Source organism: Aegilops tauschii, chromosome 4 (assembly GCF_002575655.3).
Source record: "Aegilops tauschii subsp. strangulata cultivar AL8/78 chromosome 4, Aet v6.0, whole genome shotgun sequence".
Taxonomy (NCBI): Eukaryota; Viridiplantae; Streptophyta; class Magnoliopsida; order Poales; family Poaceae; genus Aegilops; species Aegilops tauschii.
In genome coordinates, this window is record NC_053038.3 from 491,979,961 (window position 1) to 492,052,049 (window position 72,089).

A 72,089-nucleotide genomic window follows, 5' to 3' on the forward strand; every position below is an offset into this window, starting at 1 on the left:
CCACCGTCGTCTTATCGAGGTGGTCAGGGAGAGCAACCCGTAGCCCAACGCGCTGCAGCGCCTCCAGGGGCTGCTGATGTCCGCCACGACGCGTTCCTTCTTCGACGCCAGCTTCGCCGCCTGGCTCAAGGGTGCACTGGAAGACTTCATTCACAAGTTCAGCTTCGCCAACAGCAAGGTGAAGGACCTGACTGCTCGCCTCCATTCCATGCGTCGCCTCCGTAAAGGCCAAGCCTCCGCCTCGGCTTCCGCGACCCGGCTCGCCGGCCTCCATGGGAACGATCTCTTTCGCGCGCTGATGGCCCTGCAGCTCCCGGTCGGCACGCCGCCGGAGGAACACCTGGAGGTCGCTCTCGCCGCGCAGTGCCTCATCATGCATGATGACATCGACAAGTTCAGCCAGATCTACGGATAGATTGTTTACGAGGACACCTGCAGCGCCGTCCATGAGTCGACCATGGTGGCCTACTTCGACCACAGGCAAACTTTGGCGAAGCTCGTTGAGGAGCACATCCACCTCGCCGACGCCGCCCCCACTTCTCGTCCAACCTCTGGACCATCAAGGGCACAAGCCCGGGCGCCTTGATTAGGTCCTTGCCTTGGCTCTCCGTTCATTTGCTGCAAGCCACATCCCACATGCTTGGAGGCAAGTTCTATATATTTATGCTAGCTACTACTACTTTTGAGTTTCCAGTGACCCAGTCGATCTATCATGATCAGGACTTCTATTTATTGTGTGTGCTCTACTACAAATTTGACTCTAATATTGTATGCCTGTCGTTAATTTCCATTATTAATTAATACCATCGGTCGTTTAGTATTACCAACTTAGTTTATCTCTTGTAGTCCACTTTTTATGCATCTCTCTATATGCGTGCGCATGTATAATCTGTTTCATTTGTGGTGATGTTAATCTACATGCCTCCTCGTGCCTCTTGTACCTGTAAGACTGTGCGTCTGTTATCACAACACGACACTTCCTCTGTGTATGTCCATGACCCTGTGGTGAACGTTTGGGTGGAAACATGGTGCACAGCCTAGAACATAGTGTCTTGTAGAATCACGACAGTGCTGTTTCTGCAAATTGAGACGTGCTTGTCGTGGAACCACTGTTCTTGTGCTTTGTTTAAAAGCGTGCCGTCGCTATCTTTTAAATACAAGGAAATATAGATAGCCACGAACGTCTACGCCTTTTATATCGAATAATATACTTAACATCAAGAAAGAAGGATGACGCAACTAAATACGGAACCATGTCCGTAGGGAGTTCACGTCCGTGCTTTTAAATACAAGGAAATAAGATTTAAAAAACAGCACCCCTCGCATAGGCCATTCCGTGCCTCATAGAGAAAACGCTTGTGGCTGTGCGTAAGACAAAGGTTCAGCTCTGTGGGCTAAATGCCTGTCCATCTCCGTGAGCCTATGTAATACCATCGACCATGCCTTTTGAGCGCTTCAAAAACAGCGTCTCTCTAATCTGCCACTCATTGCCTCACAAAGTAAACAACGAGTGTTCATATCAGAACCCAATTCTGTTCGGTTTGCGCAATAAATTCATGAACGTGACTCTCTCTAATACTAAAGTATGCCTCGATGGGCTTCTCAGCCGTGCCTCTCCGTCTAAACGAGTCGACGGAATCATTCGGAAAACAGACACAAGCGAACATGACTCTATATAATACCACAAGATGCCTTTGCGTAAGACAAAGGTTCAGCTCTGTGGGCCAAACGCCTGTGCATCTCCATCTGATAGTGTCACGGGCTAGCGTGATTCTATGTAATAATACTACCAACCATGCCTTTGAGCGCTTCATGCCCGTGCCTGTGTCCAGCTTGAGCTTGTCATAACGTATGTGTCCAGCTTGAGCTTGTCGTACTGAAGGTCGAGCTTCGCCTTCTCATCCATAGGATTGATGGAAGTCTCAAATAAAGCAACAACACCAAGCATCCAACAACAAGTCAAGACAGTTTCAAGTTGAAGGAAGTCTCAAATAACCGCTGGGGCAACAGCAAAACAAGCCCCAAACATAACAAGTTCATTTCACAGCGATACATGGCCCATTTACTGAACCTAGATATATATAGATAGATAGGTACGGTAATACACGACAAGTACTTGGAAACAAGAGCTAACATACCAAGTTCATTTGACATCGAAACATGGCCCAGCCAGTTCTAAATGAGGTTGATGGTGATCATCATCCTCAAGTCACGGCGACGGGTGTTCGCAACAGTGAGTAGGATGCCCTGACCTACCCAAAGATTCTTGCCATGAAGGAACTTCTTCCACTCCGCCCGGTTGAAGATAGTGCGACCGTCCGTGTCCACTGCGTAGGCACAAGTGGTGATGGAGCCCGTTCTGGTAAGTCGTAGTCCAGCAGCCATGCCTTCTTCATGCGTCTCGATGCCACAAGTAACAGATAACCTCTTAGGTAATTTCTGAAAACAGTTGATATGATATATGAGCATGTCACGTGCAATTATCAGCAAATCATACACTTGAAGACACATATATCATTGGATTCAACACTGAGCATATGTATCATCACATCACTACACTAGACGCTAATCATCAAATTACTACAGTAATTAAGCATATCATTAGTTTACTACGTACACTAACCATATCATCACATATTACAACACCACATAAGGATATATCGCATTACTACAACACATGCATACCATAAAAAATTCTGCACTAAATGAATTCTACACATGGCATATCATCACAGTACTACAGCATGCATATCATATCAACTAGTACAGTTATTAAGCATGCATATCATGTAATTACCACAGTAAGTAACATACCATGAGATGCTGTTTAACATTCGTCCTTGTGAGGCAGGTCACGAATGGCATCCCGACATAGTCTTCACGTAGCGGAAGCATGTCCCAGAGGTTGCACGTTTCATCGCCGCTCAGCCTCAGTCTTTGGGCATAGAGTGCTTCATCAAGTGGGTTCTCATCATCATCTGAATCCTCACCATCGTCCTCCTCATGAACTTCATCCTCACTGTCGGAAATCAAATTCAGATAGATAACAGAAATCCTGGGCCTTTCTCCTCTGAAGGAGAAGCTGATCAATTCACCCCACTAAGACGCAAGCGGGCGATGAAACGATCCCATTCATCTCCTCCAATCTGGGTTATCGTTCGCCCCTTATCGACCTGCATAGTGTACGGCCCGCAAGAGCGTCGAAGGTCACGGTGTCTCCGACGAGCTCATTGAATGCCAATCTCACATTGCATGGGACGATCTGTGCAAGATAAAAACAAATAACAAACACAATGCATTAGTGGAAATAGCAATAAAAAACAAAATTAATGAACTGTCAGAAGGTTCATATAAATTGTTACCGCTGCAAAAACAAAAGTAGGCTGGAAGTAGATGCCGAACAGCGTGGCAGTACAAAGGCTGGTCCGGCACCGTGACTTGCACAGTCCACACGGTGCTTCCTCCATTCTACACAGAACATATTGAACTCTAAGTTGAATTGTATGCTACCATAGTACAATACACGGTGCTTCCTCTCTTTTCCCTCGTACGGCTCAGATCCTACACTACGACATCCATCAATCTATCAAATAACCATCATATCCATCAACAAATCATCTACCGCATGTATAAAAAAAATTCTGGATCGGATCCGCGCCCGGAGGGAGACGTATGCGGTTTGGGAAGGGAAGAAGATTTGCGAGGGGGATGAGGGGAGATCTCACCTACTTGCCGGAGTTGGCGGCGGCCGCGCAGATCCGGCGGCGAAGAGATGCGTCGTCGGGAGCTGGCGGCGGCGGCGCTTGTCGAGAAGGGGACGAAGAAGTTGAAAATGATGTGGAGTACTAGGTGCACTTAGCCAAATGTGGTACATGTGGTGGTGCATTTGTGTGGATGACAAGGGGACCCCATGTGTCGGTGCCCATAGAAAAAAAATTGGCATTTCCAACTGCCTCATGGGGATTCGAACCAGGGCCGTGCGGCTGTGAGGTAAAGGGTCTAGCTAGTTTGGCTGATGCAGTATGTTCGGCCGAACCAATTTGCCTTTCCTTAAGACATTTATCCAAACACAGACACACGAAAAAAAAACCATGCACCAAGGCTGTGCTCCATGTGTGGCATAAGTGGTCCTGTGAAGCTGCAACTAGGACCAATGTTGATATATGTTGTTATTAGCTAGGGTACCAACACTATTTATTGAGGAGACGCCCGTCGGACCACTGGGTTTCCGGAGCAACGACATGTGGCGTTCACAACCGAATCTGAGGAGACGCCCGTCGAACCGTTGGGTTTCCCCAATAAAGGCACGAATGTCATGCAACGAAAACAATTCTAACAAGGACAGTCGCCCGAATCTATTAGGTTTCCGTAATAAACGCACAAACGTGACTTCGAGTAAGAACAAACTATGCCTCCGAGGGCTTGACGTGCATGCCTCTCCTTTTGACCGAGCCCACCGACTCATTCGGAATACAATCAAAAAACCCTTGTGCGTGACTCTATATAATAGCACGCCATGCCTTTGAGGGCTGTATGCCTGTGCTTGTGACCCTTGACACTGAAACACAGACAGCCACGAACGTCAACGCCTTTATCAAGAAAGAAGCGTGACACAATTCAGTACGGAACGGTGTCTGTATGGACTGCACGTCCGTGCTCTTAAATACAAGTAAATAAGCTTTTAAAAACAGTGTTTCTCTTATAGGCCAATCCGTGCCTCGCAGAGTAAATGTCCATGGCTGTGCGTAAGACAAAGGTTCATCTCCGTGGGCTAAACGCCCGTGCATCTTCGCTGATAGAGTCACAAGCTAGCGTGACTCTATGTAATACCACCGACCATGCCTTTGAGCGCTTCATGCCCGTGCCTGTGACCCGAAACACTGAATCAAGGATGAGGCAGCTGCCACGGGTTTCCGCTATAAACGCACGAACGTGATCCCATGTAAAGAATAACCACGCATGTCTGGGCTTCATGGCGGTGCCTGTGCTCGCGGACAGTTCAACGGATTCATTTGGAACATGTAGACAAACTAACGTGATTCTACACAATGGCACGCCGTGACTTTCTGGGACTCACGATCGTGCGAGCAATATACCAGACCAGCGTCTCTCGAATAAGCCATTCCGTGCCTCACTGAGTAAACAGTGGGTGTTCTCATCTGAACCAATTCCGCTGGGTCTCCGCAATTAAAGAACGAACGTGGCTGTGCGTAAGACAAAGCTTTGCCTTTGTGGGCTTAACGACCGTGCTTCTTCATCTGATCGAGTGGACGGAATCATTCGGAACACAAAGACAGGCGAGCGTGACTCTATATAATACAATACCATGCCTTTGAGGACTGTACGCCCGTGCTTGTGAACCTTAACACTGTGACACATACAACGACAAACCTCCACGCTTCTATCGAATAATATACGTAACATCAAGAAAAAAGCGTGACCCAACTCAGTACCCAATTGTGTCCGTAGAGAGTTCATATCTTGTGAACTTTTATTAACAAGAGTTCGTGTCCGTAATACCACCGACCATACCTTTGAGCATTTTATGCTCGTGCCTGTGACCCTTAACACTAAACGCCCGTGCGTCTCCGTCTGATAGAGTCACAGGCTAGCGTGACTCTATGTAATACCACCGACTATGCCTTCCTGTGACCCGAAACACTGAAACAAAGAAAGGCAGGAATGTCCACGCCTTCATGTGTGCACAAGACATGACTCTAGTTGGTTCAAAAACTTTGGCTGCAGAGACTTCACGTCCGTGCTTTTAAAAACAACGTCCCTAGAACTGGCCATTACGTTAATGTTCATCTGTACCCATAAACTTGGAATGAACGTGACCCAGGAAAGTAAAACACATTTGCTATCAAAGTTACTGACGACACGAGGTAACGGAAGACAAAATAAGAAACTTTTAGTGCACTACTTAACAGCTTCAGATACGAGGATCAGGGTCGCTGCTGTCTACTTAGTCCGGCGAGACTTCTTTTTTGGTTGCTCGGTGTTGGGGATATTATTACTGGGCGTAAACCGGCCAGGAGAGGCCGGGTTAACCCCATAAGTAGTTCATCTGTATCTGAAGTCCATGAAGACAGACGGTGACGCTTTATGGAGGCCCAGGGCCCAAAGCCGGTTTAAGGCCTGTAGACATAAACCGGCATTGATATGTAAACTTGTGTTGTAAGATAGAAGTAGCAGAGACCGAGCCGGACACGATTATGAGCCGGCCTCGGGATTCTATAAACCGACGGGCGTCAACCCATGTATATAAGGGGACGACCCGGCGGCGGTTCAAGGAGAACAGACAACAACTCGAGGCCCAGGCAAAGCGTATTCGCTCCCTGGTCATCGGAACCCCAGCAATTCCATCACAACTAGACGTAGGCTTTTACCTTCATCGTAAGGGGCCGAACTAGTATAAAAACTCTCTTGCGTCCCTTGTCCGCTTTAACCCCTTTAAGTTAACCCGTAGCGATGGCTCCACGACTAAGTTCTTTCTCTAGGACATCTGCCGTGACAAAACCATGACAGTTGGCGCCCACCATGGGGCTATCGCACGATGGTTTGAAGTTCTTGGAGGGCAACTTCGAAGGACTGAAGGGTTATGCTGTGGGCCGGATGACCAAGAGTCGTCGCGGCAAGCTCTACATCGACGATGCAGGCTGGGGCCCCGAGGCCAGCTCAATCGAGTACGGGTACCGGGTCCCCTTTGGCGGCATACATGTTTTTCATTGGCAATATCGGCGAACCGGGCCCTGAGCCAGACATCTGCACCGACCTCGTCGAAACAACTCAGCGTGCGAGATCTTCCCGGGTCAAGCCTGTCATGAAGCATGCCTTCGTGGGAGTTATCCATGGAGGGGAATCTAAGGATAGATCGGAATCTGGTGGTGAGACCGTCGTTTATTCCGGCGACGAGTCATCGACCGGAGAGACCGAGTCGTTATATCAGTTACAAGATGGCCGGATTGGGGGCTGTTCCGATGGCGAATAGTATTCCGGACCCCTTCGATCTGCCAAACCGGGTTGCGATCTTCATGGCCGGTACGCAACCGGCGCTCCACTCTTCGACCGCAGCGGCGATGATTTTCGGATCGACAGCGGCAACAGCGGCCGGGGCAGGAGGCCCTGTGCGACCGCCAGCTCAGGTTCTATCTGATTTGTTTGACGCGTTGGCAACGCTGATGGCGGAGGTTAACCCGGCGGATCAGGATGCACACAATGCGGAAATCGCGAAAGTGAAAGATCAGATCACCCAGGCCAAAGCCGACTTAGCAGCTGAGGATACCAGGATGGCCGCGGAGCGGGCCGCTTTGGATGCACAAGCTTACCGGATTATGCTGGATCAGAGTGCGTCGAACGAAGTCCTGAAGATGAGGTACCAATCTCGCCTGCCGCCGGTTTACGATGCTAGAAATCTCTTTAACACCCCAGGAGCAAGGACCAATAATCCGCCGGTGGTAAACCGGGCGGAGGCACCTGGAGCAGGGGCGCCGGTTCAGCCACGTTTGATGGATCCGCCTCGTCAGAACAACATTGTGACACCGCATGTCCCCACGCCGCCGGGTCATTACTCTAACCCGATGGACAACATTGTCGCTGCCGCTTCACGGCTGGCGGCCATCCCGATTGAAGGCGATTCTCCGGCGGCGGTCGAGACACGTCGGGTTAAGGAGCTTCTTCAGACAGCCTTGGTTCAACAGGAGGCTTATTCATATAGTCGCGATCGGATTCATTCCACTCCCCGTCCAAGCCGGAGTTACAACAGGCGTATGGATGAACCGACAGTGTCAAGCAATGCGCGGTACCGTGATCCGCCCCGTGGCAATAACCCGGCGGGTGGTGCTGGTGATGCTCAGGAGGTGGTGGACTGGGCTCGGGCACGCAGAGAGGCCGAGTTAGCGGCGCAGCATGAAGCCCGTCAGCTTACTCCGATTCGTCCAACCACATCGGTGGAACCAGGGGTTACTTGTAGTTCTTTGGGAGTGCCGTGTCTCGTCCCGGCGTTGCGCAATGTGCGCCTACCCAAGGATTTCAACGGCCCGCGCAAGGTGCCAAATTACACTGCCGATTTATCCCCTGAAACATGGGTTGAAAGCTATGAGATGGCCATGGAGATGCTGGATGTGGATGATGCGGCATGTGCGAAATACTTCACCATGATGCTAGAAGGGACGGCCCGCACTTGGATAAAGAGTTTACCGGCTAATTCTATCAGGTCATGGGCCGAGTTGAGAGCCCGGTTTATTCAGAATTTCAAGGATACATGCAAGGAGCCCATGTTAATTGTGGACTTAGCTGCCTGTGTCCAGGAGGAAGGAGAGTCAACAACCCATTGGGTGCGCCGGGTTTCGGAGATTTTGCATTCATCGGACCGCATCAACGCTGACACCGCAATTTTAACATTGGAAGTCAATTGCCGGTTTGAACCCCTGAAGTTGAAGTTGGGACGGCTCAAACGTCATTGTAATGACATGGGAACCCTCATGGCTGCACTGGTGAATTATGCCGACTCTGATAGTACCAAGGATCCCGAGTCTGACGATGATAAGACAGGGAAGGGGAAAAAGAGCGGCAACGCCAAGGGGCAGCACCACAACCCGGCGGGTCATGGAAACGGCGGCAAGCGTAAGGCGGACCACGGTTTATACTTTGTGGCTAATACTAATACACATGACAAAGGGCAGCGGCGTAAGGGTAAACCGCCCCAGCGCGGTGGAGGGCCAAGTCCTAATCCGGACCATTTGTCTTATCTGTTGAACTAGCCCTGTCCAAAGCATGGGACGAAGGAGATTCCGTCCACGCACCTCTGGAAAGACTGTTACATCATGCAAGAGTTCAAAAATTCCGATTCTTTCTGGTATGATCATGGACCAGGAGGCGGTTCGGGCCCCGGGTCTCATGGGCTGGGTTATGGTGGCGGAAATTCCGGTTCTGGCTTCCACGGTAATCAGGGTGGACATAACAATCAAAGTAATCAGGGTAACCAAGGTGGCTATAATCATCAGGGCAATCAGCAGCAGCAGCAGCAGCAGTCGGGTTACCAGAGCAACCCGAAGCAGTTGAATAGCGGACAATATCATGTCTTCACCACTAGCTTGGACAAGCGCGATCAGAAGCTTCATAAAAGGGCGGTGAATGCCGTTGAACCGGCGGTGCCCCGTTATTTGCGCTGGTCCGAGCAGCCGATTGTGTGGAGTAGAGAAGATCATCCACCCCGGGTTGACAATCCGGGTCATCTGGCTCTGGTGGTGGCACCTCAGGTGGGAGGTTATAAGTTCACTAAGGTACTCATGGATGGAGGGAGTAGTATCAATATCCTTTATTATGAAACTTTCCGTCGCATGGGTTAACAGATAAAAATCTTAAACCGTCCAATACGATGTTCCATGGTGTGGTGCCTGGTAAGTCGGCATATCCTGTTGGTAAGATAGCTCTGGAGGTGGCTTTCGGAGATGAGCATGACTCGAGATCAGAAACCTTGAACTTTGAAGTGGTGAAAATCAGAAGCCCGTATCATGCCCTATTTGGACGGCCAGCTTATGCTAAGTTTATGGCACGGCCTTGTTATGTCTATCTGCAGCTCAAGATGCCGGGTCACAAGGGAACTATAACCGTGCATGGGAGTCGCAAGATTTCTCTGGAGTGTGAAGAAGGTGATGCGGCTTATGCTGAGTCGGTTTGTGCAACAGAAGAGTTGAAGTTTTACAAGGACAATGTTGATCCAGCAGATATGACTTCGTTGAAGAAACCAACTACAGAGCATGATCCGGCCCTGAAGTTTAAATCGGCTGATGAGACTAAGCTTGTTGACTTTGTGCCTGGCGATTCATCCAAGCAGTTTAGCATCGGCGCTAACTTGGATCTGAAATAGGAAAGCGCGCTCATCGAGTTCATCCATGAGAATCGGGACATCTTTGCATGGAAGCCTTCTGACATGCCAGGTGTACCGAGAGAACTCGCTGAGCACACTCTCAATGTTGATCCCAAGTATAAAGCGGTCAAGCAGTTTCTCCGCCGGTTCAATGAAGAAAGACACAAAGCTATTGGAGAAGAAGTAGCCAGGCTCTTGGCGGCTGGATTTATCATTGAAGTATTCCATCCTGAGTGGTTGGCTAATCCGGTGCTGGTCCTTAAAAAGAACGGCACTTGGCGTATGTGTGTGGACTACACAGATCTTAACAAAGCTTGTCCAGCAGATCCTTTTGCCCTCCCTCGTATTGATCAAATTATTGATGCTACGGCGGGTTGCGAGCATTTGAGCTTTTTGGATGCATATTCTGGTTATCATCAGATCAAAATGGCAGTTAAGGACCAGGAGAAGACAACCTTCATAACTCCTTTTGGAGCCTTCTGCTATGTGTCCATGCCCTTTGGGCTCAAGAGTGCCCAGGCGACTTATCAACGGTGTGTGCAGAATTGTCTTCATAAACAGATCGGCTGCAATGTTCACGCCTATGTGGATGATATTGTGGTGAAATCAAGGAAGAAGGAGACATTGATTGATGACTTGAAGGAAACCTTCGATAACCTGCGGGTTTACAAAATGATGCTTAATCCGGCCAAGTGCGTCTTTGGTGTACCTGCAGGCAAGCTCTTGGGTTTTTTGGTGTCTAACCGGGGTATTGAAGCTAATCCGGAAAAGATCAAGGCCATCACCTCCTTGGCCAAACCGAAGTGTATCAATGATGTTCAACGCCTGGCAGGCCGGATTGCCGCGTTGAGCCGGTTTGTCAGTTGCCTTGGCGAGAAGGCTATCCCTTTGTATCAGATGCTGAAGAAAACGGATGACTTCGTCTGGAGTGACGCTGCTAATGAAGCATTTGAGGACTTAAAGCGGCAGCTGGGTAATCCGCCGGTTCTCGCTGCTCCGGTTGACAAAGAGCCATTGTTGCTATATGTGGTAGCTAACGCCCGGGCTGTTAGTGTGGCTATTGTGGTGGAGCGCAAGGAGACCGGAAAGGAATATCCGGTTCAACGGCCGGTCTACTATATCAGTGAGGTACTTATTGAGTCCAAGAAGAGGTACCCGCATTGGCAAAAATTGGTGTATGGGGTTTTTATGGCAAGCCGGAAGCTTAAGCAGTATTTCCAAGGTCATCCCATCACGGTGGTCAGCTCTGCTTCGTTGGGAGATATAATCCAGAACAGGGAAGCAACTGGCCGGATTGCTAAGTGGGCTATAGAGCTCGGGCCTCACGGGTTGAAATACATACCCCGAACGGCGATCAAATCTCAGGCACTTGTGGCTTTCATCAATGATTGGACAGAATTACAAGCGCTAGAGGAGAAGCCGGATCATACTTATTGGACTATTCATTTTGATGGGTCTAGGCAATTGGAGGGCTCGGGGGCTGGAGTCATATTAACTTCCCCACGAGGTGATAAGTTTTGTTATGTTCTCCGTTTAATGTTCCCTTGCACTAACAATGTAGCTGAATATGAGGCTTTACTCCACGGTCTTCGGATGGCTAAGGAGATGAACCTAAGCCGAGTTAAGTGCTTCGGTGACTCAGATCTGGTGGCTCAACAAGTGTCCGGCACTTGGAATTCCAAGGACCCACTAATGGCAGCGTATCGTCGTGAGGTGGATATTGTTGCAGGTCACTTTAAAGGTTATCAGGTGGATCATGTGGACCGGCGGAAGAATGAAGCGGTGGACGCTTTAAGCCGCCTGGGTTCCCAACGTAAACCGGTTCCACCTAATGTCTTCCTGGAAGTTCTGCATAATCCATCCGTCAAGCTCCCTGGTGAAGAGGATTTGGCTATTCCTGATCCAGAAGCTCAGTTGGTGGCGGCTCTTCATGTTATTCCGGATTGGACGGTTCCATATCTGGCGTATATGAACCGGGGCGAGATACCAGAGGATGAAACTTTGGCCAGGCAGATAATCCGGCGGTCCAAGTCCATGACTATTATCAATGGAGAGTTACATCATTGCAGTGTGACAGGGGCGTTTCAACGCTGTGTGTCTCCTGAGGAAGGTCGTGAAATTTTGCGTGAGATCCACGAAGGAGATTGTGGTCACCACGTCCATTCAAAATCTTTGGTGGCCAAGGCGTTTCATCACGGTTTCTATTGGTTGACAGCTCATGCTGATGCTGAGGACTTGGTCAAAAGATGTGATGGCTGTCAGAACTTCTCAAGGCGCGCTCATGTACCGGCTCAAGAATTGAGGATGATTCCAATCACCTGGCCATTTGCAACTTGGGGGCTGGATATGGTTGGGCCTTTCAAGAGGTCCAGGGACAAGAAGACCCACCTTTTGGTGGCGGCTGATAAGTTCACAAAGTGGGTGGAGGCAGAGCCAGTTAGTAAGTGTGATGCAGCCACGGCGGTTCAATTCATCAAAAAGGTGATCTTCCGGTTCGGCTTTCCACACAGCATTATAACAGACAATGGTACCAATCTGTCAAAAGGTGCCATGAAGGAGTTCTGTCAACGTGAGCACATCCGGCTTGACGTGTCATCAGTGGCTCACCCACAGTCTAATGGTCAAGCGGAGAGGGCCAATCAAGAGATATTGAGAGGCATCAAACCCCGGCTTATGGTTCCTTTGCAACGGATGCCGGGTTGTTGGGTTGAGGAGTTACCTTCTGTGTTATGGAGCATCAATACCACACCCAACAGATCGACAGGATACACAACGTTCTTCATGGTTTATGGAGCGGAAGCGGTTCTTCCTAGTGACATCCGTCATGACTCACCTCGTGTAGCGGCATATGTGGAAGCTGACAACGATAAGGCACGACAGGAATCTCTTGACCTGTTAGATGAGGAGCATGACATGGCGGCAGCCTGTTCGGCGATTTATCAGCAAGATCTGCATTGTTATCATAGCCGCCGGGTTAGAACCAGAACCTTTCAAGAAGGCGATTTTGTGCTTCGAATCATCCAGGACCGCCCCATCTGATATTAAAAGTGTATAAGTGAAGGAAGAAACAAGTTTCACATCTTGCCATGGTAATTTCAGATCTACCATGCGTTGGAAAAACAAAATATACTCTGGTTTAATATCAACCGCTCAAAAAGTTCAGTAAGCTCAGATGAGTTGGATATCAAGCAGGTGCCTTAACAAGAAGAAAGGATTCTAAACTACAAAAGGCGCTGAAAATAGTCAGATCTAACCGGCCATTGGTGCTACCGAAGGAAGAACAGCTTCAAGCTATGAAGAACACCGAACCCTAACGGCAGATCTAGGGCAAGAAGAAGAGGGACTTACTGGTGCAGGAGGAAGCAGCGGAGGATCACCGCTTTTCTCTGATACGATCAGGTTGATGCAGCGGCCTTTGTTGAAGCAGAGACGAAGGACGACGGCGGCGGCAGAGCTCGAGGGTCGGTCGGCGTGAGGAAGACGATGACGCGAAGAGGCACGAGGGGGAAAAATGGAAGGACCCCCTGGCCCTATTTATAAGGGTAGAAAGATAAGCGTCAGGCGCGAAAATCGAGGAGCCTAAATTTTGGATATGAGGCAGAGCTATCGCCTCGATTGTCGGAGGCTCTTTAATGAAGGTGGATTATACACAGTTTTAAATAACAGGTGACGTCACGGCGGTTTACCATGATCCTAGAAGATGATGTCACGGCGGTTTACAAGATCATGTGAAGATGTTGAAGAAGAAAATTTCTAAAGTATTGAGGATTGACATGAACCAGTTCAAATCAATCTGGGGCCTAATGTTGGGGATATTACTACTGGGCGTAAACCGGCCAGGAGAGGCCGGGTTAACCCCATAAGTAGTTCATCTGTATCTGAAGTCCATGAAGACAGACGGTGACGCTTTATGGAGGCCCAGGGCCCAAAGCCGGTTTAAGGCCTGTAGACATAAACCGGCATTCATATGTAAACTTGTGTTGTAAGATAGAAGTAGTAGAGACCGAGCCGGACACGATTATGAGCCAGCCTCGGGATTCTGTAAACCGACGGGCATCAACCCATGTATATAAGGGGACGACCCGGCGGCGGTTCAAGGAGAACAGACAACAACTCGAGGCCCAGGCAAAGCGTATTCGCTCCCTGGTCATCGAAACCCCAGCAATTCCATCACAACTAGACGTAGGCTTTTACCTTCATTATAAGGGGCCGAACTAGTATAAAAACTCTCTTGCGTCCCTTGTCCGCTTTAACCCCTTTAAGTTAACCCGTAGCGATGGCTCCACGACTAAGTCCTTTCTCTAGGACATCTGCCGTGACAAAATCACGACACTCGGTGCGAAGTTCCTCGATCTGTTTCTTCATAACGTATGATTCCAGCTTCAGGTTATTGTGCTAAAGTTCGAGCTGCGCCTTCTCATCCATCAGAAGTGCAATGATGGCTTTGTTCTCTTCGTCCAACTTCGTGGATATCTTCACGAAGTCTTCCACAGTATTGAACAGGTTCTTCAGCTGGTCAAAGGAGAAGATGTCAGATTGATGGCAGGACGCACCCTCATCAACATTAGGATGAAGCTCACCACAATCATCCATGTTTCACAACTAAATCAAGTAGCCGAAGCAGAGCGAACTCACAGATGAGGAACCTTTGCCAGCCGAGATCTTCTCCTGCGACTGGACATGGCGCTCTGGAGGAGTCTCCTTCTGCACAACCGTGGCTGAGAGTGTCAGGATAGAGAACAGCAAGAGGAGTGGATGGCCTGGATGCAGACAAAAGGACGAAGGGGATGTGGCTAGGTTTTCAAGACTCCGTCTGGCTTATTCACGTTTCACAACTAAACCAAGTAGCCGAAGGAAAGAAAAAACGAATGAAGCGGAAGCAGAGTGAACTTACAGATGAGGAACCCTCGTCAGCCTGGATCTCCTGCAGTGTCTGGACACTGGGTTCCGCAGTAGTCTCCTCCTGACCAGCCATGGCGGAGAGGGTCAGGATAGAGAGCAGCAAGAGGAATGAATGGCCTGGCGGCGGGCAGAGGATGGAAGAGTGTGTGGCTAGGGTTTTGAAACTCCGTCCGTCCGCCATAAATAGCCGGAGCCTGGCCTCAGGCGACGAGCCAGAGCGGCATCACCAGATGAGACGTTCGGACCCTTGGGTTTCCGTAGCGGCGCCACGTGGAGTTCACACCCGAGTAGGTGGAGACGCCCGTGGAAACGTTGTGTTTCCGCAATCAACGCACGAACGTGGCTCCGCGTAAAACACAAGCATGCCTCCCTCGACATCCCGACCGTGCCTGTCCTGGTAATATAGTCAACAGATGCATTTGGAACACAAAGAGACACGAAGGTGTCTCTGAATAATTACATGACATGCGTTCGTGGGCTTGACAACCGTGCCTGCGACCGGAAACACTGACACGCGTAAAGGACAGTGACGCTACTAAACATATAAAGTCGCCTTCGTGCATTTGTGGGCTTCACAACCGTGCCTGTGACCTGAAACACTGACACACAGAAAGTCGTCTTCATGCATTTGTGTTAAAATAATACAACGAAAACAATTCTAACAAGGACAGTCGCCCGAATCTATTAGGTTTCCGTAATAAACGCACAAACGTGACTCCGAGTAAGAACAAACTATGCCTCTGAGGGCTTGACGTGCATGCCTCTCCTTTTGACCGAGCCCACCGACTCATTCGGAATACAATCAGAATACCTTTATGCGTGACTCTATATAATAGCACGCCATGCCTTTGAGGGTTGTATGCCCGTGCTTGTGACCCTTGACACTGAAACACAGACAGCCACGAACATCGACGCCTTTATCAAGAAAGAAGCATGACACAATTCAGTACGGAACCGTGTCTGTATGGACTGCACGTCCGTGCTCTTAAATACAAGGAAATAAGCTTTTAAAAACAACGTCTCTCTTATAGGCCAATCCGTGCCTCGCAGAGTAAACATCCGTGGTTGTGCGTAAGACAAAGGTTCATCTCCGTGGGCTAAACGCCCGTGCATCTTCGTCTGATAGAGTCACAGGCTAGCGTGACTCTATGTAATACCACCGACCATGCCTTTGAGCGCTTCATGCCCGTGCCTGTGACCCGAAACACTGAATCAAGGATGAGGCGGCTGCAGCGGGTTTCCGCTATAAACGCATGAACGTGACCCCACGTAAAACGCAAGCATGCCTGTCTGGGCCGCCATACCGTGCCTCTCCTGGTGATAGAGTCAACGGAATCATTTTGAACGGATCCCTCCACTCTTCTCCCCTTCCCTCCCGTCCCCAGTTATGTTTCGACGGGTGTCTCCTCGTATTCGGGTGTGAACGCCACGTGGCGCCGCTCCGGAAACCCAAGGGTCCGACGGGCGTCCCCTCCGGCGACGCTGCTCTGGCTCGTCGCCCGAGGCCAGGCTCTGGCTATTTAAGGCGAACGGACGGCGTCTCTAAACCCTAGACACACCCTTTTCCTTGGTCTTTTCAGATCCACGCCACATATAGCGGCGCTCGCAGGCAGCGCGATCCCAGCAACGGAGACGGAGATGGAGATCCACTCCGGTGTGCCATGCACCAAGAGGGCGAAGCTCGCGCCACCGGCAACGCCGTCCTCTGGTGGCTTGGCGGTAGCGGCTGGAAGCGGCGAGGACTACATCAATGACCTCCCGGACGCCATCCTTGGTGAGGTCATCTCCCGTCTCTCCACTAGGGAGGGCATCCGCACTCGGATTCTCGCATGTCATTGGCGTCCTGTTTGGCCGACCGCTCCTCTGAATCTTGACTGCCGTGAGATCCCTGTCGCTCGTCTTTTTAACGCCCTACAAACAGTTCATGTCGAGATCATCAGTAGGGTCTCAGCCTACAGCGAGGAGCTTGCTCGTATACGATACATCGGAACTTGGCATCAGGAAAAAACAGTTCCTGGTGATGGTTCTTGCCTTCCAGAGTCCATCCTCTCCAGCCATGTGGGCGTAGTTCTCCGCCTTTGTATACCGGCGTGCTACCTCCAATGCAGACCCTCTACTGTCCACGTCTGGCTTGAGTCCCCCAGATTGAACAATCTCCAGGTGCTTGAGTTTTACCACCAGTTTCCATGATTTGTGAAAGAATTGTCAAACTATCGCACACATGCTCTTCATCTACGCCCTCACTACCGAAGTCCGTCTTTCGGTTTTCCTGTTCTCTGCGCACTGTGAGCTTCGCGTGTTGCCAGATACCAGACCATTATGTAGAGGTACTTGAACTAGCACTAGTCAAGAGACTTTCGCTTGTTGAGGTTGATATATCAGACTTCTCGTTGCAAAGCATGATCAACTCTAGTTGCCCTGCACTCGAGTGCCTGCTGCTTGTTTGCAATAGAGAAAGGCATCGGATCACAATAAATTCCCCTAACCTTGTAAGCATCGGCATCCGTGGTGAGAAAGGAAAATTCATCATCCAGGATGCCCCCTCACTTCAAAGGTTGATCCACGATCGCCAGAGCAATAACATGGAGGTATTCATCGTCTCTGCACCCAAACTGGAGACATTGGGCAAATTCAGGATCTCGCTTGACTCCACAGGTCTTATGGTACTGACATTTCACAATAATTCCAGTTGCATTTCCTTGAGAAAGTAGTTTCATGTCATCCAACCTTTTGTTCTAATAATTTTATGTTTTATTTTCTATGTTATGTGAAGGGTTTGGCGACGGCCAGCCTATCTACAATGCGGCAATCTGTCAAAACCTTGTTTTTGGCCATTACTTATCAAGTCGACCTGGTCATTCACTTACTTAAGTGCCTTCCAAATCTGGAGAACTTGTTTCTTCAGGTGATGATTTGCACGCCCAATGAAAAGGTCATACCGTGCATAGTGGAGCACTCCTTGCATCTCAAAAAGCTTATCTCACATTTTGTTTGCAATGGATACACCCTATGTCTAGGCATGTTTTTATTATTATTATACATACATCCGTATCTAGGGAAATGTTCGATGAACTGATTGGGACGGGGGTCATGGATTTATCGTTCATTTTGTCCTTCCATAGATCTTGAGTATCTTTCAACCTTTATGTGTTTTTAGGGAGGAAACGTTCCTGATGGTGCAAGAAATTTTTGGCGTCGCAAGCACCGTGTGTTTCTCAAAGAACACATCATTCATTTAAAGACAGTAACGCTGGAAGATTATGAAAAAAGCGGGAAGAACACTGAGTTTGTGAGGTTCTTTATTCTGAATGCAACGGAGCTAGAGACCATGAGGATTAAGTTTCGCTTTCCCTCAGACTTCACGCAAGAATTTTTTGAACAGCAACAGAAGTTGTTCTTGTGGGAGAATAAAGTTTCCAAATGCGCCCATCTCAAGTTATCAGCATGCTGCAATCATCTGTGCTTGGATTTGAAACACAGGCGTGTTGAATGCCTGGATTTGTCAGATCCGTTCACTTGTGCCTGCTGGACACAGGGTTGTAGTTAGTTCCTGAAGCTAGTACAGTTAGATGTTGTTGCGCCAATCTGATTCTGTGTTATGTCTAAACATGGCTGAAGCCTTTTGCACCGTTTTGTAAGCTTGTTATAACAATGCTTTTGTGCTATGCACCCGCTGTTCTGAAAATTTGATAGTTTTATGTCACTATCGTGATGCTACAAAAACATTCGTGTGCGGTCGTCGACCAGGGAACAAAAACATTTGGAAGAGAAGAGGCACTGCCTTGCCTGTTCTGCAAGGAACGTGCATCTAGTGCATGTAAACCAGTGCGTCTGCAGTGACCAGATGGCACTGCCTCCTTTCGTGGCAGACTGTACGTGCACATGGCCGTGGCTCTGCGTAATCTCAAACCGTGCTCCCAGCGATCTCAGACTGTACGTGCCTTTCGTGTAAACGCATGTCCGTGAACGAGTTTATGTCTGAGTACAAACAATCGAGTCGGCACTGGCGTGCGTCGGCTTCAGGAGTAAGCGCGACTCTGTAGATTGTAGATTTTATGTGTGTCAGTGCTAGTGCGGCGCTCCTGTCTGACATAGGACCGTGCCTTTGACAAGTCAGTGCCACGTCACCAGAGACATGGTTCCCCATGCCTGCCAAAGAGACATTTGTGCCTTGCTAGATTACAGTAACCCATGTCTCGTGGAACGATCCAAGACGAAAGATTGCCGGATGCGCCCTCTTTGAAATATAAAAATATTCAGGAGATCAATATTTGATGTGTGTAGACCGTCACACACCCTCTGAAAGATTGCAAAAAATGAGATACATGCCTTTAGTCAAGTAACCATGTCCAAGCATAAACTTATACTAGACGAGTATCCCTTGCAACGTTTCAAAAGAAGGCAACTGTTAATGATCATTCTTCGAGGATAGCCTTGATCATCAGGAGGTCATTTGTGTTCGCAAACCCTTGCCCCAAAAGATCACAGATGATGCGTTGCATCTTCTTTCTATTCTCCTTCAGCTTATGCACCTCCTCCTTCAGAAAATCCCTGTCCAGCTTAATCTCACCCTTGTCGTCCTTAAGATTATGAATGTCACTTGTGAGAGACCTCTGAATGAGATTGACGTCTTTATCAACGATACCCATATGCTTCTTCTGCCTGTCAATCTTCATGGTAGTTACATTAGTTCTTTCCACAGCTGCAACAAGATTCTCGAGCTTAAGGTTCACTTGTTCATTATCCATTTTAAGCCTGCTTATCTCTTCATCCTTTGCTTGCCTATCATCATTGCTCTCATCTAACATCCCCCAGAGCTTGAGTAGGCACCTCTGCATAATGATAGTCCATGGGCAGTCAACCCATTCGACGACTCCACAGTCACGTCTCTCTGCGAACAAAAAAGGAACAAAATAAACAGAGACTATTAATACACTGCTGCAGAAGCTCTGGAATATAATAAAGTTCACATATACTTGTTTTATAACCTCATTCAACTAACTATGAACCGTGTTTGTGCAATGTGGCACTTCAATGGTTAGGTACCCACAACACTAATTATGGTGCTTCCCCCACCCTGACCGTGGAGTTATTTCATAATTGTACTTAGTTTCTTTTAAGCCAGCTTGAATTAATCTGGAGCTACCTCTGCAGACAACTTATTTAGAGAGTTTTTTTGAATAATATACTGACTATTAAACAGAAGTCCCATTTGTAAACAAACATGAGAGTGTCTGGATCACTTCTTTTATGTTCAATGATGTAAAATAAGTAGTGACCTTTACCCTTTTATGTAAAGTAAAAGGACTACACAATGTTTCCTACAATCAACCGGAAAACACAAGAAGAAATCAGTCTTCTTTGGTAGACTACAAGTCCTATATCCAAACAGTTTGATTCAACAAGAAAGTAACTCGGATTTTCGAAAGTGACTAACTTTCACAGCACAGCCGAAGAACCTCCTCCCCGTGTCACTTCCTTCAAAAGCCACACACCTGAGAGGCTTGGTATCGTGAAGAACACAGTAGAGAGGACAGTCGGGCTCTTTGCCATAGAAATCATGGTCTTCGATGGTGTCAGGGTTCTCCTACAAGGACACATGAATGTTTAGAGCTCGGATCTTTTGTTTGGAAAACAAACCCCAGTTCAACGCTCCGCATGTAGCAGGAAATCACCTACATAGAAATCAAAATCCAGTTCAAGGAAGTTCAAGCCTTCCTTCCTCCCCTCTTGTCCGAAGTTTTGTGTCGACATGGCCCAAAGGATGTGAGCAGATGCGATGCCGTAGGCGGCGTCGAATTCAAGAGGAGAGAGAGAGAGGGGAAGAGATATCACTACAAAAAAATACACTTCCGTGATGATACGTGTTTGTCACAGTAGGTCGCGTTTTTTGTCATGCATGTACATCCATGACGATTTTATGACAGAATCAAGATAGTCATACCTGTGCTGTCGTAGAAGTGTTCCATGACATTACCAAAATTATCATCATGGAAGTGTCCACTTCCATGACGATAAATCGCGCGTCACAGAAGTGCTTTCGTCAAGGGTGACCGACATGTGGCATCCACCGTAACGGAACGCCGTTAAGCTATCGGGTCGGGTTTTGGATCCGGTAACCCATTAACAGCCCCGACCAATGCGAAATTTCCACGTGTAAAATTCTTATTGGCCGGACGAAACACGTGTCAGCTCGTCAGTGGGTCAGATAGGCGCCTATGATATGTCGACACGTGCCACAGCCCACCACTGGCCCATTTAGCTTACAAAGCCGGCCCGTTTGACTTGGTCAAAAGTTAACGGGCTGGCCCATGAAAAGCCTGTTAACGGTCTCTTTGCAAATAGCCCATTTTACGGCCCGTTAACTCACAGCCCGTTAGGCCCTAAAGGAAATGGGCCCAACAACGTCATGTGGGCCGTCGAATATAACACCAGCCCATTCACTTTCGGCCCATGTATGGCCCACGACGTCTTTCGGCCCATATGAGGCCTTCGTATCTTTCGGCCCTTTACAGGCCCACGGTGACTCTAGCCCATAATGAACAGTAATTTTCTTTATACCCGTTAACGGCCCGTGATTTACATTGGCCGTTTCCAACCCGTGTTAGCTTTCGGCCTATTGACGGCCCATACGTTCTTTGGCTCCTTTTTGGCCCTCGATTACTTCCGGCCCGTTACTGGCCTGTTCCCCTAATGGGCCAAATTCGGCCCATGGCAAGAGTCGGCCCGTTACTGGCCTGTTCCCCTAATGGGCCAAATTCAGCCCATGGCAAGAGTCGGCCCGTTACTGGCCTGTTACCCTAATGGGCCAAATTCGGCCCATGGCAAGAGTCGGCCCGTTTCTGGCCTGTTAACCCGTTGCGCCGTTTCCAGCCCGTCCTATATTCTGGCCCATTAACGACCCATTATGCCTGTGATAGAATTAATCCTTTGTTGTCCTACGGCCTGTTACCGTGCTGGACCGATACCAATTACGCCCGATTACGGCCCATGTAGACCCATTTATCCGACGGCCCGAGGCCCACCGATTACATGCCCATTTATCGACGGCCCGTAGGAGACCCATGGATCCTACGGCCCGTATATGGCCCATGGTAGTTGCGGCCACTAGCAAACCAGGGAAAAAGAAGACTAGGAAATAAATAAGGCCGAAACTAACGCTAGGCTATTAAGGCGATTGCACAGATTACATCCACTCGGCATCAAAGATCGCCACCAGTGCAAATATAGGGAACACCCTACACTATACAAAAATGGCTTGCTGTTTTCTTCAGCTTGTGGCTGCATGTTAAGAATAAATTTTGTATCGCACCAAAACAAATTACAACTATATAACAAAAGGAAGGTTGGCATAAAACTTAACAGTCTAGCAGATAAATGCACCACCAAAAGTTCAGAAGCTCAGTTCATTTGACCTGACTGTTACGTTGTCATGCTGTATTGTCCGATGGAGCACCATAACCCTCGCCTTCATTTCCCCTAGGCTCCTGAACAACATAGCAAATGTCTGATAGTCTGGTTTCAAAACCATGCATATCTTGACGACATTGAGCAATGTTTCTCCTTGTTTCACAAAGGGTCTCTGTTAGGGAATGGGCTTGTGTCTGGAGCGCAGATACAACATTGCTTTGAGCTTGCATATCTTGATCATGAGGCAGTTTGGACGATATTGCCTTAACAACCAACCCAGTATTACGCAGGAACGTGCTTTTGGCACTGTTAGTGGACACGTACTGACCCACTGCAGCAAGAGCTGAGATTGCGGTTATAGTTGCCTCGCCACCTTCAGAAGGTGGCGGTTCCACCATTTTTTCCATAGCTCGCTGAAAAGTTGAGGTTTTACATTAGTAGTACCAGAACAGAAGATATTAAGGAGGCAGCAAAACCAAACAAAATAGCTTTGGTCTATATACATAACTTATTCTGGTGAACCCATGTAAAATATTAGTTGTATTTTATTGCAAAGTACATAATAAAACCAGGTTCCAAACATACGACCATGTACCATCGCTAATGTATTGTCTATTTCTTCACATTGTATTGAGGGCTAAGGATAAAGAGACGAAGTTTATAATACGGTAAGCATAGTATGACATCATTCATATCACAAAACAACTGAGAATAGACAAACAGGCAATTGTAACGTTGTGTGGGCAAGTCCAGCACGAAACTAGATTACGGGTCAAGATCAAAGGAACATCACTCCTCTCTTTTAAACCTTGTAAGGTGCAATGATGCGCTAAGACAATTGTGTATAAAATTGAAAAGAGTAATAGACATTGGCTGCAAACCATGCAGTTCAAGGGACAAATCAGAGTAAGTAGTAGTTAAAAGGCATGAGGATTAAGGACTTACAACAGCGGCTTTGACTGGTGTAGTCATGCCCTTCTTCTTGCTGGTGTGACAGTCCTTGAAGATTTCCACAGCATTTGGTTCAGGTACTTTTTGGTCCTTGCGGGCTTTCCTCTGCATTTCGAACAAGTCAATATAGATATGATAATATGGTACAGCGAAAAGAGTGAAACAGCAGCTAATTACAAGAGCCTCGCAGTGTGCAATATAGCTACGAGATCCTGTCGTCTGTTGGAATTTCACTTTCGTATGGTTGGCCTTGTTCTTTGAACAGTTCACCTACAAGAAGATAGATTTGTGTGGCACATGTGTAAATAGGACTTCAACATGCGATCTGATCACATATATATAATGTACCTGATACTTAGGATCAGACCAGTGTTTAACAAGGCCCCTCCAGTCTTCATCCGATATATTTTCCACTGGAGATGTTTGGGAAAGTTCACTGTTAGCCTTGCCTTCAAAGTGAGTTTTCCTCAAGTTATACCGATACTGTCGCAGAGCAGACTTGAAAACATGGGTGCAAGCTTGTCTGGTTGCATCATCTTGGCTATCCAACTTGAACCTCATCGATCTATTGAAAATTATGGGAGTCTCATTATCAGCAACCTAGAAAGTATGGGACAGAGCAAGACGATATTACTAGTTTCCATACATAACCATACTTACAGATAATGGTCGAGGAAGGTGTTGAACTGGGTTTCGTCTTTGTCATTCCTGTACTGAATCCATGTTGGGAAGATACGTACATGACACCTAACGGCAACCGCTGCCTCTGATACTAACTTGGCTGACTCTGTAGCATCACGTGGCCTTTTTAAACCTGCCTCAGAACGGATCTCCATTCTTCCTCCTCTAGATTTAGTTAACCTATCGAGCATTATCCCTGATGTTTGTTTCCTCTTGCGCCTAGGTGTTAGTCCAACAACGAACATAGGAAGTGTTAGTGTACATCAAACTGTGAGACTACATATAAAGAAGCATGCAACTGTAACTTGACTCCAGCAACTACCTTCTTGCTGTTGAAGCTCACAAGGTTCATCTGATATTGCCAACTCGTCTTGTGTCAAGAGTGCTTGGGGAGTAGTGTTAGGTGGCAAGGGAGCTTGGGAACGTGCTGCTAGCTCAGTTGACGCACGAGTAAGTCGTGCAGCTGGTAGTACTGTGGTAGGTGTTGCAAGAACTAGGGCTGTCTCTGCTTGTTTGGTGGCAGCTATTTGTTTCTGTTTGGCTTTTTTTGCAACTCGTGTAGCATGGGATGCCGTGTTTGTAGAATTTTCCGCTGGACTTTGACCTTCTATTGCACCATCAGTACCAGCAGAATCTGGAGGATTCATCCGCTTCTCATTCCCTGCCATTCTGTGTTTCTTCCTCTTTCTCTGTGCCATGTTAAGTCAAGCCGACAAGAAAAACGAATAACAATTTAGTTCTTCAGAACAAATTGATGCGTGATGCAGACGATCTGAACTTTGATGTTAGACAACCACATCATAGGAGGATGTAATATGTATGAAAAACAGGACGGAAGAGATAACCAGAACTATGATGTGTAAACTACGAAGAAGACATTTCACCAAATTAGAAGCAATGCAATGGAAGGTAGACACCATATGAAAGATGCTACAAATATCGCTCTGCCAAGTTAATAGTGTCTCATCATAAATGGCGTTTAAACAAATGTGAAGCAGTACAAGAAATAAATCATATGCAAGATGCAAACAACATCACACTACCATGTTAGAGGTCTCTCGTCATTAGTGCCATTGCATATTCACAGCATTGCATATTCACAGCTTATGATGTGTAAACTAAGGAGAAGGTATTTCAAATCAATGAAAGCTAGACACCATATGAAAGATGCAACGAATATCACTCTACCAAGTTAAAACTGTCTCGTCATAAGTGCCATTTCAACAAATTAGTAGTACAAGCTAGAAAAGAATGTGAGATGTAACCTATATCACACTCCGAAGTCAAACATGTCTTATGATAAGTGATTGTTGCAGGTTACACAACAGTAGTAATTTGATGTAAGAACATGGTGTGATAGACAGATATTGTATGTTCTAGAAACAGGAACACGTGTCTTATTCAAGTATAATGTGTAAAGTAAGCAGATGGAATTCAACAAAATTAGAAGCAATACAAGCTAGACATCACACATAACATGCAACCACATATAACAGTGCCAAGTTAGAGGGAGCACCGGTGATGCTGCACTAGGTGAGACGTGCTCATCATAAACACAACTTTGTTGAGTGTCTATGCATGTGTTGTCTTGGAAATCATCTTGGGGGGTGTGGAGGAGTAGAAACTGTAGAGGCCCTCCGTTTGAAAGGAGCACCTTTATCCGTTGCCTTGCTAACTTCCTTCCGCTTTATTGATTTTGAATTGTCAAGTAAAACCGACAAGAAAAAGCAATAAAATTCTCTCTTCAGAACTCATTCATGCATGATACTGACAATCACTACTTTGATGTAAGGCAAACACATGATACCAGGATGGAATATGTACGAAAAACAGGACGACATGGCATGTTCACAACTGTTTGTGTAAACTAAGCAGAAACCATTCCAGCAAATAAGAAGCAATGCAAGCTAGACACCACATGAAAGATGCAACCAATATGACTCTGCCAAGTTAAAAGTGTCCCATCATAAATGGAATTTCAACAAACTAGAAGCAGCGCATGCTATAAATCATATGAAAGATGCAACTAATATCGCACTGCATATACTAAAGGTGTCTCGTCATGTTGATTGATGCGGGATACAAAAAAACAATGACATGCTTAATAGACAGATGTACTATGTACTAAATACAGGAAGGCATGTCACATTAACAGGTATAATGTATAAGCTAAGCAGACTAGCACATGTAGTTTAACCAGATTGGAAGAATTACAATCTAAACACCATATGCAACATGCAACCACATATCACGCTGCCAAGTTAGAGCAAGCACCTGTGATGCTGGTGTAGGGGTAATGCTGTAATCAACTACAGAGCTACGTTCACTATCTTCATCTAGCATTTATGTTTCTTGAGAATCATGTCGGGAGGCTGACGTTGCATTCTTTAAATGAGGAGTAGTCCCCTTGCCTGCCTGCCTCGTCATAAGTGATTGATGAGGGATACACAAGAACATTAGTTTGATGTAAGAACATGGTTAATACACAGATGTACTAGTATGTACCAAAAACATAAAGGTATGTCATATTCAAAGGTATAATGTGTAAGCTAAGCAGATGCAATTTAACCAAATTGGAAGCAATACAAGCTAGACATCCGGCTGGAGTGGTGAGCATGATCATCTAGGACCTGAGAGCCTGGTGGGAGGCGGGTTGCTTCACCACCATCGCAGCTTTTTAGTTGGCTTCCAGGTGATGCCTATCTTTGTTGGGCTTGTCACTGGCTCGGCCAGTGCCCTGACTAGCTATTTGTCTTCTGGTGCTCACGGGATGGTGGTTCATGTAAAAAAAAATATCTTTCCTTATCTTACCGACTTCGGCCTTTCGAATACAAGCTAGACACCATATGGAACATGCAACCACATATGACACCGCGAAGTTAAAGCAAGCACCTGGGATGGTGGTTCATTGCGAGCGAGGTCATCAACTCCAGAGCTACGTTTACCGTCTCCATCTGCTGACACTGCACCCTTTATAGCGCTATAACGTGTCTTGCCTACCCGCATACGAAGTTGGAGCGACTTCTCTCTTTTCTTTTTGGCTTCTCTCATGGCAGCAGAGTCTGAAATACCCTTGCATAAAACACAATAGTGAGAGTAAGGGTGAAGTGTGTGCAGAACTAGTGCACTGTAAAAGTAGCAGATAGCAGGTGGCTGAAAAATAAATGACAGGAGACATATGATAGCTCTACAACATTGCATGGCAAACAAAATTAGATTCTACCCCGTATGATTTTGTAATATATAAGCACAGGAAATGCAGGTACTCCTCCAGCACACCACCACATGTGGTCATATCTAAGATAACAGTCGACTGAAAATAAATAGGTCAGTCAATTTTTTTTAATGAACCGTCTGATCTATAAGGAACGGGCAGATGGCCTTCGTCTACCTCCCGCCAGTCACTGTTGACGATCTTTCTCGAACCGCCAGCGACCACCGGCCCAGACCCCTGCCTCCGCCGCCCCGCCCTCCCATCGACCTCACACCACCACCGTGCTTGGCAGCGCCCCCAGGCCATCCCTTTAATCCCGGCCGACCTCCAGATCGGGCGCCAGTAGCTCTAGGCCGCACACGCCCCTAAGATAAACACCAAGGCGCTGCTTCCCCGGCGTAATAGGCGTACTAGCGCATGTTATGTCGGGGAATGCTTCCGTTAATTGGGAATCAACTGGCCAGAAATTGAAATTCAGGGGGGCGATGGACCTCTAGCTAAGGTGAAATAGTATATGAGGAGAAACCTTGTGCATCGCGAGTTACTAGGAACATCTAGTATCAAGAAGAAGCGGTCAACTAGTGTCTTCTGTGGGATGAATACCGCGCAAGCAAAGACGTAAGATTTGCACGAATAAGGGAAGAGGAGTACCTTTTTCGGTTGCCGGTGTGATCACCTCCACATGTCGCGCCGATCTTCTTCTTTTTACTGGGGAAACCGATGTTCTGGAGGGTGCAGGCTTGGACGAACCCATGGCCAAATTGTTGACTGTGTTTTCGTGGCCGTATGTCGGCGGAGGGGAAGCAGATCCGAGGCGGCGAAGGACGGCGTAGCAGGAACAGCTCCGGTGCGGTGGAGGGTGGCGAAGTTGGAGTGGCAGCGGTGAGGCGCAGGACGGCGTGGTTGAACTGGCTCGGGTACGGACGGCTCGGCCTTGGCTTCAACTACTAGCCGTGGAGGGCGTTGCGGTTGAGGTTGCGGTGGACGACGACGTCGGGGTATCGGCTCCGGCGTGATGGAGGAGGGCGGCGGTTGATGGGTGGGATGGGGTGGCGGACGGAGGACGTCGGGGTTTCGCGGCTGGTGGAGAGGTAGTTTTGGCGCCCACGGAGTACGAATGGGGAATCGGACGGGTGGGGGGACCATGTTTCGGTCTGGGACGCGCTTGTTTTTGGCTTTTTTGAACAGAAGATGGGACGCGCTTGTTTGAAATTTGGGGAAAGTACAAACTTTGCTCCCCTCTTAAATTTCGGACCTACTGCGGGTCGGGGGTAGGATGGTAATCCCAGGTGTCCCAAATAGTGGGCGGGAGCGATTTCGGCCGCGTGCATGTGTGCTTAGGCGGCCATTGTGTATGAATGTTTTTCGAATGCGGTTGCATGGCGTCTAGATGAAGCTACAAACCTACCCCGGTTTAGACCTTTGGACGTCGGGCCGGTAGGTTTCACGGGTCGGAGTTATTAGAAAAGTAATTCCCTTGTACTACCAAACATTGGTCTCACGCAGTTTCGGGCGAGTAGAGGCTCTTTTGGCGCTTCGTTCGAAATTTTGAAACACAAGCATTCACGTTTAGAGTACTCTTGAACTATGAGGATTGACCTAAATAGACAACGTTATATTTGACCTTGTATGTTTGAAAACCTCATTAAATTATCCGCTTCTTTTTGAAATTTTGACACTTGAAAATCCTATAACTACGATTATTTTGGAATGGAGGAGCTAAATTTGAATCTATTTGTACACGACTACATATGCTATTATGTACAAAATCAGAGCAAAGATTGGTGCCCCCATAATTTAGGTATGGTTTACAAATGCCATGATATCAAATTCAAATAATTGAATGGACTTCATGTTGAATTCGATTTTTTTAAACCACCTTAAGTTGAATTCAAATGTATGCTAGTTCATAGGTAGCTATTTATAATGTCCATTGTGTAACTTTCGTATGTATAATGTGCTTTACACACACAACATGAACTATACTCACGTTTATATTCGATTGCTAAAGCGATGCATTGTCTGGAGTTGAAAATACTAACTATGTCGATCAATTGTGTCGAATAATAACATAGACATGCTCAAATTCGATAGAATCTAGATGTCTGATGGATCAATGACTGCTCCTTACGCGAATTGCAAATATCATGATCCCATCCTAATATTTGGATACAACTTATATCTTTAATCAATGTGTAGAGCAGTCTTTTACGTGTAGTTTCACTCTCCATCGGTGGTCTCTCACACATGCTCACACACTCTCTCCCGAGGTGTCTTTCTCGCACACATGCTCTAGATATAACCCTCCCTCCCTCTCGTAACCATTTACAACTGTTTTCACTAACCTTTATCACAAGCACTCTTCCTCTCGCAAACATACACACGCACAATCCTCATCGACCCTTTCTATATACATGGACCTACCTACGTGTCTCATGTACGCACATTATCTTTACACCTGTCTCTCACGCATTGTCTCACACCTCTCTTCCAAATCGACGAGCACGATTCTAGCAGAGCATTCTGTAGGATGCCCCTTAAAGTTAGGTTGGATGAATAGTAATATCAGAGATAAAGGGGTTACCTTAGTCCGAGAACCTAGGGTTACAAATCCTAGCCGGCTTTGTCAGTGGACACAGAGTCCTTCACAATTCTGCTATCTTTGTCTTGTACGACTAGTCATCCATGGGTCTTCCTAAATGCGTCACGGGCCGACCAATGTGGCGCAAGACGGAACCGAATGAAGGGCCTCACCTCGACCCACCGGACCTCACGCGGTGACACACCCTCTGCCCCCACGTCTCATTATCTTCTCACACCCACACATACCAACACAAACACCACACACACAGAAAATTTCTCCTGGTGCCTCTATTCCCTCCCCCCTTGCACATACACACTCAAGGGAATGGAATCTCTTGTCGTGACGTCATATTCGTCTCTCTCTCTAGACCACTCTCATTTCTCGTGCTATCTCTCCCACGCCCCCCCCCCGTCGGCCCCTCTATCCATGCCTCTCTCGAATACGGAATACACACACATACCTCTCTAGGCCCCGCCAAATGCATCAACTACACATTCACACATGTTACATCACGTACCCCATTGATCTAAAAAGCCCTCTCTTCACGTTTATTTCGCATACAACATTCCTTTTGAATAAAGTGTGGCCAAAAAATTATTTTAGAGTTTCTACATATATACAACATTACAAAGTTATATGGAGGAGTACGAACGCTAATTTGCATTGCATGGTGCCCACAATGATATTTATTCCGCACTGTGAATTTGTATATTTTTATACTATATACAAAGTTAGTCATAATAAAGAGAAACGAAGAGCATCTCTCTCTCCATCGCATACCCCCCCTATACGCCCCTTTCACGTATGCACACAAAACTATCTCCAGGTCCTCTAAAGGTAAGCCCCCAGAAAATTCACGCATGTTTCATCTTTCTCTCGCGATATATGCAATGACGATCATTGTATTTGAAGCGAAAGCACGATACGTACATTGGACTTCAGAATCCACTCATTACGGTCACCATTTACGTTTAGTGGTTATTATACAGTCACGGGCTCACCGTACAACTCTGTATTTGCTCATGACATGACTAGTTGACCAGTTAAACGCTCCACGTGGCACCTCTAGTGTTGCATCACATTATCTCACTACCATCGTGCCCACCTGTCGACTTGTATCTACTCTACATCTACACTCTCATAAAATACATAAAATACACTCTTATAAAAAACAGAGTTGGTGATGATGCTGTGCCTGCCATCCTGCAATATAGGCCGTCCGATTTATATCTGACGGATAGGAAAGAAACTATGGCAATTTTGCAAAAAGGTACCCACACACCTCTCCACATTTGCAAATAAGGCCTTCCCTCATTCATCCTTTTCTCTCACAAGATAAACAAGTCATACAAATGCATCTTGATGTTACGTGCAACGCACGGGCATCTTGCTAGTAAGAATGAAAACAAACGACAAAAAAAATATTTGGACGGTGGTTCGAAGTCATGACCGCGGGCACAACGGACAAGGTGGCCTTGTATTGGTATGCTGAGCCGTCTGTTTTAACACACAGGAGCTGGTGTGGTGATTATACACACACGCACGCATGCACACGAACTGCATCCACGCAACACTCACACAAACACATGCACCCACGCACGCACGCAACACTCACACGTACACACGCAGCCACGCACGCACGCAACACTCACACGCACGCACGCAACACTCACATGCACACACGCACGCATGCATGCACACACCAGTACACCACACGACCAACACACACTCTCACGCTCAAGTGCTCAACCTACATGTGCATGCGCACACATCAGGCTCTGACAGACACATACACAACCAGGTGATTCCCGCGCATGGGTTGGAGCCTTGTCGCGCCTGCGTAAATTTGTGTTTATCTGATCTTTTGCCTATGCGAACTGACAGGTGGGACCCACAAGGAACGTGGTCAATTTAACTAGTCAACATGGCGCCACGCAGACTATTTGGCCGGTCAACAGAGTGCAATCCGATGCTGAACTGTGAGCAAGTGACCGTATAATCACCGCAAAACGTATATAGTGAACGTAATCAGCTTATTCTGAAGTTCGGTGACCGTATTACGCTTTTCTCTCTGTAGGCCCTCCAAAACTACATCTCTACACGTTCTCGCATGTTACATCTAACAACTATGCAATACAGCACTACTACTACACTCTAACACAATAAATCATATGTGTTTTTAGTTTTACTAGATATCATATTGTTACTTATAATTATTCAGTTTGCATACATTAAAATTGCCTTTGAAATGTATGGCCAGTATCATCTACCGCGCGGAAAAAATCCCGCCCTTCCCTGTTTAATCGGGTTTGTATCGATGGATCGTGCGAAACAGCAAAACTATAGTACTATACAGTACTACAAGTGACAGTTCACTGGGCCGTCATGTCGTCTACTCCTCCGTCGTAAGAGTGGAGCGCTCGCTTTCATAAATCTTCTAGTCCCTTTCGCCGACATGTGGGACATCAAGCTACCGGGTCCACGTGCCATACCGGAATACAGTGCAGAGCAGCCAGGGTGAAGCACCCCAGTCATGGCACCGGCATAGTAATGAGCAATGAGGCGTCAAATCACAAAGCTGCACCTTTCCCGCAGTTAAGTTGGAGGGACGAAGCAACCATCACATCATTTCACTCGTTGCTGAATCCGCTTCTCCCTCATCTTCTTCAACTTAACCACGTGTTGCTTCTGCCGTTGTTCTGCCTCATGTGGGATGCGGATCGGCTTGGTAAAGCACTGACACGTGGGACCGCATGTTAGCAAACCGCCAGGACAATGTCCTCCGAAAATAAGAAGCCTAATACTAGACTTACAAAGGGCTACGTAGCTGCTACGTATACTTTCCATCTAATCTATATATGCCCCCCTGATTTTCAGGTGGGGTGGGCCTAATCCTCTCCTTTAATCCAATCAAATAGTCCCACATCACATCAGTTCATAACTTTACGTAAACCATTACGTGGATGTAGCATTGCTCAAATAAGAAACCTCCCCCGCCATCCGCGCGGCAAAATCACCTCTTTTTTACTAATCTTGATTCTATAATTTTTTAGATCAATATAATTGAGATTTGTATAGATAGCACACATGAGCAAAACCAAGTGGTACGGTTAAGGGCATCCACAATGTGTAGCCAAATGTAAAAATAGCTTTTGGCATCGTGGGAACCATTGTGGACGGTGTTGCCAAAGCCAAAAAGATGGAACCGAAGCTCCCTGATTGATTGATTGATTGAAGGAATAGAAAAATGCAACGTCTCTCCTCTTTCTCCCATGCTTGGACGCATGTAGTACAGTATAGAGCACAGAGTTTACTCCCCTGTCCCTTCTATCACAAATCATAAAGCAGTGAGGCGTCAAATCACAAAAGCACGGACGAAGCAACCATCATTTCACTCTTCGCTGACTCCGCTTCTCCATCGTCTTCTTCGAGAAACCATCTCACCACACTAGTACTCCTAGTAGTACTAGTAAAGGACTTCCTGGATGCAAATAAGGCGGTTATCTCAGCTTGCAGGCGGCACTTGCGAACGACTTACTGTGGTCTCCCTCAACGGTGTTCTTCGTCGAACGCACTTCGCCAAACCACAAAAAAAAAAGGATATCGTCGACGTCACCGCAATGGGGAAAGAAGTCAAATATAGTTACTACCTTCATTTTTTTGTACACAAGGCCAGTATATCAAAATTACAATTTGCAAAGGGCCACTAACACTAATCGAGGCAAAATTGATGGGGTTAGCAACCAAGGACATTAATATCCCCTGCATGCATGCGGAAGTGAGAAGGTTGGTTTGCATGGCACTGCATTAATCAAGCGATGAGGAGTGGGATGGTTAGCTCTTTGGTCTTTGGAGAAAAAAATACGCATTAATTGACATGTGAAACGAGGATTTGTATCGATTAAATCCCGCGAAGGAAAACCCCGCCTTTCTTTTTTAACACTAGTACTCCTAGTACGTACGTACTTATCCTGTTTGGGTCTAGGCCTTGCATTGCCAAACTTCGCCACACATTTTTGCCAAGCTTGCCTAAAGTTTTCAAAATGAGAAGGAGGTACACTTGCGCACGGTTGTCACGGTCGCACCGCACCCTCACACGGTCGCTCCTGCACGCCGCGGTCGCACCGCACCCTCACACAGTCGCTCCTGCACGTCGCAAACCCAACCAAGGGAACGCACCCTCACTGACACGTGCTGTCGCATGTGAACAAACCAAACTCAGCCACCCTATCGCTGGCACATAATTTTCGTTCATAGAGTATGTTTATCCAACCGCATGTTGGGGAGTATTCGTACGACCCGTGCGGTGGTCTGTTGGGGAAGAAGAAGAGGTGAGGAAGAAGGAAAGAAGGGTTAGGAGACGTAGGATATTCATCCAACTGCCTGAAATGGTAGACTGACCCAAGTCAGGCGACTTGCATAACAAATATATGTTTTTACACAGCAAAAGATCCATAAAAACAACAACATAAAGAAAAACTATCACTACTCGCGGAAAGAGACGGCCTCGTCATCTTTGGCTGCCGGCGCGACCCAGTCGTCGCTGTCGACGTGTGTCTCCGCACCGTGGTTGTCCTCGGCCTCCAGCTGCTCGTTCAAGCGGAGCGTGCAAGCGCTCTGCACGGATGAGAGCACAGCCCGGTTCAAGTCGAGGACGTCCGGTTCCGCCTGTAGGAGGGCCTCGATGGCAGCGGCATCCGCGCGCTCCGCGTCGAGTCGAGCCTCCGCCGCCCGGTTCAAGTCCAGGACGTCCGGTTCCGCCTGCAGGAGGGCGTCGATGAGAGCGGCATCCGTGTGCACTGCGTCGAGTCGAGCCTCTGCCGCCTGGTTCAAGTCCAGGACGTCCGGTTTCGCCTGCAAGAGGGCCTCGATGGCAGCGGCATCCGCGCGCTCCGCCTCAAGTTGAGCCTCCGCCGCCCGGTTCACATCCACGACATCCGGTTCCGCCTGCAGGAGAGCCTCGATGGCAGCGGCATGCGCGCGCTCTGCGTCGAGTTGAGCCTCTGCCTCCCGGTCCTCCTTTAGTATCGCCATGTTGAACCGCTGGTCCGCCTACACCATGGGGGACTCGGACACCGGCACGAAGTCGACGTCCATCGTCTCATACCCATCAGGGGCCTTCTGCGCCGCGACCTCCGCCATGAACATTGGATCGGCTTCCTCCTCCTCGTAGCTTGGCTCCAAAGAACTCGGGGATTGGCCCGCCGCAAAGCGAGCTTGGGAACGGAGGTCTGTGGCGCCGTCCGCCGCCGCGATTTCTGCGCGGCGCTCCGGCGTCAGCATCTTGTAGTAAGTGATCTTGCGGCGTGCCATGGCTTTCTGGCGAACTAGGGGATGCTTGATGCGGGCTAGGGGATCGAAAGGTGGGGGAATGGGCTGGAGATTTGGTATGGTTTTAGGGTAGTGGCTGGCGTAGGCCGAGCAACGAAGGTTCTGGTGTGAATAGTGGTTCCGGTGACGACCGGTCAATCGGTTTTGACTGTACATCGCTCTTGTCGCGTTCGCGTTGCAGCCCGGCACGCTGGACCCTCCACGTCGCTCACCGAATGGAACGCGCTTCGTCTTGCGTTTTCGCTCGCTTGTGGGACCGCAGTTGAGAGCAAACCGACGTCCCTCCCCCTCCCCCGCCCGTGTCATTTATTATACCACCACCCCCTCCGTTTTATGCGGAGTAAATAAAAACAGAGGGAGTATACTAAGGATGAGGATCCCCTGACGTGGCCGAACCCATTGAGTAACTGACATGCGGGGCCTAGCAAGCATGGGGTCCGCCAGTAAGTGACCGAAAGGGAGGGTAAGGCAGGGATACCTACGTCAGAGGATCCACTTCCACTATACTACTTTGACCAAATGTTAGAGTAATAATATATGACATGCAACTTACACAAATGTTAGAGTAATAATATATGACATGCAACTTACACAAAGCATACAGGGTCTAATGCGTTTTTCGAGGCTAACTTTGCCAAATGTTAGAGTAATAATATATGACATGCAACTTAGATAAAGCATACGGTCAAATTCGTATGTGAAAGGAGTTTCCAATGATATAATTTTCACATTATACATCTCATGTACTATTAATCTTGTCAATAGTCAAATTGGAAACCATCTCGAGTACAAATCTAGGAGTACGTACGAATCTAACAATATTGATTGGGCGTTGTTGAATGTTGATACCTATTTGATCAAAGTAGAGATACTTTGACTACACATAGAACTTATATGTAAACTAGAAAGGATAGGGGGAGTATATTGTACGTTCAAAAACGAAACGAACATTGAATACCCTTTATATATGATTTGCGGATGCTATGATCACCGGTTCAAAATTTTGAATCCGCCTTAGGTATCACGTGCCCCCACTCGTTCCCTCTCGATTTCATCTCGGGGTCCGGAGATCTATTGAAAGAGGACTAGGGTGGGTACATGCGAATGATACTCGGCGGAATGTTCAAATGAGGCATGCGGGAGGATAGACTCGACTGGAGGGCGACATGATCGATGGAGAAGAGGGTTGGAGAGGAATGAGAAATAAGCAAACGCCACATGATTATACTTGAACGGCTCAAATAAACAATAAGTTGTCTCGCTTGGCCTACATAGTGAAAGGCCTAATGCGCAACGCGGAGCACTGACGCTCGAATATGGCCGGGAAAACAGGGAAACTGACATGTGGGGCACACCCGTCGGGACGACGTAGTGCAGACTAGTCCAATGGAGGAGCTGGCCCACGACCTCCTCGCCACCGACAACCGTTCATGTGGGTTGTTGGGGACAACAACGGGGCGCAGCTCCAGCACCGCCTCTGGACACGGCGACCGCGGTGAGCGACACGCTCATATCGTCGCTAGACACGGTCGGTTTCAGTGTGCCGAGGGTGGCGTTAGTGCTGTGGCACGACCAATGGTATGTTTGGTTTGTGCCCAAGGTTGCCCCATCAAAGCATTGGGTAGCCAAAATTTTGGTTGAGGTATTGGTTGCTCATGATTTGGCCGACATTGGCAAGAAAAATAAACTAGAGTTGGCTAGAGTTCATTGGTATGCCAAAGAAATGGCAACCATCCAAACAAAGACCAATCTTTGGGTCATGACCAAAATTTTGGTTGAGGTATTGGTTGCCCATGATTTGGCCGACATTGGCAAGAAAAATGAACTAGAGTTGGCTAGGTTCATTGGCATGCCAAAAAATGGCAACCATCCAAACAAAGACCAATCTTTGGGTCATGACCAAAATTTTGGTAAGGTGCACTTTGGCCACAATCCCAACACACCCCAACACCCGGCTCGTCGAGGATGCACGGGGCACCGCGACGCGTTCGCGGATTGGTGTAGCGCGGCCAACTGCATCCTCTAGACCTGAGACCATGCCGGGTCGTCTTGCTTTTTCAATGACATGCGGGGATCGCATGTGAGCAAAGGGCATCTCCAACGTTGCCACGACCGCAGCTGACTACCCTGGCACACCAAAACCCTCGTCCCTCGCGCCGTCGCGCGGTGCGTTCCCAGCCGGCGCCAGCTGCCCGAATTCATGCCGTCCGTTCGTATGTCGTCGTAAGAGGCTCGGTGCCCGAGGAACCAACTCCGGCGACTTAATGACGCACCCGGACGCTTGGCCTCACCGGAATGCGCTACTTAAAGCGGCAACGCCCAGCTAACCTCCACACCATAGCGCATCGTCCTCCTACCTGGCACCACATCCGCCATGACCGCAAGTGCGAACGCTCTGCAGGAGAGCTTGTCTTCGGGGATGAAGCTCGAGGTCGCCGCCCTCGCTCAAGTCGCATCTCGCGACGCAATAGCGGCGTAGCCGGACGCGGATGCGACCGCACAAGCGGTGGCCACGCTGGCGCCGACGACGGGAGCACCGTCAGCCACGCATTTCACATCTTTCTACATCTACGGGAACCTACGAAAGGGTTAACGTAAATTGCCTCTCTCTCTCTCCTCCCCTGATTTTATTGGTGGTGGGCCCCTCCCTCCCCCAATCTACAATAAAAAGCTCACACGTTTCACATCATGTTAATTACGTAACTGGGATTACGTAGGTGTAGCATTACTCGTCCTAAAAAACCCAACTAAGCCAACCTCCCAGCATATCGCGCGGGAAAAGACCCGGCCGCGCCGTTTTAGTCAGGATTACCGGATTACTAGTAGTAGTATCGATGGATCGTGCGAAGCAACAAAAAAATTTTTGAGGCGGCGAAGCACCTAGTTTAAAAGGAAAAAAGGCGGTACACTCACAGCACTCCTGTCGCGGTTGCATTGCACCCCACAAACGTTCGGTCCTGCACACGGCTCACGCAAACGGAACGCGCTTCGGCTTGCCTCTTCACTGACACGTGGGACTGCACTTGGAGAAACCGACCAAGCGCCAAACTCCCCCCGCCCACCGCGCGAAAATCCTCCCCCCACACACCCAAAAATTCCCCCCAAATCCGATTCAACCGCCCTTCGGCCAACTAGCCAATAATATTCCCCAAACCCCCTCCCCCCTGTCCCCTCCACTCCATTCGCTCCGCCAAAGCCTCCCTCCCCGCCGTGCCGATACGTCGGCACCGTGGTTCAGCGATCCTCTCGCTCCCACAGTACGCTCTCGTAGACTGCCGTCCTCTAGCCGCGCCGCCACCTCTGGCTACGTTCTTGTGGAGGCGCACGGCGGTCAGCGCCGCCACCGCTGGCGACGTTCGTGTGGAGACGCACGGCGGTCAGCTTCTCCCACAGTACGCGCATTCTAGACTGAGGCCCCGTTCATGTCGGTGTAGCGCTAAATGTTAGCTGATAGACGCTATTAATCTCACTGTTTGCCGAAGTAGTTTACTGTCAATATGCTCTGCTTAAGAAGCTTCCTTGCCCTATTCTGCACTCAATCTGCTTAGCTGAGATGGCATGCCAAGGCCGATTAGTTGCTAAAATATCCTGCCATATATTTATTGTGACGTAGATTGCCATGGTCTAGTAGCCAATCTGTTAGGTGAAATAGCTCTACACCGTTTTATACTCAATCTTTGTTGCTGCGATGGCCTTCGATAGTTCGATGGTTGTGTGCTCGGCCTCATTGACTGCTGAAACAGCCTGCCATAATTTGGCACTCAAATTTGTTTGCTGAATTAGCTTTACATATATTTCGTTACTTAGATCTGCTCGTCCAAATATCTTGCCATAGCTTTAGACATCGACCTAGGTATTTTTTTCTGGACTTCATAAAAAAGCATATATGTTTTTCCTGTAATATCTAGTAGAAGAACTAATTTGTATGTCTAATAGATGGACATGACTTGGATAACTTCTGCTCGAAGATTCTCCGCTGCATATGTCGAGGGGGTTGAAAACTTCATGAACTTTATCAGAGCTGAGTACGGTGGTCCGAAATCAGATGCGCTCTGCCCGTGTAGTAGTTGTATGAATTCAATTACAAGACCCCAGTCAACTGTGCAAAATCATCTACACTTGTATGGGATGTCGGTCACATATACTAGGTGGGTTCATCATGGTGAAGCTGTGAACGTCAATGTTATTGACTACGTGGAAGCAGCAGATCACCATCTTGATCTTCCTGATGCTCAGGTGGAAGAGGAGGAGGAGGTGGTGGTGGCGGAGCCAGTGAGTTTGACCAACATTGAAACAATGCTACGAAATGCTCGTGCATTCCGTGAACTTTCACCTGCAGAAGAAAAACGGTGGGCCCGCATGTTGGAACAATGCAACGTTGCTGTCACCCCAGGAAATAAGCTGTCAGTATTCTCAGCTATGGTCACCTTTCTTCAGGTGAAGACATCTGAGCGGATGACCAACAAATCATTTGATGCAATGTTGGCTGCTTTCCGCAAATCTTTCCCAGATGCGTCTGAGCTGCCACACACCTACAGTAAAATGAAGAATTTCCTTCGTGCAGTTGGAATTGGATATGATATGATCCATGTTTGTAAGAATAATTGTGTTCTGTTCCGGAAGGATTATGCCAACTTAAGTGAATGCCCGAAATACAAATCATCAAGATGGAAAGATGGCGATGTTGTGAAGAGGATTCCTCATAATGTTCTGAGATATTTTCCAATTACACCAAGACTGCAGAGGTTGTTTCATGATGCTAAAACAAGAGAGGATGTACTGTGGCATTCTAGGAACCAGGAGTACAAAGATCAGAATGTAATGAGCCATCCATCTCATGGTAGTGAGTGGAAAAGCTTCAATGATAAACACAAAGAGTTTACTGCTGACCTGAGAAACATTAGACTTTGCTTAGCTTCAGATGGATTTAACCCATTTGGCCACCAGAGCGCCACATATTGCATGTGGCCAATGGTTGTTATCCCTTACAACATGCCTCCAAATGTCTGCACCAAAGAATCAAACTACATGATGGCTTTGCTCATCCCAGGTCCAAAAAGTCCTGGAAAGGATTTTGATTTGTTCATGGAGCCTCTTGTGGAGGAACTTCAACAGCTATGGAAGGGTGTTCTCACTCGAGACCTATATAGCAGCCCACCAGCTGATTTCTTTCTGCATGCTGTTATAATTTGGTGCATCCATGATTATCCGGCTTTGGGCACTATGTCAGGGCGAACGACACATGGTTACAATGCATGTGTTCGCTGTGACAGGAATCCGCTGTCATACGCAATACTTAGCAAGATATGTTACATTGGACACCACCGTTTCCTTGCCAAGGACAAGCCGCATCCTAGAAAATACCGAAGACATGTGTCCAATGCAAAGCATGAAAACCGTGATGCGCCAAAGAGGCTCACCGCCGATGAGTTGCAAGTGGAATTAGAGAAGGTCAGGCATATTATACCAGGAAACCATCCTGGTAATGGTAGCGGGAAAAGGAAGCATGGCAGGATAGAAGAGAGATTATTGTTTACCCACAGGTCCACTTTGTGGGACTTGGAGTATTGGAAAGATTTGGATATGCGGCATAATCTTGATGTGATGCACATCGAGAAAAATATATGTGACAGCATTATCGGCACACTTCTTAATATTGAAGGCAAGACGAAAGATACCTTAAAATCAAGGATTGATTTGACACACCTTGGTATCAGGAAGGATTTGTAGGTGCAAGATGAAGGTAAACCACGGGATATGGCACCAGCTGTGTACGTCTTGGACAAGGTAAAAAGAAAAGAATTCTGCGAGGTCCTGTCACGTGTGAGATTCCCACATGGATTTGCTCCCAACCCTGAAAGGAGAGTCAGTGCAGATGGAAACAAGGTACAAGGGTTGAAAACTCATAACTGCCATGTCCTACTTCAAAGGGTTTTACCTGTTATCCTTAGAGGATTGGGCCGCCCTGACTTATACAGAGCAGTTGCAGAGTTGGGACAATTCTTCAGGGAACTCTGCAGTAGGAATATTAGGATAGATGCTTTGGAGCGTCTTAGAGACAAGATACCAACTATCCTATGCGACCTTGAGAAGATATATCCTCCAGCCTTCTTTGATGTGATGGTGCATTTGGCTGTTCATCTACCTGATGAGGCACTACTTAGAGGTCCAGTACAGTATGGCTGGATGTACCCTATTGAAAGGCGGTTAGGCACTTTCAAGGGCTATGTTAGGAACAGAGCTAGACCCGAGGGTTCCATTGCAGAGGCCTACATTGCTACAGAAGCGTTGACATTCTGCTCAAAATACATTGAAACAGCTTATCAGCTTAGCAAAGAGGTGGGTGAAGACAATCCCGGGCTCAATGTTTTCGATTATTCTGTTCGAGTTACAGGGAAGAGTCGACAAGAGGACAAACCTAAAGATTTGGACAAAATGGTTTGGTATGTGTTGAATAACTGTCCTGAGATACTACCTTATATCAAGTAAGTGCAGTAATGCAGCTTATACATCATAATCTACTAAACTTGCAGCACATTCTTATATATTTAGATGTTTGACGCGATCACTATGTTGTGCAGCATCTACAAAGAGGAGTTACTGCCGCAAAATCCAAGAAACATTGACAAACTGGTTATGGCAGGATTTGTGAAATGGTTCAAGAACCATGTAAGCTTTTGAAGTGCACTGTCAGTTTTTTTAATATATTGAGTACATAAGATGATCAGCTTGTCTATTTTCTAACCATAGGTTAAGAAGATGCAGAAGGATGGGCAGGCAGTTGATGATGCCCTTTACTCACTAGCAATGGGTCCTGATACTCGGGTAAGACATTATGAATCTTGCGTTGTTGGAGATGTGCGCTACAACACCCTTGCACGAGACGAAGGCAGGAAGACACAAAACAGTGTCATCATGAGCACGGATACGTATGACAAAGAGACAACTGAAATGTATGCTAACATAACAGACATTGTTCAGTTGCAGTATATCTCCAGTTTCGAGGATCATCGGTGTGTGGTTCTGTTGTGCTGTCGTTAGTATAACCTGTTTTCCAGGATCGCAAAACCCAGAGCTGATGATTATTTCAAATCCATCAATGTCAAGGCGGCGTACCAAACCAACGAGCCTTTTATTTTGGCAAATCAAGCAACACAGATATTTTTCTTGGAAGACACATTTGCACGTAGCGATGACTGGAGAGTATTGCAAAGGTTTGAGCAGAGGAATTCGTTTAATGAAGTTGCATAACAAGATGATGCTTACACTGCTCCTGATGTACAAGATAACACAGATGTTCCTAATATCTTTGAGAACCATCACGTCAATGACGCCGGCGAAAAGATTGCCTGTCGTGCTGTGGACATACAAGAGTTGATCAAGAAGAAGCCAACGTTCGAGGACGTTGAGGACGAAGAAGAAGATGACACCGTGGGGAATTACGATTCAGACTGATACACATGGCAAAGATGTTGACGCTGCTGCTGCGGATGATGATTACATTGCTTTTGTCGTATTTGCCTGTCAAAAGACGTTTGTTATCTACTATGTGAAATTGTGTTTGCTATGACAACTGAAACCTGATGAACATGTTGTTTAGTATTTTGCTGTGAGAACATCACTTGTTATGTATGCTGATTTGTGTTTGGTGATTGTATGACAACTAAAACATGATGACATTGTTGTTTAGTTGTACTCATATTTGGCTGTGAAACTTGAATTTGATGACATAGTTTGCTGTTGGACTGCAATTTGCTCGACGTCTTCGAATGAGAACAAAGCTAACCCGACAGGGCCTCTGCTATTTATTTATTTATATGAGCAAAAGGGGATACCCCCTGATTTCCGTTAATAGAAATCATTAGATGTTCACAACACTACGCCCAGCCTGCTACACAGGTTTCATCATTACTAGTTTCAGCAAAGTGCTCATGTCGTAGCCACTGAATACATCACGAGTGCTACATACACTGCAAATAAAGAGACAATCATCCTACAGAGCACATCGATTTTGCCCATTATCTTCACAAGCTCTTTCATCTCCTCATTGCTGTCAAGGCCGTTCAGCAGCTGGTGCTTGGCCATGATCAGAGGAACTGCATCTTTAACCTTCTGCACTGCATCTTCCTCTTCTGCCGTTCCTTCAGTTACTTGTCCAACACCCCAACCTGCTGGTATTGGGATCCCTCGGCTAACCAAATAATCAGCGTAGTTGCATTCCCCCACATCAGCAACTTCCCAGAAATATAAATCACACGAATCTTCACTTTTCTGCACGAATCAAATTGGAAGATCATCAACCAAACTATTAAAAAAATCAGCAACTGAAAGCAGCAGACCAACACTTAAACATATTATTACCCCATGATTCGGGCATTTGTAGAAGACTCGGCCAGGGTTGCGGATTGTGGTTGAGACGCGACGGATGACTCTGTGTGATTTGCAGCAGTGGCACCACACCAACGGCAGCGGGTTGCGATGAGCAATCGGCTGCGGTGCGCGTGCCGGCGGGGGTGTGATGAGACCCACAGGCGATGGTACAGGTGGCGACTTGGCGCATATCTGGTTGTTGCCTGCTGAAGAGCAGGTGGACGAGCAACAAGCGGACATGGTTGCTGCTGCCAGAGCTTCTGATGCTAGGCAGAGTAAGTAGAGAAGAGGAGAAGCGAACGTTGGATATGTCAGTTTCATTACTTGCAGAGTAGCATAGCACCATATATAGTCATAGTCTAGGTTTGGATTCGAACCAGCTACAGGAGCACGTCTTTCTTTTTTCTAAAACTCGGCAATGTCTCTTTACTGGTACACTAGCTTGTTCTGTACGCCTTCCCAAGTCTTTGATTTTCTTTCCCTTTTTTTGCGAGGAAGGAAGGAGGACAAAATTGAGAGTTCCTGGGACTCGAACCCAAGACCTCTCGGTTGAAAACCAAGGGTGCTAGTCACTTATGTGGTGAACGTTCCCTGTGAGGAGGACGGCAGACGAATGCATTTTCCTCGCAGTTTTCTTCCTATATATAAAAAAGTATGCTACTTGGTGTCCGCTTACTCAACAAACGATTGTGCCAACCTTGACCGTTGGATTGACATTCAACGTCTGTCGCGTTTCTTCAGTCTCTTCTTCCTCGAGCCGCCAAAGCCAAACCAGCGCCGGCGGGACCGCCTGCTCCTGCCTCCCACGGTTAGCTGTGATCTTCCCCGGCTCCTGTTCGTTCCCATACGAGACCTCACCATCGTCCTCCGCCTTGGTTCGCTCGCCGCGGCGCCGCCCTCTGGTGTTGTCAACATGGTCAACAACCGAGAGGAATAAGGAGATGACTGTACATGGTGAGGATGACAGTAGGGACCCAGCAGCGCGCGCAATAATTTTGTTTTTTCGGGACGGAGAAGGCTATCAACTGGGTTGTGCGGGACCCGTGGCCCGTCTAGCCCAGGCTTTTATTTCATATGTTTAGCACATGACCAGCCCAGTTTGTTTTTTCCTTTCTGAAAATGGCTAGCCAGCTATTTTGTTTTTTGTAGAATAACCAACATAGGCCTACTTGCTTTTGTACGCCTTGCTGGGCCGGAAATCTTTCAAGACGAGGAGGGATGCATTTTGCCCAGAAAATGGGCTATAAGTAATAAGAAATGGGATATAAGTAATAATAAATGGGCTGTAAAATGAAAAAATACAGCAAACAGGCAATTAGTTCCAAAATACTATTTTCTTTCGGATTTTGATATTTTAAATTTCATTGTTTTTGTGCGGGTAAAATTTCATTGAATTTAAATTAAGGTATATTTAGATTTAAAATTAATTTGAATCTGGCTAGAAATTTCGGGCTGTATGCTGTTTGGGACAGATTTGGAGGCTGACTTGTGGGTCTACTAGGTTGACGTGTACTTTGGCTTTGTCAACTTAGTCCACAAACGATTCTAGCAGAAGTGGCCGTTGGATGTTAATCCAATGGCCGTGCTGCTTATTCAATATCTGATCTTCTTGCTCCAGCCGCCGAAACCAGCTCCGGTGGGACTGCCTGCTCCCGCCTCCCGTGGCCGGCTGTGCTGCCGCACAGGCCGCACCGCCCCACCCTACTTCATTGTTGGCCAGGCCATTCCTCTACTCACCCACACCTCCTGTTATTTTCCGGCGATGGCAGCTGGACCAGTAAACCCTCGTACTCCCCACCGCGTGGGCAACCATTGCCGAGTCTTCCCCGGCTCCGTGTCGTTCCCTTCCTAGGCCTCGCCGTCGTCCACCGCCATGGTGCTCTCGGCGCGGCCTGGTCAACATGGTCAACGAATGACATCCATCGGCCGTGGGCTGTACGCGCAAAATAATGATTCCTCCACCTGACAGCTGGGACCCACCGGAAGGGCCTTTGTATTTCGCGAAAAAAATGTTCCCCCCGCTGACATGTCGGACCCACCAGCTATATCTTCGCACGCAAGGAAGTGCCTCCTTATTACGCACAAAAATTGAATACCCCCCTGCTAGCTGGGACCCACCATAGTGGATGACTTGTGGGCCAACTAAGTTGACGGGGACGGAGGGCTTTGTCAACTTAGTCAATATGAACGATTCTAGCTCCAATGACCGTACGATGTCCATCCAACGGCCGTAGTGCTTCTTCAACCTCTGGTCTTCTTGCTCCAGCCGCCCAAAGCAGCGCCGGTCGTGTCGCATGCTCCTGCCTCCCGTGGCCGGCTGTGCTGCCGCGGAGGCCTCACGGCCCCCTACTATTCCCACCGCTGGCCAGGCCCTGCGGCGACGGCAGCCTCACACCGTAGCCGAACCAGTGAACCCTCGTATTCCTCTCTGCGCGGGCTTCCACTGCCGTGTCTTCCCCGGCTCCGCGCCGTCCCCTTCCTAGGCCTCGTCGTCGTCCACCGCCGTGGTGCTCTCGGCGCGGCTTGGTCAACGTGGTCAAGGAATGACCTTCATCGAACGTGGACTGTACATGGAGAGGCTGACAGTTGGGTCCACGGCCGCAGCAAGGAAGTGCCTCCTTATTACGCGGAAAATAATGATTCCTCCACCTGACAGCTGGGGCCCACCGGACGGGCCACTGTATTTCGCGGAAAAAATGTTTCCCCCTGACTGCTGGGACCCACCAGCTTCATCTTCGCATGCAAGAAAGTGCGTCCGGGCAAAAAAACGATTCACCCCCCTGACTGCTGGGACCCACCAGCTACACCTTCGCACGCAAGGAAGTGCGTCCGGGCAAAAAAAATGATTCGCCCCCTGACTGCTGGGACCCACGGGCTACATCTTCGCACGCAAGGAACTGCGTCCGGGCAAAAAAACGATTCGCCCCCCTGACTGCTGGGACCCACCAGCTACATCTTCGCATGCAAGGAAGTGCCTGACAGTCGGGACCCACCTGGTCGAAGCGTACGTAGCGTTGTCATTCTGGTCGCGAACGTGTATGTACATACTGGTCGATGTAGAGGCGCGCACGTGTCGTAGTAGAGGCGCACACGTGTCGTAGTAGAGGCGCGCACGTAGCATGTACACGTACGTACAGCGGCCAGGGTGCAAGAAAGAAAATACGGCCACGTCTGTGTACATACGGGCGGGGTCTCGAACGCCTACTCGCGCATACGTACGGCCAGGGCTCGTGTACATGGCTGGGTCGGAACGGAGAAACAGCGTCGTCGTCGTGTTCATGGGGAGGCAACGGAATGCGTCGTGTTCATCGGGAGGCAACGGAACGTGTGGGAGCCAACCGGCTGGGTCGGAACGGAATGCGTGGTCGTGTTCATCGGGAGGGCTTGGACAGAACAGACGATGGAAACGAGGCCTGGCGTACCGCAAAACGGAGGAAACGGACCTCCTACGTTCGGAACGGGGTCCTGTTGATCGGGAGGGGTGTGGCGTACCGCAAAACGGAGGAAACGGACCTCCTACGGTCAAAACGGGGGTCCTGTTGATCGGGAGGGATGTGGTGTACCGCAAAACGGACGAAACGGACCTCCTACGGTCGAAACAGGGGTCCTGTTGATCGGGAGGGGTGTGGCGTACCACAAAACGGACGAAACGGACCTCCTACGGTCGAAACGGGGGTCCTGTTGATCGGGAGGGGTGTGGCGTACCGCAAAACGGACGAAACGGACCTCCTACGGTCGAAACGGGGGTCCTGTTCATCGGGAGGGGTGTGGCGTACCGCAAAACGGGACTCCACGGGGTACTGTTCATCTCCACCGTCGACCTCCTCCAGCCTCCACGGGCTACCGTCGACCTCCTCCAGCCTCCACGGGCTCCTGTTCATTCAGCCTCCACCGCGCGCTACTCCACCGGCTACTGTTCAACCACCCCTCCACGGGCACCCCTCCACCGTCTACTGTTCATCCAGCCCTCCACACCACAGGGTCCTTTTCAACCACCCCTCCACGGGCACCCCTCCACCGTCGACTATTCATCTAGCCCTCCACACCACGGGGTCCTGTTCATCCAGAGGCAACGCCACCGCTCACTGTTCATCCAACCCCCCCCCCCCCGCAACGCTTACTATTCATCCAATCGACCGGCTTCAGTTAGCAGCAGTAGCGAAGGAATCGCTCGATCGGGTTCAGTTAACAGCCATCGATCGATCGCTCGGGTTGAGTAACGCGTAGCCTGCAGTGCAATCGCTCGGGTTCAGTTAGATCCCAACGCCTCGCTCGGGTTCAGTTAGAGCCAACGCCTCGCACACACGCGCGTACGTGTACGAGAGAAACGCGCATCGCTCGGCCCCCGACCTCCCATCGTAACCGGGAACTCCCTAAAGATTTCCTCCCCCTCGCTTCTTCCATGGTTTTTTCTGTCGTGGACGGCCCAAAGAATGTCATGCAGCTGCGTCTCCGGCCCGCCCAGGACGAAAAGCCCATTTTCTGTCATGATTTTTTGTCATAGAAGTAGGAGCCCACCACATCTATGATGATACCGGGTTTTGTCACAATTATCGTCATAAAAGTGTCATATGTATTACAGGAAAAAAATTCGTTCGGCCCAAAATGTCACGGATGTGTCTTTTTTTTGTAGTGTATAGTGAGAGAGCGAGAGGGGAAATGAAGGCGAGGGACTTCGACATGGTCCGGCTCGACCAAATACTCCACCTACTCGCCAGACCCACCAACCCCACCCCCCTCCCACACCCCTTTTTTGCACTAGGATGGCAAGGAGCCATTTACTGTTGTCAGTAGTTTCAGCTTTGGCGAGCGAGTACACAAAATTTCTTCCCTCTCCATAATTACTCCATAAATACATCGTTATGTGCGTCTTCCCTCCCGAGTCACTTGCTCTTCCGCTCCCCTTCTCTGGTTCCATCTGTCTTTCTTGCTTCGTCTTCTTCACTCTACAGTCCACATAGATGGATCTACGATTCGCCCACTTGCTCTGAAATACAGTAAATTTTTTCCCCTCTGCTTAATACTTACGCGTTGCGCACTGTCTTTTTTTAGATGGATTCTTGTTGTATGTTACCCTCTTCATTTTAGTTTTTGTGTTAATATCCTACCCCTTTGAAGAGGTTCTATAGGCGAATAATCTTGGAGGACAACAGTTGATTTTTTTTCAGCTAGTTCGCTGCAAGAGCTTGTAGATTTGAAGAGGTCTGTGCGTGTTCTTTCATTTTTTTTACAGAGACACTAACATCAATGGATATCACCATATCAGCATTTGCTCCGCTCTGTCTTACTCATTGAAACAAGCGTGTATCAGTGATATACAGTCCTTTAATTCTTTGTACCATTAGCGGAGTGTTGAAATAAATTTTTCTTTAATAATTAATAAACCCGAGTCTTATATATTGTTATATCTCGCAGACCAAGATGGCGTGTGATGTTTGCAGGAACCTCAACTGTCCCAGTGTTGAATCTGATGTTGCCCAATCTTTCTTGATTGTGTCTTTGCCTCGTTGTTATGAGTCATGCCTGGTAAGTTTTGCTACCAAATCACGCGTGGCCAGTAAAAAACCTTCGTCACTGTATTTGTTACAGTTATCTTTATTCAGCAGTCAGCAACCACACGTATTCCGTCGGAGCGAACTATACTGTGCATGCTTGTTTTTATTTTATAGGCCTTGATGTAATTAGAAGTTCAATTGTTTTGTATAGGTTTAATTAAATGTCATAGATGTTGCCTGTGCCTGTGCCTGAAAGCCAAGAAATTTCAAGGAAAAAAAACTCTTTCATGCATTTTTTTCTGAAAATCGGTAAAACATTTATATACCTTTGTCTTAATTTTACTTTTATGCAGTATGTCCCATGCTACTACCGGAACCAGGTCCTTTCTTTGGTCTCTTTATGGAATGATGAAGCTTTCGAGGATGGTTTTCAAGACGAAGATTTTGACCTTGTGTTCGGCACTACTGAGGAATTGTCTTACAGGATTAAGTTTACAGATGGCAACCACAGGTCTAAGTTTCATGGACCTGGATGGGAAAAGTTGATACGTCACTATGATCTGTTTTATGGTGATATTATACAATTGGATTTGCAAGCAGAACATTTCTTCTTTCCCATTGACTTAATGTTGAGTGAATCTCGAGGAGGTCACAAAGCGTTTCCCAAACCTTCCGTTGGTATGTTCTGATCGCTTATCAATATTTGTTCTTGTTTAACATTTATCTATTATAATTTTACTGTGGTATGCCGTTGATATTTATGTGCTTAATATCTGTGATATAATGTATTAAATCTTTCTTTGTACTCACAATGTAGTTTAAAACTGTAATTTCCCTTTTAAAATCCAATATTCGTTTATTTTAGTTTTAACTGCTCTATTCATTGCTTCACACATAGTGGCTAATACATGGTTGTATTTATTTAGCCCTTGAAGGCCTCAGTTTATCGGAAAGGAGCTACATAGACGAGACAGTCTACACCCGGGGCATAAAACTTTCCTATATCGACATGGCTTGCATGATTAAACTAGTCCTAAATGCTAAACACATCCCTGCCATTACCTTTGTGCACCGTCTATGTTTCACCAACGTTCACACAGACCGTTTGGTACGTCGTTGTTTCTTTCTCTAAACCACAGTCAACATGCGTGTCTTCGTAATCTAATGCCAGAATAATTTGTTATTGTACAGAAAATCCCAGCTATTGTTACCAGTGATCTTAGGATGAAGCTTGGATATTTGCCTCTCAAGGGCAGCATCAGGCTTGTACAAATTTTCAGCAGCATTGATTTGCCTGGCACCTACTGTATACACAAAGATGGAAGGATGGCGATCATCGGGATTTCTGCTTTTGCAGATGCAGCTAGGCTGACAGTTGATTGCGTTGTACTCATCAGTATCCAGTGGCACACTGTGCGCGTGCAGGACTCGCTCTCACTTGTGATCACCGGTCTTTACAAAAAAAAGGGAATGACGCGATATGTGTACGGTGATGGAGGGATGGCATTACACCACATAAATTTTAACTACTGTGGTATTAAGTTAAGTATCGTACGTGTGTTATTTCAAACTATGAGTGCAGTTCAAATCCTCATAGTACATACCTAATAGAACTTATCGGTTCAAATTCTTATTCAAACTATGGTACTGAAAGAAGATGCGATCCTAAATGTGGTTGTCGTCGCTGTTGTTGTTGTTGTGGGTGTGTCTCTCGGTTCGGCATGTTTGCTCAGAGAGGCACTTGAACCTAGTGCAGGTTCAGTCTTGTGTTAAGAAGACTCATGGTCATGCCTCTGTGCTATGATTAGCTTAGCTGACTTTGTGAAGTAAGAGAGGCACAACCGTGAAGTTAGTCAAGGCACGGTCATATATTATAAGAGGGGACGGTCGTGCCTCCCAGTTGTCATTATTTCAGCTGAGTCGTGTACTCAGATAGGCACGTTGGTCGAGCAAGCGGAGGCACGGTCCCATATTAGGAAGAAGACTTGCGGTCGTGCGTCCCATGTCAAAAAGAAGAGTTGCGATCGTGCGTCCGTGCTCAGTATGTTTGTAGTGACACGCTGCTCGGAGAGGCATGTGCGTGAATCAAGTGGAGGCATGGATTACGGGTTGTTGCCACTGTCTGATGTCACTGTTCTCGCAACGACATCACTTAAAAAATACTACTTTTTTGATAAATGGTGTTTTGCAACACCTCCGTCCTCCAAACCGTCTTTCCAGATCCACCGCACTCGTCGCTCCTAGATGGAGTCCGACGCTTCTAGTACCAAGATGGCAAGGCTCGTGCCACCGACGACGCATTCCTCTGGGTATTTGGCAGTACCGGCGGGGACCGGTGAGGGTCCGCCCACCGGATCTGAGGAGCACGGGAAAAAAACTCGTCCGGACCGCATCAGCGATCTCCCGGACGTCATCCTAGGTGAGATCATCTCTCGTCTCCCCATCAGGGATAGCATCCGTACTCGCATCCTTGCTCGTCGATGGCGTCCTTTATGGCCCACCGCTCCTCTGAATCTCGACTGCCGTGAGATCCCTGCTGCTCGTCTTTTTAAGCCTCTAGAAACAGTTCATATCGAGAAAATCTCCGTGGCGCCTCCTACCTGGGAGCTCGCCCGCGAAAGGCACTTCGGAACTCGGTGCCCTCGCAAATCTGGCACTGACGCTACGACCCTTCCGGATGCCATCCTCTCCGCCCATGTGGGCGTAGTTCACCGTCTCTGCATACCGGCGTGCTACCTCCAATCCAGACCCTCCGCCGTCGACGCCTGGTTGAAATCATCCAAATTGAACAATCTCTAGGTGCTCGAGTTCTATTACATGTTCCCAGATTTCGTGAGAGAGTGTGTCGTACGACCACTCACACACCCATCATCTGCGCCTTTTGCACCGGCGTCCTTCTCTCCGTTTGCATCCTCTCTACACACCGCCACCTTTGCTCTTTGCCAAATACCAGACAGTTACGTTTAGGCTCTTAAACTACCACTGCTCAAGAGACTTTCACTTGTGGACGTTGGTATATCAGACATCTCGCTTGAAAGCATCATCCACTGTAATTGCCCCGCACTCCGGTGCCTACTGCTTACTTGGAATATGGAAAGCCGCTGCATAAGAATAAACTCACGTAACCTTGTAAGCATTGGAATTCGCTGTGGACATGGCGAACTTGTTATAGAGGATGCCCCGTCACTTCAGCGGTTGCTTAACGATATTCTCAGCAGCAACTTGCAGATAACTGTCATGTCTGCACCTAAACTAGAGACTGTGGGCAAATTCCATGATTTTTTCTCTGAATCCAAGGTCACGCGTAATCCTACAATTATCCAGGTACCTAGTTTTCAGTTGCTTTTGTCCGAGTAAACAAATTTCATGTAATAGAACCTTTTGTTCAATTTTTAAAATCGTTGTGCGTGCACCATGCAGGGTTTGCCGGCAGTCAGCCTGACAACAGTGCTTCAAACGGTCAAGACTTTGCTCATCAAGATGTGTTTCGAAGTGGATGTGGCCGTTTCCTTGATGCAATGCTTTCGAAGCTTTGAGAACTTGTTTATCAAGGTGATGATTCTCACACACATTGAAAGCCCATAACATGCATACTGTACTACTTCTACTGTATGTCTTAAAAGGCTTGTCTTACATTCGTCTGTAAATTGATACACCCGTGGCTAGACATGTTTTAGTATTACATACACCCGTATCTACAAAGAATCCAATAAATACCATACACTAGATGCTCTTTCGACAGAATCTCTATTTTTAGAGCTTAAGTATTTTCATTCTTCATGTACATCTAGGGAGGACTCTGTTGCGAAGAAACAAATACATGGCGTCGTAAGCACCGACCGTTTTTCAAACGAGATGACTTTCGTCTGAAGACAGTAACGCTGGATGACTATGTACCCTGCTTGGTAAACATTGAATTTTTGTGAGTGCAAGCAAGCTTGAGACCATGAGGCTTAACTATCGCTACCACCAAGACTTCACGGAAGAATTTTATGAAAAGCATCAAAAGGATCTTCTGTGGCACAAAAAGGCTTCTGAACGTGCTCGCCTTATATTATCAGGAGCATGCAAGCACCGGTTCTTTTATTTAAAACTCACGTGTGTTGAATACCTGGATTTGACGGACCCATTCACATGTGACTGCTGAACACAGAGCTGGAGTAAGTCATCCAAGCTTGCAGGGTTACATGTTGTTGCGCCCTTTTGAACGTGCGTTTCGTCTGAACCTGAACAAACAACCCTTGTAATATTTTGTACCGTCTGTAAGCTTTCCATAACAATCCTTGATTATAAAGTGTTGTAACTGTGCAAACAAAAGTGTTGTAACTGTGCAAACATCAATGTTTCAGCGGAAAGATTTTGAGTATTTTACCGTCACGACACTGACTCTTTGTTAGTATAGTACCATGTTCCCACTGATAATGAAATCGTCAGTGGGAACCTTTCCAATACCGAAGCAAGTCCGTGATTGGTAGGCCAATAAAACCGTGTGTCTCGTACATGATGGTTGTTCTTCGTCTTAAGGTTAGACTTTGTCTAGAAACTTCACAACCGTGCTTTTCTAACTGAGTATCAAGAAGGTTGGTACACGTGCATGTAGAGCCCTTACTTCGGCGCCTTCTGCTCACACTTTTCTGCACCCAGAGAGGGTTTATGCTGAGTCAGGCATGGAGAAACGGCACGCCCGTGCGTGTAGTGACTCCCCAACAGTGCCTCCGGCGCGTGCATCTACGTGCCTCCATAGCTGACATAAGCCGTGACTGTTAGGTGCCCGTGGAGCCAGACGCCCGCGGGTCCAGAGAGCTCACAACGGTGCCTCTCCAGCAGAGCATTCTCACCCATGCCTCTGCCACCACACTTTTGTGCATCCATTGGGCTGACACTCGTGCCTAAGAGGCTTCATTTCCGCGCCTCTGGTGTTTCAATACACGTGCCTCACATGACACTTGCCGTGACCCTTGTGATTGCAGAGAATACACACCCATGCCTCAATAGCTGAGTATTCTGATCCATGCCTCTGCCACCGAACTTGTGCATTCAGAGGGTTGACAATCGTACGTGCCTGTAGAGGCTATACTTCGGTGCCTCCGGAGCCTGCACCCTTGTGCCTCACGTGCCACGAGCCGTGGCTTTTACGTTCCGCTGGAGACACACTGCCGTGGATCCAGAGACTTCACAAACGTGTCTTTTCACCTGAGTGTTCGCAGGCATGCCTCTGCCACCACACTTTTGTGCATCCAGGGAGTTGATAGCTGGCTCTGTGGAGGCTTCAACGAGGTCCGTGCTTGTACAGACTGCAATTAGATGCCTCCATCGCCTGCATGCACGTGCCTCACATGACATTTGCCCCCGTGTCGTGGCGCCACACCCCCGTGTCTCTACAGACCGCGCAACCATGCGTCTCTAACTGAGTATTCGGACACATGCCTCTCCCACCAAACTTCTGTGTATCTGGACAGTTGATACCCGTGCCTCGTGAAGACGCACGTCTGTCCACGCCGTGACTATTCCACCATGTCTGTCGAAATCTTCTAGATTCGGTACGTATATATATTGTCGTCTTTATGGATCGTAAAACCCTAACCCTTTTCCCAGATCCACCGCACAGAGACCTGCAACGGAGGCGGCACGAGCTTGGCAATGGAGATGAAGAAGTGTGCCTCTAGCAACAAGAAGACGAGGTCCGCGGCTGTACCCGTGCCCTCTAAGCTCGTTAAGAGGAGCGGATGTGGCTCGCCCACTGGATCCGAGAACCATGTTGAGTCTGGTCCGGACCGCATCAGTGATCTTCCCGACGCCATCCTCGGCGAGATCATCTCTCGTCTGCCCATAAAGGAAGGCATGCGCACACAAGTGCTCGCATCTCGGTGGCGCCGCATATGGCGCATCGCACCACTCGATCTCGAATTTCGTGTGATCCTTGATACTCGTTCTACCAGATCTCTGGGAAAAATTTGTTGCCAAATCATCCGCGTTCTCCCGGGCAAGCAAATTGTCCAGGAAACATACGTCAGAACTCACTGCCGACATCTTAGTTGCAACTGCCGTGGAGAATCTATCGTTGATGGCTTCAGTCTTCCTGTATCTATCCTCTCCGATCAAAAGGGCCCGATTCGCCGCCTCTGCATCCCGACAAGCTACCTCCAGTGCGAACCTTGTGGCGTCGATGAGTTGTTCCTGTCTCGGAATCTGGACCAACTCCAGGTTTTAGAGTTCTATCATATATTCCCAAAGTTCTTCTACCCAGGGCCCAGGCAAGCACGCAGAATCCCTTCTTCTATGCCGTCGCCACCGGCATCCATCTCGAGATTTCGCTCGTCTCTCCACACCACCACCTTCGCCATGTGCAAACTAGAAGACAATCTTGTAGAAATGCTTTGCCTCCCACTGCTCAGGAGACTTTCGCTGGTGGAGGTTTATATATCGGATGTTTCCTTGCAGAAGTTCATCCACCACGGTTGCCCTGCCCTGCAGTGCCTGCTACTTGTTTGCAACAAGAAATTCTGCTGTCTACGAATAAACTCAGCTAGGCTTATAAGCATTGGCATTCGTTCCGACGGAGGAAAACTGATCATTGAGGATGTGCCATCCCTCCAGACACTGCTACATGATTCTGTAGATGCACAACTACAGATAACAGTTTTGTCCGCACCTGTGTTGGACACACTGGGAAAAATTTCTGAATTACCCAACGAAACAAATATCGTCATTGGGACTACAGTTATTCAGGTACTGCCTCTGCATGTTACTTTGACCTGCGTTATTCAAAAGCACTTGAAATTCACATCCATGAGCTAATAATATCACGTTATGTGCTCAATGAAGGGTCTCTGCATAAGTAGCCTACATGTGGTGCTGGATTCCGTCAAGACCTTGTTTATCTCACAGACATGCTTTAATCTGGATGAGATTGTTGACTTGCTGCGATGCTTTCAATGCTTGCAAAACTTGTTTATCGAGGTGATGATTTCACACACGTTGAAAGCCCACGCATAATATGCATAATATACTGGCACTAACTCTTAAGTTTTCTCTTCTCGTGTGTTTAGGGGGGAGGATGGGATCAAAGAGGTATAACAAATGAATGGCGCCAAAAGCAGCGGGTGTTTCTCAATAATCACGACATTTGTTTGAGGACATTAACGCTGGAAGACTATGAAGTCACAGATGCAAACACTGGATTTGTGACATTCTTTATTCTCAATGCTAGGATGCTACTGACCATCAGGCTTAAGTTTGGCCTGCGCAGAGATTTCACTCGTGAATTTTACAAACGGCAAGAAGTGGTACTGCAGATGGACAAAAGGGCTTCTAATTGCGCAGAGCTTAAATTAACAACAACTTGCAAGCACATGCACATGGACTTAAAAAACACAGGTGTTGAATATCTGGATTTGCCAGATCCATTCAACTGTGGATGCTGAAAATAGGTCTGAAGAGATGTACTTGCTATATTGAATGAGTGCATTGTGTAAACATGGTCAAGCAATTATGTACATGCATTCTGTTTTCAATATCGATCATATGTTTCTGGACCCTATGATAAAAGAAATCAGCTCACACAGATGCTCAAAAATCAAACTAGTATCCTCTTGTCTATCTCAGTTGCTTGGCATGAAATTCTGTCTTTTAAAAGCAACATGCGTCCGTGCACCCCACAGGAAACGAACGTGCATCAAGAGGTTGTGAAAATCATACGTCCGTGTGAACACGTCTCTGAAAACATTTGGAATGCTGTGATAATGACTTAAGGTCAGCAACGGACCTCCAATCACTTTTTAGATGCTAGGTCTCCATTGTCATTATCATATTGAACAAAACCGATGCATCCGAAGAATTCGTCAAAGCGAAAGATTACGTGCCCCTTTTAATTGCAGACACCGTGTCCCTCCGAGAGACCGTGTCAGAAATGAACAATTCGGAAAACAGTAGCACGGTCTTGCGTCATTTAAACATACACCCGTGCCTCTCTCAGTGAACAAGCAACTTAAAATGTTACGAAAACTGAGGCACTTCACTGCATTTTCTCCTTGGATAACCGTGCGCACCATGGCTTCACTCCACTGTCCCTCGGAGTGGCCGTGTCATGCGAAAACAACTAGGAGAACACAAAAGACCTCTGTGCGTCGTCCGCATGTACAACCGTGTGCCAACCGTCCACATGTACATTTAGAATACAGAGGCCTTTCCGTGCGTCTCATTCTTATCCTTACAGGACCATGCGCATCGTGGCTTCACGTCCCTGTCCCTCCGAGAGACCGTACTAGAGAAAAATACTTCGGAAAACAGAAGCATGGTCGTGCGTCATGGACATGCACAACCTGTCTCAGTGAACGCCTCACTAAGAAAATTTTGAAAACAGAAACAAAACCGTGCCTTATTTGCATGTAAGTCCGTGCGTGCCTCTATGCTCCTAATAAGCCTGTAGTCTTGTCTTTGCCGCCATACAGTAGCCCCATGTCAGTGAGCAGGCGCGTATTATAACTATCTGTTCTGTTTTGTGCCAACCCAGACCGCCCCCTCCCACTCACCCGCTGTAGCGTTCATCGTCTCTTCTCTCTCGATTCTCCCTCTAGATCCAGGGTTAGTCTATTTTCTCTTAATTTCTATGTGAATTTTTTTGCTACGATCCGTTTTCCTCTCTGTTGGTTTCGTCTCTCCGTGATTGAAAGCGACGCATCTGCGCTGTTATGCTAGGAATTGCCTGGAAATTCGTTGTGATCTAGACCAAATCAACGCAGTACGAGGCCCAACCTGTACACGACCCGTGCCTCTTAGGGGTGGGGTTGATTTGAAGTCGGCGTTTGTGCTCGAGAACGCTATGAGCTGCAGCAACCTGCGGCGTCCAAGTCACAGGTGAGCGATGAACTTCGCCGAGGGAGGTTGGTAGTTTAAATTGAAGCCCGTTAGGTCTTGCAAACAACGGCGGTGGCCGGAAGTCCAAGCGAGTGGCCAGACGTTGAGCTCTATTGCTTAATCGGCCACAGGGTGCTGGAGGTCGGCGTTTGGGGTGCTGTTGACTGGGAGTCGGCGTCTGTGCTTGAAGATAGCGTTTGGGGTCCTGTACGCTGGAGGCAAGGTTAACGTTGATGGATCACCCGTTTCAAATACCACCTAGCCACACATGTTCCGGTGGTTGGCGTCGGCGACGGTGGCGTATGGTCGCGGATGATGTTGTTGCTGGGTGCAACTCCGACCAATTTACATATAATTTTAATGTTACAAACACTCCTTTGAGCCGCCTGATGATAGACTATTGTTTCTCCTTTTTGCCTGTCTTGTCTTGAAATATACATTTGTTAAAGCTGCTTTCAAAACCAAGCAGCAGAAATCCTTTTTAGGAAATTGCTTGTGAACGACTATTTATGTAAAAATGTCGGTTTAGCCGAATAGTTTTTCAAGATAATAAACTTTTCCTTGTGTTGAGAATTTCATATAAATGTTGTTTTGCAACGTATTCCAAGGGAAACCATGTGCTGTGATATATGTACCAACTTCGGTTGCTCCGGACTGGAGTCAGGCGTTCTTCACAGCGCGATAACAGTGCATCTTCCTCGATGCTTCAAGACATGCCTGGTAAGGAGAAATGTTTGCCACCCCATGCTGCCCATCAGTTACTACCAACTAGTGTATCTTTCTGATGAAGGAAATAAAAGTTTCTACCATATTGTTTGAATGGAATGCCTACATTTAAGCATTTAATGATATGTTTTCAATTTTTGATGTACCTTGTTTTATCAAATAGCAACCTGTTGAAAACAATTGGTACATATATGATAAGCGCTATCTGTCTTGGTTATACATGCCTGGTAAGATTTTTTTCTTGCGCAGTATGTGCCATGCTACTGCAGGCAGCAAGTCACTTCTTCAATCTATCGGTGGAAAGAGGAAGCATTTCAAGAAGAAGGAAAACAAAGAAATCCAGTACTGGTCACCAACGAGGATCGTTCATATGAGATCTACATCACCGATGAGCCTAACCGGTCTAAAATTCATGGACCTGGCTGGAAAAAGTTAATTAGTGACTACGATCTTCATTATCGAGATCTAATCATCATGAACCTGGATACTGGGAGTCTGTCCATTGAGATAGATCTGAGACTCAGTGATTCTCGAGGAGGTCACAGGCCCCTCCCCATCACTAGGTAAGTGCACCAACTTCCATCCTGTTTTATCAACTACGTTTATCAGCATAATTTGGTACTCCTACCCATGTCCACTAAATTAATGACATACTTACAGTCAAAGTTATTTTGAAAACATTTTATGCAATTCTATTGATTATCATCCCAATTTGATCACATGCATTGAATTTAACCATTCATTTTAAACTTAAATACCAAGTTCATCTGTTTAAACAAATTTGTTTGAAAATGAGTTATTTTTTTCCATGCAGCTCTTGATTTTCTAAATGACTCGGAGAGGGAGTACATTGGGAAAACAGTGTTCGGTCGAGGCGTAAACCTCTCATACAAACAATTTGGACAGATGATATACTATGTGTTTGAGTCTGACGACTTCCCCACCATACCCTTTGTGCAGCGTCTAAACGTCACCAATGTCATAAATGGTCGTCTGGTTAGTCATTGAATATTTGTTTTGATCCACTGCCATGGTTTTGTTTGCTGTTTTCGATGTTTTATGTCCTTGTACATTGATTTTATCTAGTAATATCGGTACAATCTGCAGAGAGTCCCGTCTGCCGTTGTGAGGCTTCTAAAGATGAACCTGGGATATCTACCTCAAAACGGTGGTATCAGCCTAACAGAGATGTATGATGCAATAGACATGAGCACAACGTACTCCATACGAACCGACAGTAGCATGGAGGTGACCGGTTTTTCAGATTTTGCCCGGGAAGCTCAGCTAAAGGTTGGTTCAATTGTCCTTGTCACAATTGAAAAGCGGTGGCCAACATTGGGAAACATGAAGTTGCTGCGGATGATAATCAACGACCTTTCCTGATAGAGCGTTGCCGGTGGCTATACTTCCTAGTTCAGTAATTTATGTCTGTTTTTTGAACAGCCTGTACACATCAGTTTTGTTATTTAGTTATGTCATGGTATGTAACTGAGCATATAATTATGTCCAAGAGGACGGTGGTGAAAATTCCCTGTCAAAGAAGGTGAAACACTTACGTGGGTTAGTTTATTTATCTCTGGATAATAATAAAGGGATTTGCTGAATAATAATGGAGGATGAATGGCTGTGGTGAAGTATGTTTCAGAATAGTTTAGTGACGTTGCTAGCTCCGCACGTCAGTAGTATACATATTTTTCACTATGGTGCTCCGCAGAATAGCGTCATGCCAAGTAGCTTGTTCTGATGAGCTCAAGCATACACCTCTGTCAACCGCACAGCACTTCTCCTAAAAACCTAGCGCCTTCCCCTATGGCTCAGTCACCTTAAACATCCATGCCTTCACATAGGTTCATGTCCGTACCTCACGTAGCATCGTACTTGTGCCTCTAGCTGTGCTACTCGCAGTATAAGTGCGTTTCGCAGCTGCATGCCTACGCCCCTCGTTTCTTCTCATTGTTTCTGCCCATCTCGTACTTGCAACTATTTCAGACATGACCGTGCCTGTTGAGTCGACACATTCATGACTCTCACGACCGTGCCTTTGCAAGAATAACGACCGTGCTTGTAACAGTGCAGCATTACAGGTGATACATTCAGTACACATTAGGGACCACCTTGCCACTATTTCAGACATGACCGTGCCTGTTCGGTCATCACATTCATGCCTCTCAAAGTTAATTGAAAAACATTCCGGAAAAACAGTAACGGACGCCTATTGTCAATCCTCATGTCATGTACATTCGACGTTCAATCTTTCGTCACAAAAGTAATTGCCGTGCCTCTGCCACAGAACATATAAGTGTAAAACAATTATTCCTACACTTGTAAAACCCGGATGCCCTGGATAAATGTCGAATCCCACCTTGCGGCAAAACCATGGAGGCCGGTGCTTCTCAGGAACACATCTGTGGCCTTTTGCGTATGTAGTTGAGTGCACGGCTATTTGTTCGTGCCCGTGCCTCACGTAGCACCATAGCACGAATTGACGTCCGTGAACCACGTAACTTCATTTCCGTGCCTGACATAGCATCGTATCTATGCCTCTACTTGCGCCTCTTGTTGTATAAGTGCTTCTTGCAGCTGCATATCCACGCCTGTCGTTGCTTCTCGTTCTTTCTGTCCATCTCGTAGCGACAGCTGCAACAGTGCCTCTGAAAAAACACAGCACTGCTCCTACCAGCGAATGTATCACTGAAAACAATTGCCACTCCCAATGAATGTACCACGCCCGTGTGTCTGAGAGTTAAACCAGCCACTTCAAGCATGTTTCTCTTGGTCAGAGACTTGTGCCTCTACATACTGCCCCTGCATGCCTCACGAGATAAATTGTAAAAGTTAACATTTGACAGCAAACTACGCAAGACAACGAACATCTCCCCGACTTGCTGGAGATACGACGGTTGCTAAAAACATAACTGATGATTTTATTTTTATTTTTTATAAAGAAAAACCACGATCAAAAACTCAGGATGTGCACAACCGCACCACCAGGGAGATGAAACCACGATCCAGAACCCACGATGTGCACAACCGCATCGACAGTGAGATCGTGCACTCCTTTGCCGCTTCCCCGCCCTTAAATTTAGACTTCCGCCGCGGCCTTCTTACACACAAACAATAGAAATTGCCATTGCGCTCCCACTCATTGTTCCCCACGAAAAACCAGGTTGCAGGAGGACCAACTGCTCCAGGCCATGGGATTCATCAAGGAATTCATGGAGGTGCAGGCCCACGGCAACACCAAGTTGCACGTGATCCACACCAACGACTTGCACAAGGCGGCGACCACCATCGAGCAGTACGAGCGACACCTCGAATTCGAGCGCCACAAGATCGTCGGAGTTGATGTGGAGTACACCAACGACGTTGGCGAAGATCAGAAACCAGCCCTCGTCCAGCTCTCCGTCGGCAAGGATCATCCGGTGTTGCTCTTCCAACTGAGCGCCGCCGACAAGAACTGCACCAGGTTCGACAACTTCCTCGCCGACCCCAGATACACGTTTGTTGGCTTCTCCATCAACGGCGACATAGAGATGCTCGGGTGCGTCGGACTAGAGATCGTCCACTTCGTCGACATCCAGAAGGAATGGAGGGTGCCTACAGCTACCAAGCCTCTGGACTCCCTTGGGGATGTCTCAGGCATCATTGTCCACGACTACTACAACAACATGAAGAAGAAGCTCACCAACGCAGAGCACCAGCGCTGGGCGCGCATGCCCCTGTCCATGAGGCACATCGAGTATGCGGCAAAAGATGCTTACGCTGCGTATGAGATATGGAGCCGCCTCACCATCATCCAGGATGGCCTTCGCCGGGCAAAACTCGAGAAGGAGCAGACCAGGAAGCGCGTAAGGTCCTGGGGCGACTACGACTACTGAAGCAGGTGGTCCCGGCCAAGAAAAGTAACTAGAAGATTGCTCATGCCATTCTAGATTTCTCGTTAGATTTGCTTTCTCTCAAGACTGCCGTTTGCTTGTTCTAAATTTAGATTTGCTTGTGTCACAGTTAACCTTGTAGTTTGCTTCCAGTTTACATATCTTCTGAACAAGTTTATTTCCAGTGCAATGTTGCAGTTTTCTATTATTAGAATATATTGGCATGAACTGAAAAATATAAACACAGTACAGATAACCTTGTAGTTTGCTTAGAGTTTACATATCTTCTGAACAAGTTTATTTCCAGTGCAATGTTGCAGTTTTCTATTATTAGAATATATTGGCGTGAACTGAAAAATATAAACACAGTACAGATAACCTTGTAGTTTGCTTCTAGTTTACATATCTTCTGAACAAGTTTATTTCCAGTGCAATGTTCAGTTTTCTATTATTAGAATATATTGGCGTGAACTGAAAAATATAAACACAGTACAGATACTATACGATTAGCGTAATGCACAGAGCAGGTACACATAGCAATCCACAAAAATGACGAGCATGCAATGCACTAGTACCTTTGTGGATGCAGCGTCGAAATGCAGGGACAACAATTACAGAATGCTCCTAAAAGCAGTGCACAATGTTCTAACAAACCATTGCACACACAAATATTAAAAATCGTTCGTATGGAACACTTTGGAAAAACATTTTGAATACAGAGGTAGTTAGGTGTTTATTCTCCTTGGAAAACATTGCTTACGCCCGTGACCCTCAGAGAAGAACACTACAGAGGCACGGTTGTCCGTCAATAACACCAACTAGCTACTTAAAACACCCACGAAGGCACTTCGGTGCCTCCACTCCTATGGAGACCGTGCATAAATTGACTTCACGTCCGTTAATGAGGCCGAATGCCTTCGAAGACACATGAAACTCATAGGCCATGGCCCCGCAATGAAAATGTGTCAATGAAAGCTTCTTGAAAACAGAGGCACACCTTCACGTGCTTCCATCACGATCCTTCGCGTCCCTACCTCCCTTAGAATCGGGTCCGTGCCTCCAGTTCGTCGGGTAAAACCATACCTCTGTCGTGTGTAACATGTTAAGAAAGTTGCTGAAAACAAAAACATCAGAAAACCGAGCATTACGTCGACCCCGCTGGCACTAAACGTGACGTCACCGAAAACGCAGAGGCAGGAGCGTGCCTTACGGCCAGCTTCCGACGTATCGGGTCTATGAAGATTTACTTCCTTCTTAATATGGGAGGTGACTATCGCAAAGGCATAGGCTCCATCATTCACCTACGTGCCTCGGCAAGAACGACAACCGTGCTTGTAACTGTAAAGCGTATAGGACACCTTAGGGACGACCTTGCAACTATTTCAGACATGACCATGTCTATTCCGTCGGCACATTCATGCCTCTCGCAGTTAATTCAAAAACATTCCGGGAAAACAGTAACGGACGCCTATTGTCAATCCTCGCGTCACATACATTCGACGTACATTCCTTCGTCACACAAGTAATAGCCGTGCCTCTGCCACAGAACGTATAAGTGAAAACGATTCTTCCTACACTTGTAAAACTCGGAATGCCCTGGATAAATGTCGAATCCCACCTTGCGGTAAAACCATGGAGGCCGCTGCTTCTCAGAAACACATCTGTGGCTTTTTGCGCATGTAGTTGAGTGCACGGCTATTTATTCGTGCCCGTGCCTCACATAGCACCATAGCACGAATAGACGTCCGTGCAATCACGTAGCTTCAACTCCGTGCATCACGTAGCATCATATCTGTGCCTCTTGTTTTGCCTCTAGTTGTATGAGTGCTTCTTGCAGCTGCATGACCACGCCTCTCGTCGCTTCTCGTTCTTTCTGACCATCTCGTAGCGTCAGTTGCAACACGGACACACAACAGTGCCTCTGAAGAAACACAGCACTGCTCCTACCAGCGAATGTATCACTGAAAACAATTGCCACTCCCAATAAATGTACCACGCCCGTGTGTCTGAGAGTTAAAGCTGCCACTTGAAGCATGCTTCTCTTGGTTAGAGACTTGTGCCTCTACATAATGCCCCTGCATGCCTCACGAGATTGTAAAAGTTAACATTTGACAGCAAACTACGAAAGACAACAATCATCTACACGACTTGCCGGAGATACGACGGTTGTTAAAAATATAACTGCTGATTTTATTTTTCTTTTTTATAAAGAAAAACCACGATCTAGAACCCACGATGTGCACAACCACGTCGACAGTGAGATCGTGCACTCCTTTGCCACTTCCCCGCCCTTAAATTTAGACTCCCGCCGCGGCCTTCTCACACACAAAGAACAGAAATCGCCATTGCGCTCCCACTCATTGTTCCCCACGAAAAATCAGATTGCAGGAGGAACAACTGCTCCAGGCCATGGGATTCACCAGGGAATTCATGGAGGTGCAGGCCCACGGCAACACAAAGTTGCACGTGATCCACACCAACGACTTGCACAAGGCAGCGACCACCATTGAGCAGTTCGAGCGACACCTCCAGTTCGAGCGCCACAAGATCGTCGGAGTTGATGTGAAGTACACCAACGACCATGGCGAAGATCAGAAACCCGCCCTCATCCAGCTCTCCATCGGCAAGGATCATCCGGTGCTGCTCTTCCAACTGAGCGCGGCCGACAAGATCTACACCAAGTTCGACAACTTCCTCGCGGACCCCAGGTACACGTTTGTTGGCTTCTCCATCGACGGCGACATAGAGATGCTCGGCCGCGTCGGACTGGAGATCACCCACTTCGTCGACATCCAGAAGGAATGGAGGGTGCCTACAGCTACCAAGCCTCTGGACTCCCTTGGGGACGTCTCAGGCATCCTTTTCCAAACGTAGAGCTCACCAACGCAGAACGCAGCCGCTGGGCGTGCATGCCCCTGTCCATGAGGCACATCGAGTACACGGCAAAGGATGCTTACGCTGCGTATGAAATATGGAGCCGCCTCAGCATCATCCAGGAAGGGCTTCGCCGGGCAAAACTCGACAAGGAGCAGACCAGGAAGCGCGCTAGGTCCTGTGGCGACTACGACTACTGAAGCAGATGGTCCCGGCCAACAAAAGTATCTAGAACATTCTAGATTTCTCATTAGATTTGCTTTCCCTCAAGACTGCCTTTTGCTTGTTATAAATTTAGGTTTTCTTGTGTCGCAGTTAACCTTGTAGTTTGCTTGCAGTTTACATGTCTTTTGCACAAGTTTATTTCCAGTGCACCACAATAGGCACTTATGTGCCTATGTGCCTCTGATACCAAGGGGACCATGCGTAACTTGGCTTCACGTCATTTTACGCAACATTCTAGACGTCAACCAAAAGATTCACCTTCTCTCTGATATGTTCGTTAATGAGGCCTAATGCCTTCGAAAACACATGGAGCTCATAGTCCATGCCCCCCACAATGAAAATGTGTCAGTGAAAGCTTCTTTAAAGCAGAGGCACCCCTTCACGTCCTTGCATAACGATCCTTTTCGCGTCCGTACCTCCTTTGGAATCACATCTCCGTGCCTCCAGTTAGTTACGTGCATGCCTCTACGTCGGGTAACACCGTACCTCTGTCGGGCGTAACATGTTAAGAAAGTTGCTGACAACAAAAACATCAGCAAACCGAGCATTACGTCCACCCCACTGGCACTAAACGTGACATCATAAAAAACGCAGAGGCAGGAGCATGCCTTACGGCCAGCTTCCGACGTATCGGGTCTGTGAAGATTTGCTTCCTTCTTAATATGGGACGTGACTATCGCAGAGGCAAAGGCTCCATCCTTCACCTCTGTGCCTCAACAAGAACGACGATCGTGCTTGTAACAGTAAAGTGTATAGATGATACATTAAGGAGGCATTAGGGACCACCTTGCACCTATTTCATACGTGATCGTCCCCGTTCCGTCGGCACATTCATGCCTCTCACAAAAGTAATTGCCGTGCCTCTGCCACACAACATATAAGTGAAAAACAATTCTTTCTACACTTATAAAGCCCGGAATGTCCTGGATAAATGTCGAATCACATCTTGCGGTAAAACCATGCAAGACGGTGCTTCTATAAGCACATCTGTGGCTTTTTTGTGCATGTTGTTGAGTGCCTCTCTAGAATCTAACCATGTTGAAACCATATTCAAATCTAACCACACTGAAATCTCTAGAATCAAATATGTGCCCTAGTTGAGACATTTATTTTGTACTTGAAACTGCAATCTATAATAAAACAATACAGTGTAATAAAACATAGGCCTTCCGACCCAAATATGGTACTTAAAACTGCAATTTGTAATAAAACATACACCTTCCATCACAAATTAATTCGCTCAACTCTGTACTAACCAGTACAATGTGAATTGTACTGCAAAGTTGACACATTTATTTTGGACGGGGTAGTACTACTACTTAAGAACAAAACACGATTGCTTGACATGGAAACGAAATTGTCTCCATTCTGACAACGACGATTTCTTGACATTGTTCAACCTTTACAGACACACAAAACATGAAAAGCATAAAAAGCATGGAAAAGCAAACATCTACCAACAAAACTACACTACTCCCCGTCGTCGGAGATGTCCACTATCTCCATTCTGACATCGACGTCGTTGACCTCCGCCTCCTGCTCCGCATCCAGCTCATCGAAGAGCACATCGGTCTTCGCCTGCTCTTCCCAGAGGAAGCGCCGGTTGGACTCCACATACGCCTCATCTTGGATGGACTCCAGGATAGCGGTCTGCTCCGCCATCAAGGCCGACTCACCGAGATAGAACTCCGCCTCGTCTTCCTTGTCACCCCACTCCTCGTCGTCCTCGTCTTCCTCGTCACTAGCCTCCTCCTCGTCCTCGTCATCTCCCTCGTCGCCGTCCTCGTCCACGCCTTCCTCGCCGTCCTCGTCATCCTCGTCCAAGCCTTCCTCGACGTCCTCGTCATCCTCGTCCAAGCCTTCCTCGTTGTCCTCGTCATCCTCGTCCACGCCTTCCTCGTCGTCCTCGTCCACACCATACTCGTCGTCCTCCTCATCCTCGTCCATGCCTTCCTCGTCGTCCTCATCATCCTCGTCCACGCCTTCCTCGTCGTCCTCGTCCACACCTTCCTCGTCGTCCTCCTCATCCTCGTCCATGCCTTCCTCGTCGTCCTCGTCCACACCTTCCTCGTCGTCCTCCTCATCCTCGTCCATGCCTTCCTCGTCGTCCTCGTCATCCTCGTCCACACCTTCCACGTCGTCCTCCTCATCCTTGTCACCCCCTCCTCTTCCTCCATCACATCTCCCCCCACTGGATCAACTCCCTGCATGAGCTCCGATGCATCCCCCTCCACTTCCTCCACCTCCCCAATCTCCTCCGGCCCCGGCGAGTCCGGAGACATGCCCGCTGCGACCCGAGCGGCGCGCCTCAAACGGATGTACTCCTGCAACTGAAAGCGACGCTCGGGAGTAAGCATCGGATAAGTAGTTATCTTGTGCCGAACCATGGTGGGGAACGTCACAAATGAAAAGAGGAAGATGGTTGATTTCCTAAGATTGCCGGCGAAAGAGGGAGAAGCAGGATGATGTCTAGTGGTGGCGGACGCCGCTCGGCTTAAATAACTGCTTCTTGACCTCGGGCGACGGAACGGTGACACGCGGCGTTCACTTCACCGACGGATGACACGGCCATCGGTCCTTTTGGATTCTGCAGCGCCGACACATGGCGTTCACTCTATTAAATACCTCCACCTCCTCCAGAACGGCATCACCGGAGGAAACGCACGTCGGACCCTTGGGTTTCCGGAGCGGCGTTCACACCGAATACGAGGGGACGCCCGTCGAACGGTGGGGTTTCTGCAATCAACACATGAATGTGACTCCGTGTAACGCATAACCGTGCCTCTACTGACTTCATAGTTGTGCCTTTCAGTGTGAACGATTCAACAGAATCATTTGGAACACCAAGACAAACTAACGTCACTCTACACAATGCGACGCCGTGCCTTCCTGGGACCCATAGCCGTGCGAAGAATATACCACACCAGCGTCTCTCGAATAGGCCATTCCGTGCTTCACAGAGTAAACAATGGGTATTCACATCTGAACCAATTCCGCTGGGTCTCCCCAATTAAAGAACCTTTGTGCGCTGAACGGCGGTGCCTCTCCGTCTGATCGAGTCGACGGAATCATTCGGAACACAAACACACGGGAGCGTGACTCTATATTATAGGGCAGCATGCCTTTTAGCACTTCACGCCCGTGCCTATGACCCTTATAACACTGCCACGAACGTCCACGCCATCATCAGTGCACAAGTCATGTCGCTACCTGGTACAGAACCATAGCTGTAGTCACTTAACGCCCGTGCTTCTAATAAAAGAAGCGCCACACAGAGCCGTGGCTTTTAAAAACATTACGCTTTTAAACACGTCGACTCTGGAACCGGCCACTCGCAAAGTAAACATTTAGCGTTAACACCTAAACCCATTCCGCTTTGTTTCAACAATAAACTTACGAAACGTGACTCTCCGACACACCCAACCATGCCCTGGTGGCATTCATGTCGGTGCCTCTTCTTCTGAGCGAGTCAACGGAATCATTTCGAACACAAATACAGGCGAACGTGACTCTACATAAAACCACGCCATCTGGAACACCAAGACAAACTAACGTCACTCTACACAATACCACGCCGTGCCTTCCTGGGACCCATGACCGTGCGAAGAATATACCACACCAGCGTCTCTCAAATACGCCATTCCGTGCCTCACAGAGTAAACAGTGGGTGTTCACATCTGAACCAATTCCGTTGAGTCTCCCCAAATAAAGAAAGAACCTGACGGTGTCTGATCGAGTCGACGGAATCATTCGGAACACAACCACACAGGAAACTGACTCCATATTATACGGCAACATGCCTTTTAGCGCTTCACGCCCGTGCATGTGACCCTTAACACTGCCACGAACGTCCACGCCATCGTCAGTGCACAAGTCGTGTCGCTACCTGGTACAGAACTATAGCTGTAGTCACTTCACGCCCGTGCTTCTAATAAAAGAAGCGCCACACAGAGCCGTGGCTTTTAAAAACAAGGAAATTACAATTTGAAACACCTCGACTCTCAAACCGGCCACTCGCAAAGTAAACATTTAGCGTTAACACCTAAACCCATTCCGCTTTGTTTCAACAATAAACTTATGAAACGTGACTCTCCGACGGACCCAACCATGCCCTGATGGCATTCATGTCCGTGCCTCTTCTACTGAACTAGTCAACGGAATCATTTCGAACACAAATACAGGCGAACGTAACTCTACATAAAACCACGCCATCTGGAACACCAAGACAAACTAACGTCACTCTATACAATAAAACGCCGTGCCTTCCTGGGACCCATGACCGTGCGAAGAATATACCACACCAGCGTCTCTCAAATAGGCCATTCCGTGCCTCACAGAGTAAACAGTGGGTGTTCAAATCTGAACCAATTCCGGTGGGTCTCCCGAGTTAAAGAAAGAACCTGGCGGTGCCTTTGTGCGCTGAACGCCCGTGCCTCTCCGTCTGATCGAGTTGACGGAATCATTCGGAACACAAACACACGGGAAAGTGACTCTATATTATACGGTAGCATGCCTTTTAGCGCTTCACGCCCGTGCATGTGACCCTTAACACTGCCACGAACGTCCACGCCATCGTCAGTGCACAAGTCATCGTCCGCGGCTATATTCACTTCACGTCCGTGCTTCTAATAAAAGAAGCGCGACGTAACTCAGTACAGAACCGTGGCTTTTAAAAACAAGGAACTTACGCTTTTAAACAACTCGACTCTCGAATCTCACAAAGTAAACAGCTAGCGTTAACATCTAAACCCATTCTGCTTTCTTTCCATGATAAACGTACGAACGTGACTATGCAAAAGACAAAACCATTCCCCCATGGGATTCACCTGCGTACGTGCCTATTCTTCTCAACGAGTCGATGGAAACATTTCGAACACAAATACAGGCGAACGTGACTCTATATAAAACCACACCATGAATCTGTGGGATGCAAGCCCGTGTCTGTGACCCGAAACACTGCAACACAGAAAAGCCACGAACGTACACGCCTTCATCAGTACACAAAACTCGACATCAGCATCATCCAGGAAGCGCGCTAGGTCCTGTGGCGACTACGACTACTGAAGCAGATGGTCCCGGCCAACAAAAGTATCTAGAACATTCTAGATTTCTCATTAGATTTGCTTTCCCTCAAGACTGCCTTTTGCTTGTTATAAATTTAGGTTTGCTTGTGTCGCAGTTAACCTTGTAGTTTGCTTGCAGTTTACATGTCTTTTGCACAAGTTTATTTCCAGTGCACCACAATAGGCACTTATGTGCCTATGTGCCTCTGATACCAAGGGGACCATGCGTAACTTGGCTTCACGTCATTTTACGCAACATTCTAGACGTCAACCTAAAGATTCACCTTCTCTCTGATATGTTCCTTAATGAGGCCTAATGCCTGCAAAAACACATGGAGCTCATAGTCCATGCCCCGCACAATGAAAATGTGTCAGTGAAAGCTTCTTTAAAGCAGAGGCACACCTTCACGTCCTTGCAAATGATCCTTTTCGCATCCGTACCTCCCTTGGAATCACGTCTCCGTGCCTCCAGTCAGTTACGTGCATGCCTCTACGTCGGGTAACACCGTACCTCTGTTGGGCGTAACATGTTAAGAAAGTTGCTGACAACAAAAACATCAGCAAACCGAGCATTACGTCCACCCCACTGGCACTAAATGTGACGTCATCGAAAACGCAGAGGCAGGAGCGTGCCTTACGGCCAGCTTCCGACGTATCGGGTCTGTGAAGATTTGCTTCCTTCTTAATATGGGACGTGACTATCGCAGAGGCAAAGGCTCCATCCTTCACATCCGTGCCTCAACAAGAACGACGATCGTGCTTGTAACAGTAAAGTGTATAGATGATACATTAAGGAGACATTAGGGACCACCTTGCACCTATTTCATACGTGACCGTGCCCGTTCCATCGGCACATTCATGCCTCTCACAAAAGCAATTGCCGTGCCTCTGCCACACAACATATAAGTGAAAAACAATTCTTTCTACACTTATAAAACCCGGAATGTCCTGGATAAATGTCGAATCCCATCTTGCGGTAAAATCATGCAAGACGGTGCTTCTCAGAAGCACATCTGTGGCTTTTTTGTGCATGTTGTTGAGTGCCTCTCTAGAATCTAACCATGTTGAAACCATATTCAAATCTAACCAGACTGAAATCTCTAGAATCAAATATGTGCCCTAGTTGAGACGTTTATTTTGTACTTGAAACTGCAATCTATAATAAAACAATACAGTGTAACAAAACATACGCCTTCCGACCCAAATATGGTACTTAAAACTGCAATTTGTAATAAAACATACACCTTCCATCACAAATTAATTCGCTCAACTCTGTACTAACCAGTACAATGTGAATTGTACTGCAAAGTTGACACATTTATTTTGGACGGGGTAATACTACTACTTAAGAACAAAACACGATTGCTTGACATGGAAACGAAACTGTCTCCGTTCTGACAACGACGATTGCTTGACATTGTTCAACCTTTACAGACACACACAACCTCTACTGAACTAGTCAACGGAATCATTTCGAACACAAATACAGGCAAACGTGACTCTACATGAAACCACGCCATCTGGAACACGAAGACAAACTGACGTCACTCTACACAATAAAACGTCGTGCCTTCCTTGGACCCATGACCGTGCGAAGAATATACCACACTAGCGTCTCTCAAATAGGCCATTCCGTGCCTCATAGAGTAAACAGTGGGTGT

At 47.6% G+C, this 72,089-nt stretch overlaps 3 protein-coding genes across 3 annotated transcripts; all 3 read left to right on the plus strand.

The window, feature by feature from the left end:
- Positions 1–14,844: 14,844 nt before the first annotated feature.
- Positions 14,845–17,484, plus strand: LOC109741476 (F-box/FBD/LRR-repeat protein At1g13570-like). Its single transcript, XM_020300564.3, has 3 exons — positions 14,845–14,915; positions 16,354–16,933; positions 17,080–17,484. The coding sequence occupies exons 1-3, from the start codon at positions 14,845–14,847 to the stop codon at positions 17,482–17,484; spliced, it is 1,056 nt and encodes a 351-aa protein (XP_020156153.3).
- Positions 17,485–61,585: 44,101 nt separating this feature from the next.
- Positions 61,586–62,269, plus strand: LOC141021562 (uncharacterized). The gene has a single exon (XM_073497390.1). The coding sequence runs from the start codon at positions 61,586–61,588 to the stop codon at positions 62,267–62,269; it is 684 nt and encodes a 227-aa protein (XP_073353491.1).
- Positions 62,270–64,675: 2,406 nt separating this feature from the next.
- Positions 64,676–65,140, plus strand: LOC141021995 (uncharacterized). The gene has a single exon (XM_073497865.1). The coding sequence runs from the start codon at positions 64,676–64,678 to the stop codon at positions 65,138–65,140; it is 465 nt and encodes a 154-aa protein (XP_073353966.1).
- The last annotated feature ends 6,949 nt before the right edge of the window (positions 65,141–72,089 follow it).

Bases quoted from the DNA above. Each gene is read 5' to 3' on its own strand.
- LOC109741476 (XM_020300564.3), top strand. From the start codon at position 14,845: ATGGCGGAGAGGGTCAGGATAGAGAGCAGCAAGAGGAATGAATGGCCT. The intron at 14,916-16,353 runs GTGTGTGGCTAG...TGGTCTTTTCAG, and splicing joins GGCGGGCAGAGGATGGAAGA to ATCCACGCCACATATAGCGG. The intron at 16,934-17,079 runs GTGCTTGAGTTT...GCGTGTTGCCAG, and splicing joins CCAGATTGAACAATCTCCAG to ATACCAGACCATTATGTAGA.
- LOC141021562 (XM_073497390.1), top strand. From the start codon at position 61,586: ATGGGATTCATCAAGGAATTCATGGAGGTGCAGGCCCACGGCAACACC.
- LOC141021995 (XM_073497865.1), top strand. From the start codon at position 64,676: ATGGGATTCACCAGGGAATTCATGGAGGTGCAGGCCCACGGCAACACA.